This window comes from Papaver somniferum, chromosome 4 (assembly GCF_003573695.1).
Source record: "Papaver somniferum cultivar HN1 chromosome 4, ASM357369v1, whole genome shotgun sequence".
NCBI lineage: Eukaryota > Viridiplantae > Streptophyta > Magnoliopsida > Ranunculales > Papaveraceae > Papaver > Papaver somniferum.
In genome coordinates, this window is record NC_039361.1 from 74,721,423 (window position 1) to 74,793,511 (window position 72,089).

The following is a 72,089-nucleotide window of genomic DNA, read 5'->3' on the forward strand; positions in this document are numbered from 1 at the left end:
AGGCAAGGCGCGGTTTGGTAAGGCAAAGCATGTGGACGGCTTGGCGTGGTGGGGCCAAGGCATGGTGCGGACGGCTTGGCATGGTGGGGCCAAGGCATTGGCGCGGTTTGGTGAGGCAAAGCATGCGCGGACGGCTTGGCATGGTGATTTGTATTCGCGGCCCCGGTTGCCTCTTTTCCTTACTTGACTCAAATAGGAAGTCCTTTCCTTTTTCAAACTCCCAAATACCACGCCTATAAAAGGGGGGCGACCTCTCCTTTTATTTCACACCTTTATATATTTTTTTTTATTCTGGCCATGTGGTAACAGTAAAGCGGACGAGCGAATCCCAGGTATGTCTTCCAGCACTTCCTCTTTAACTTGTTTTTCTTGTTTTTTTGTGTTAGTGCAAACCCTAGCTGTAGGCGTACCTTTTCATGAACTTGTAAAAATATTGTTCTTTTGTGTTGGTATGAATCCTAGACGTGAATACACTTTGCGTGAACTTGTAGTAACATTTAGGCGTGAATACCGTAGTAATGTTGGCCGCCTCAATTACTGTGCAAATTAGGCATGCATGAGCTAGTAACTGTCATTCCCTTCCCGTGAAAACCTAGCTCCTAGGGTTTCCTCCCTTTTCCTGGTGTGTCCGTTTGTATTGTTCCCATGGTGGGGCGCGCCTCCTCGTCCGGGCGCAAATTTCCTGCTGCAGGGTACGGCCTTGGCATGGGGTGGTGATGCAGGGTCTGTCATCCCCCATTTTTTTGCTCATGCATTATGACTTTGCAACAAATTGGTTTGCGTCCAGGATGGATCTCCTGTGTCTGATAAAATAATTTCCGTGCACTTTCCATAATAATTTCTCTTTGTATTGTTCCATTGTAGTTATTTCGAAGGTGAAAGTAGCGTGAGAGAATTTCGTTAGGATGTCATTTGAGAAAAGTTCTGCCGTACCGCATGATGTTGGCAATTCCAATCCAAACATAGACGATGATTTCTTTACAACATCCGCCACAATTAGGAAAACTCATCCCAAGTATGTGTCGATTCTTCTGTCTGGTCCACAAAGTGAAGGAGAGGCCCGGTCAGTTCGGCCTGAAGGTGTAGTAAGGTTTTGTCTTCAGAGGAAAGTGTATTTTTCTTATCCCATTGACTTTAAAATCTGTGTGAGTCCGTTGTGTCCCTTTGAGAAATGGATGCGATTCATGATGATCCAGGAATGTGTAAAAGCCAGTTTGACCAAGGCGCAAATTATTGATACTGTCCCGGCTTCCACAGTGCTTCGAATTAGGAAAGATATTCCAGGCTTGGTTGCTTTTATTTCCAGATGGTGTACGGACACTCACACAACCATATGCAGGTGGGGTGAAATGACTATCTCTTTAGAGAGCGTGGGCGTCTTGCTGAACCTTCCCGTAATAGGAAACCTCGATGTCAAGTTGTCGGCAGATGAAGAAGAAATGCGCGCCGCTCCGGTTGCGAAATCAAAAGGATTCGTTCGGAAAGAAAACGAGACGAGTTGCTTCTATGGATGGTGGATGTCTCAATGATTTCTTGATGAGTTGGAGCCAAATCAGAAAAATAGTACACTTCATGTCGCAGCGTTCTTGGCTCTTTGGTTATCCAGAGATATTTTCGATGACGGCTCTGGTAAGAAGGAGATAAGACAGGAACTTATCAAGTTTGCCATAAAATTGGCAAAAGGTGTCGTTCTCCCTATTGGCGACTTGTTTCTTGGTTCTTTGTAACACACTTGGATCATCTGGTCGCGGACATGTGCGCTTCAAATGGCTACATGAAAGTGGATTCGTATATTCATGCCGCCTTTCTCCAAGCGTGGTTGTGGGAGCACTTCGAAAGGTATGCTCCAAAACCGTTGGCCGTACTTCCCGAGTCTTGGGGTGGTTCTAGGATACTGCGCTGGTCGAATAGGCGCCCAAAGATTGGTTCGAACCTGGTTGGATTCCTTGACAACTCGAACACGGTCAATTTTCGTCCGTGGGCTCCGGCGCATGCGTCCATAACTCAGATCAATACCTTTGTTCCTGCTCCGAGCATGTCTTTGTCTTCTGATAAAGAGGACATGAGTGTTGGAGAGATGGTATTCATGCGAAGCTGCACGCCCGGTCATGTGTCGTCTTTCTTTCGAAGATCTTGCAAATCAGTTTCTATCGATAGGGCGGCTCGGCATATGGGTTTTGACCAAGGGGTCCCACTCGTTCGTCAGCCGGTTGTTCCAGAAGACTCGTTGCCAACTGTTCTCGATGCTAGTGTTCTTGTGTGGGTAAAAGTCTCCCTTTTCCGCTCACGGAACAAAATCCATCAACAACCTCCAAATATAACATATTTTGGCAGGATGAGTTTCTCACTATCCATGGATTCGTGAATGATGTAGTAGAAAACCGTCGCGGTAAGCCTTATCCTGCGGTTTTAGCGGAGCATCCACTGCTGAGGGATCCTTCTTCGACCAAGTGAAAATCCGTTAGCCCGAATGCAGATAGTCCCCAAGTGAAGGAGCGAAGGTCTAAAAGCCGTGCAGACGGTTCCCAGTCAGATTCAACAGCCATACCAACTTTCAGTTCGTCTAATATGCGGGTACGTATGCTTTTCCTCTTGATTTTAGTTGGATCGCGTATATCCTTGTTTCTTTTCTGAGTATCCGTCTTTGTATCTTTCCCAGGGTCTCAGCAGCATTAACACCTTTACCAAACTTGCAAGTAGTCAGAAAACATCGTTTCTCGAGACGGAGGGTGGTGGCAATGAGCCTATCTATGGTGATGGGGAACCCGAGAAGGATGAAAGTTCAGAGTCCAGTGATGGCGAGAGTATTTCTTCCGACAGCAGTGTTGAATCTTCCTCTAGTCGGTTTGAAAGCGAATCAGTGACTCTCCCGCATGTTTTTTCTTCTTTCCTCTCTTCCTTTCTCTTTGGAATATATCTAATCCGTGATATCATAGAGGGAAGCCGTTTCTGAAGATGGCCTTGAGACGGAGACTGGCGGAGATACGACTTTGTCTCCAACTGTGACATCCGCACTGGGCGACCTTGAAATGGATGTTGATCGATATGAAAACGTCGTTGTAACTCAGACAATGGAGAGTACTCCAGTGGCCGCAGGTGCAATTGTCGTTAGGAATCCCTTGCCGGTTGCTGATGCAGTCGCGGGCGCCACTTTCAACCCTCCATATCTGGTTCCTTATCTGGATCATGTGTTGATCGGGGGATTTTGCGTGCCAGCCAAATACGCGGCGCTATACACCAGGATATGGGAAAGCTACGGACATATCTCCACGACCAAGAAAATTACTAGTCGATTTGCGTTGGTTAAGCATGTGGAGGAAGCTTTGTCTTCGATTGACGACATGTGCAATGTGACTGGTAATACTGTTTCTGGGGATGTAGTCTCGAGCTGGAGGTTCCATCGTGACACGTGTGTAAACTTCGAGTTCAATGTTCCTTGGTTCGTTGAAGGTTTCTCTGAGGTTAAAAAGTTGCTGGCCGAAATAGTCGAAGGTCCTTCTGTGGATATGGTGAAGAAGCATGAAACGGAAGTCGAAAAGTTGTCCAGGAAGCTGAAGTTGAAGAGGGCGGCTCTCCAACTAAAGGCACCCCAATTTGGATCGAAAAGTGGTATTTGCGCTTGTGGGAGAAAATCACTAAAGGCACCCCAATTTGGATAAGGGACACACAACTATTAAGGGGCACTCCACTGTTATTTGCACTCCAGATGTGTTATTTACACCCAGTGGCTAAATGGAGTCCATCGCTGGATAAGGGGACACCCTTTCTTCACCAACTCAAATCAAATTTGGAGGGAAGATTTTATACTCGTCTATGTCGCGTCTGCATACTGCATGAATTTTCTGGATCGAGTTGATGAGTTGTTGTCGGATTTTTCTCGCTGGAAAGGATTGGTTTGGGCCTGTTTAATCCAAACAGGATTAGTAATTGGATTGGGTTCGAAAAAATAGAAGATTTCTACAGAATCTCGACGAAACAGGGGAGGATAAGAAACTCGGGTTTTTGTTGTTGAGGCCGTGAGACTTTGGAGCCTTGGAGGAGTTTTAATCGGATTGGCTTGTTGTCCTGGACCTAAATCAGCATATTATCGTTAGACAGGATATTCAGTGGGCATGGATGCGAAAAAAGAAGAAGATGATAATCACTGATTCTCGACAAGGCATTGAGGATATCTCGGGATCTCTTTGGTTCCATTTTTGGAGTTTACGTGTACTTGGGAGAAGATATACTCTTCTATACCAAATCTGGAAAGTTTAGATACCACAGCAGACACGTAGGAGAAAAGAAAAGGAAATATTGTCGTGACTTGGAAGAGAAGGAAAAGAAGAGATTTCGCGAGATTTTATAGCCCTGTTACGTATAAAAAGGGTTGTCTGGAGTCACAGCGGGGGATAGGGAGTTAGGGGTCTGGTCAGAGGCCAGAGAATCCAAGAAAGAAGACTTGCAGAGAAGCTCTCTGCTGCTGCCGAAGCATGAGAAAGAAGACGAAGCTGAAGAACATTGGACAGACGAGGACAGTCGCAGAGGCAGTCTTTTTCAAACAGCATAACAGAAGTATCGTTGTTCAACAATAACAGATAACATATATCATAAGCTTGTCATCTTTTCTATGTAACAGTTCAACTCGTTGTAACAGCTGTTTGTAACACCGTTGCAGCATTGCAAATTGTCTGCTTTATTAGTTTTCTCTTGTTTTTCACCTATTTGAGCTATGAACAACTATTTTGATCACGTGAATAATATGAGGAGCTAAACCCCAACACTGGGATGACGGAGGAAGCAATATTTCATGCGTGTGGTAATTATATTTAATTCTTTCATGACTTTTTGCATGGATTATTAATTGTTTTATGGTTTTTATTGAACGGTTGTGATTTCAATTGATGGGTTATACTTCGATTAAGTCTTTTGATATCCCATGCTTTAGATTTACAGTCGTTGCTTTTCAAAAATCTACCTTGGCAAAGAAACAGAGTCAATATTCTATTTGAGCTATAATTGTCTAGAATAACTATATGAATCGCATGAATGGATTTATTGGTGGAATCCTGAACCACAGTCTCTCGTAACATTAAGTGAAACCAAAATTAAGTATGAAATCAAATATTTACAAGTCTTTGAACGAACTTCTACTTATCACTTTCAAAACAGAATATGGGAAGATATAATTCACTTTATTCATGCAATTTTGGTTACTACATTGATTGAAACATAAAACCTAACTCATTGTTCACCCACAAAACCTACACCAAATCCATAAAGCTTCTTCGGAGGAATCCCATTCATCTCCGACCTCCATGAAGTCCGGTGCATACTCCGGGATTTTGTCAATCATGAAGTGATGGCTTGCATCGAAGGCGAATGCTTCCCCCTTTTCTTCTAAGTAGCGCGCTTTCACGGCTTCATGCTACAAAAACAAAACACAAACTTTCTTTGTTAGTGGTGTTTAGTAGGAAGATCAAACAACATGGATCACGTAACATAAACCACAAACATACTAACAAATTGTTCAATGGACAAGTTGAAGTGGGGAGCGTTGAAAATCCGATTGGAGAGCTAAAAAAGCAAGTATCGCATTTTCGATGACTTGGTTCCTATCATGGACTTGTTGGACACTTCTTCTATTAGGATTCCCAAATTCTTGGCTAAATTTGTTGTGTAATTTATCCCAAAAGGTTGTGTACTTTATCCCGAAAATTCATAAGTCGGCAGCGTCGACAAATATAACATTGCCGGCTACACAACAGTCGGAAGGGTCGTCTAAAAAATGCATGTCGGCTAAACTGTAACCGTCAGGGTATTATTCAAATAACCTGTCAGCTTATAACAAATATAAACACAGTAGATACAAGGATTTTTCACCAAACCAATCGGCAAGGTCCATTACCAACACCCTGCCGGCTATATGTTGGCCGACAGGGTGATATTAAAATACCATTTTGACTTTCATAATTAAAGGCATCAGGAGTACAAAAAAATTTCAACTACAGCCGGCAAGGTAAAAATTTATAACACACCGGCTAACAAAAAAAACTAACGCCGGCACGCTCCTAGGTTGAATAACTTGTCGACCCTGCAAGTACCAGTTACAGGTATTCAACAGCCAGCGAGATCTTCAACCTAGGAGCCTGCCGGCCAAACCCTAAATATGAACAGTCGGCAAGGTCGATAACATAATATTTGGTAGGATTAGAAAGATTAACTACAATGACTGCAAGTGCACAGTGCGAATTGTGTAAGGTGCAAATACAGGTCGATCCTCAGGGACAAGGTGGGTGTAACGTGAAGCTTATGATCTTACTACTACTGATTCAAAGTGAAAGTAACAAAAAGGGGTTTTTTGTGTCGATACGACGAGATGATGGTTAAGTAACACAAAATAGAAAAAAAGAATGCAGATTAAAGGGATCTAAGGCAGTCGAATCCACCTCCTAATCCTATTCTAAGGCAATACTTATTCAAATTATGTTATCGTTCCTTTCAGGAAAGACTACAATGGATGATTTATCAACTAATCTTCACTAACTCACACCTAGTGTCAACTGTCTTCTTACAGTACAATTGATCACGGGCTAATTTGATCAAACAACTAACTAATCCTTCATATATCAATTAAGCACAGTTCTTCTTCCAGAGAGGTCTCAAATGGGTGAGTTATCAACCAGCATCACTAATTCCCCCTAGTATTGGTTGTCTTCTAACAGTACAACCAATCACAGGCTAATTTGATCAACTAGTTAACTATCAATCCTATCTCATTTTAAGCACGTCAAGAATAACAACATGAACATGAATTATCTCAACATGGTTAAGGGTTTCATCTAAACCCTAGCAAATGAAATTAGAACATGATAATAACAATACTGAAAAAATATAAACTACAGCTTGGTGCACCGGCTAATCCAGGCATGAGTTTTTTAGCACAATTCTCATCCCTATTTATACACAAAATTCACTCATCTCATCTTCAATTCGATAATTAAATGCAACCCACTCACCAAAACGCGTTGTTCTTCTTCAATTCATCTCTACAGCTTCATTAATTCGATGTTTTCTCCATTGTAGAAGATAACCCTAACCTATCTCTCTCAAACCTAGATTCTAGAGTTATTATTCTTGATAAGAAAGAAGATAAGGGTGAGAGGGATATATATTAAAGGTTTAATTGTTGCTAATTGTGTGTGCAGAGGCGAAAGGGAGATGAAGTTAATGGAGGGAGGTGGTGGAACTGGTTCTGCAGATGTAAGAGAAGAGAAAATTGAAGTGGGTTTGGTTTCTGTTCGATTAGGGGAAGAAAATATAGGCGTCTAAGGTGTTGGGCGAGACCATCGGATGTTGATATCCTGAAGGATAAGCTGTCGGATGAGGCAGCTTTAACAATTCTGACGGCTTTGGCGAGGAAACGGGTTTGGGTTTTGGATCTTGGTTCTTGGGTTCTATACCAAGCCCATGTCTTTGCAAACGGATTGCAACTGATGCGCAAGCGGATTTCCAATAGTGCGCAAGCGCGTTGCGGTTTCTCTTGCGTGATATTCCTTCGCGCTTCACGACCTTCTCGCGGGAGCTTTGTTTGTCTCTCTTCCGTAGTCACTAGTCACCATTCTTCTGTTCTTTTGGCTTCTCAATTCATCCAAGCTTTATTTAGTACCTGAAAACACAAAATTAATTAGTAATATTATTTTTTCTTGAAAACAATGAAAACACAGAATTTGGTTTAGAATAAAGAATTAAAGCACAAAAGATGAGATAAATGCCAATAAAAGGGTGTAGAAATATGCAATATTTCGCACTCATCAAATACCCCCAAACCTGAATTTTACTTGTCCTCAAGTGAAACAGAAATTAAGAAATCCTTACTATACCACTATCGTTGGTCTCTCAAATGCATTTAGCGTATGCACTAAGCCTTTAAAACCCTAGGTGTCCCTAGTGTACGAGTTGTAGTCTCGTGAGGGCCTACCAGAGATGTACCCACAAAACCCTCTCCAACTTCAGAGCGTAATAGAGTCCCAAGTATCCAAGGAGCTATTAGGACATAGAGTTTATGCATGCTAGTAACACAAAATTAGAAATACCAAAGAACGCATTCTCATCCTTAAGAGTTGAGCGAGAAGTAACCATACCATATGGAAGAATTCGGGTTCGAGAGTGATCACAAGCCTCGACTTTTGCCTTACCAATAAGGTTTTATGATAATTGCTCTCAAAAAGACCGCTTTTCTAGTCTCTCATGTGTGCAGATAGGAATAAAGAGTGAAATTCTGCACACGTTGAATAGTGGGAAGGATAACCTTCCGAGATAATTTCTGGAGACTCCACAAGGTTGTGTAAAAAGAATCTTTTTCTGATAACCTCTAAGAAAGGATATCAATCATTAGCAAGGATGGGAGTACTCACTTACCTTCACATCCGATCGGAAATCAACACCACTCTCATAACATCCATAGAAATGTCTTGTCTTCAGTCTTTGGTCTTCAACTGTTGATGATGAACTTCTGAACTTCGTAGAACCTGGACAATTTATGATTTTTCTCTCCAATATCCTTGTTGCTTGAATTTTCCTCTTGAATACTTCTTCTTTACCATGGTGTTATTTAAACAAAATTAAAAACAAACTATAGTATATATATATTTATTTTTTTTCGATACAATGACAATTTGAAAACAACAAAATAAATAATGAAACCACCAAAGCCATGGATAAAGGACGTTATCACTTAACTCTTCACAACCTGCGTTGTCTTGATTTTATGAACTTCACTAATTCTCATCTTATTTTATTTTCTTTGCTCTTGTAAGATAAGTCTTCACTAATGTATAGAATTCTGCTTTTTGTACCGTATCTTCACTTTTGAATAAGACTTCATATTTTCCTTGAATTGTTGCATGTAAACCTTGGACTATTTCAACTTTTCTTCATAGAATCTGGCGTTGCTCTGCTTGTTGATGATGATGTGTTTCTATGGATTTGTTTGATGTTTTTCGAGAGAGAGAGAATGGTGTTAACCGCAAATCAAACTACAAGAAGGAGTTTTCATCTTTAGACGTCACCCTCATGATTGACAAATTAGCACTCAAGAGATCAAAAATAATGTTGAAAGTGGTGCGAAGTTGGGTAGCTCACCATTCCTACCCGGAATTCACATACGGTGACACACACTCTAAAAGGACTTTCTTAGATAGTCACAAAAAAATTGAAGGTCGGTGTCTCGCTTGATGTAAAAAAGGTAGTCTCCACTAAGGGTGACCACAACTCTAATACCAAATAACTTTGCAGGACTTGATTTTCCCACCGGCATGGTTAAATCCAACTTTAACGCTCAGACAAACAAGAAACCCGATTGTGTTCTCCAGTACTTCCAAGTTTAGTTATTCCGGTCAGAATCTCTATGTAAACATAGCTAGAAGCATGCTAGTGACTCTAAGATCTTTAAAAGTTGGAGGTTTTATGCAAATATTTACAAAATAAATTGAATTTTTTGATTTTTTTTTAATTTTAATGCAAAAGAATAAAAAATCTATATGCCAAATACTCCCCCAAACCTAAATCTAACATTGTCCTCAATGTTCAAAATAAGAGCAGATTTACAACAACATACCATGAGAACATTGCAGAGTAGAGAAAAGGGAAGAGATTACCGGATGTCGGCAAAAGCAAAATTAGAGCTTCATTATTCAAGGCTAGAATCCAACATTTTTCAGCTGAGATCATATTGGATTAGCGCAATATATACAAGATAAAAGAAGACTTAACTGACTCAAGATAGACAACATTACCTACTGGATTATATACAGGGAGAATTCACCATACATTAACAATCTAAAAAGTTGAGGATCAACCCAAAAGACGGAATGCATAAATATCAACAGTCTCAAACATAGATAACATGAGAGGGTAAGCAAGACTGTGGATATAACTGAGCTACCCCCAAACCAAGATTTTTCAATATATATAATTTTTGGCAAAAAATCCAATAATTTAAAGGGTTCATCATGCACAAGGTCTAACTCAAAATAAACTTTGTTAGGAACATGCAGAGTTATGCATTTCAATTGTGGCTCCTCAAAAACATTATATTTAGCTGCAAAATGGTCCAAAAGGATTTGAGAAGCACACAGTTCCAATCCTAGATTAGGAACTCTTACAAAAGTCGGTTTTACAATTTCTTTACAAACATAATCTAGGTTGGGTGCAAGGTTATCAGTTTGTGACATGGGCAGGTAGCTAGACACGTCTAAGTTACATTCATTTTTAAGCTCAAAAGTTTCATTACACAGCCTAGTATTTTCCCAGTGAGAAACAAGTAATGCAGAATCAGACTCACAGTCATTGAACAAACTAACAAGCCCCAGATCATAATCGTCTAAAATTTTAGTCTCATGCATCGGCAAATCAGAAGAGACATTACAGTGTGACCTAGGCAGGGAATTATACATATCAAACCTATCAGGCACAAGCTGCATATTATGCTCCCTTTCACAGTTCAACTGCACAATATCTAAATCAGTAGCCACATCATCCAACAATTCAGTGTTACGAATAAGAAAAATCAGAAGAAACATCATTTATCAAAGTCACAACAATTGAGCCTAATGTCTCATAAACAAAAGATTCCATAACAATATTTTAAGAGTGGACATATTCTTATAAATCATTATCATCATCATCGTAACATGAGTAGTTTATCCCATCAAAAATCATAGTATTTCCAGTCCATTCAGTGGTTTCTAAAACAGGTTCATATGCAGTATCAGTTGCACGAGTAAGACTAGACACACTATTTTCACAATTTATTTCATTAGGACAAACACACATTTCATCTTGAAATTCCTCCCTTCCTACATTTTGTAAATGAATCAGATTCATCCTTGATATCATATTAAGTTGTTCAATGGAAGGGGAATCTTTAATAGTGGGTATCCTTGTTTCATATGGATATTCAATACATGGTTGAGCATGAGGTTCACCGCCGAAGGGAAATTCAGATGTGTTGCTATATGAATGATCATGCAGTACTTGCAATTCAAATCTGGCATTATTTTGTTCAATCAACTTAAGGTTTTCCATCACAGATTGCATACAAGGGCTCATGGGAGTACAAAATTGTTCAACATTCCCTGGTGGTGGATGATACATGTGTGAATAGTCATTAGGGTGGGTATAATCAAGCTCAGGACCCTGCAAAGGTCTGTAATATTCCCTATAATTATCAACATCATGGTTTGTGGGAGGCTCATAATGTGAAGCAGGACCGTAAGCAAGTTCTCTAATGGATTTGTGCTCATCCCCAGTTGCAAACCAAAATCCAGACATGATGTAGTAAGGTTTAAGTGTTTAACAGAGATTGAGTTCAACCAGCAGGTATTTCACTTAAATGCTACATGATCATGCACTTTGTTGCAGGGTTCGATAAGGCTATGCAAAGCAACTAGTTCAGCAAGAATACATTATAAGAACATCAATCAACATGTTATGGCTGTCAGGCAAGCAACAATGCGCAAATCAGGGAGGCAATACTCATGGAAGTGGTAACAGGTTCACACATACGCACACAAACACACTGATATAATTCAGCACAGTGACATAGCAATTTCAGCTAGCAAATGTGTAATTAAGATTGGTACCATATGTTGCAGGGATTCTGTCAGGCAAATAGGTTATCGGGCTACCATGGTTTATCATTCATACACATATAAAGTATAATGAAGTTCGAGAATGACCAACCGGGTTTAGCCACAATAACAATTGGATTCTGCTCCTTCTCCTCCTTTGCCTTGCTTCTGCGGCAGTATTGCAGGTACCTGCTAGCTTAACAAAAACTTTCAGTTCCCATAAACAGGTACCTGCTAGCTTAACAAAAACTTTCAGTTCCCAGAAATGAACAGTTGAAACAAGGAAACTAAAAACACTAATACTAAAAATTTTAGCACAAGGATTCTGCAGTATGAAGTGCAGGGACCGGTGTGGTGTTTTCAAACTGGACAGTGCATGGTGGCAACGCTTATGAACTTTCTTATAAAATGCTTGACCCACAGATGCAGTTTTACATGAATGAAGACTCAAAACCTGAATTATGTTACAATATGCACAATACTCAAGTAATTCATATGGACATGCAAGTTGCAGATGTAGAATATTATGAGGTTCAAAATAACTACAGCATGATACTTGTTAAAGATCAACTGATTCAAACCAGATCTGTTTTGCAGGGACGTTGAGATACAATGATGCAGAGTAAACTATGCAAGATTCAACTAGCGCAATGAGAATTTCAGCTTTCTTAAAAGGGATTCTTCAACGTAACTGAGATGGGAGTTACTTAGATTCTGCAGGAATGGAATAATACAAGACAAAGATACTACAAACTACAACTAAAATTACAAACCTAAGATGCACATGCGGAGCTGCAGCTAAAGCTAACAACTGGATGCAGAGTATGCAAACGATTGAAATTTACAAATTACAACTAATATGCTACATGACTAAGATACACCTACAAAATTAAGCTGCATGACAATGATGCAAAAGATGGATGAAGTCTACAAACTAAATTACAGAATGCAATGTGTATGAGATGTAATTAACAAGTATTTACATCGGTTAAGATGTTTACTAAGTTACAGCTACAAATGTTAAAATATAAATCCTATGAAATGCAATATATACAGATGGATTTAAACAGCTATATTAAAGTAGAAAATATAATCACAGATATACATGATTGAGCTAAAATCAGTAAAGTGGAACCAACAGATCAGCTACACCGCTATCGAGTCCCCGGCAGCGGCGCCAAAAACTTGGTAGGATTAGAAAGAGTACCTACAATGACTGCAAGTGCACAATGTCAATTGTGTAATGTGAAAATACATGTCAATCCTTAGGGAAAAGGTGGGTGTAACGTGAAGCTTATGATCTTACTACTACTGATTCAAAGTGAAAGTAACAACACAGGATTTTTTGTGTCGATACGACAAGATGATGGTTAAGTAACACAAAATAGAAAACAAGAATGCATATTAAAGGGCTCTAGGGCAGTCGAATCCACCTCCTAATCCTATGCTAAGGAAATACTTATTCAAATTATGTTCTTGTTCCTTTCAGGAAAGACTACAATGGATGATTTATCAACTAATCTTCACTGACTCACCCCTAGTATCAACTGTCTTCTTACAGTACAATTGATCACAGTCTAATTCGATCAACCAGCTAACTAATCCTTCTTATATCAATTACGCACAGTTCTTCTTCCAGAGAGGTCTCAAATGGGTGACTTATCAACCAGCATCACTAATTCCCCCTAGTATTGGATGTCTTCTTACAGTACAACCAATCACAGGCTAATTTGATCAACTAGTTAACTATCAATCCTATCTCATTTTAAGCACAACAAGAACAACAACATGAACATGAATTACCTCAACATGATTTTCATCTAAACCCTAGCAAATGAAATTAGAACATGATAATAACAATACTGAAAACAAATATAAACTACAGCTTGGTGCACCGGGCTAATCCGGGCATGAGTTTTTCAGCACAATTCTCATCCCTATTTATACACAAAATTCACTCATCTCATCTTCAATTCGATAATTAAATGCAACCCACTCACCAAAACGCGTTGTTCTTCTTCAATTCGTCTCTGCAGCTTCATTAATTCGATGTTTTCTCCATTATAGAAGATAACCCTAACCTATCTCTCTCAAACCTAGCTTCTAGAGTTACTATTATTGATAAGAAAGAAGATAAGGGTGAGAGGGATAGAGATTAAAGGTTTAAGTGCTGCTAATTAAGGTGGTGGTTGTGTGCACAGGCGAAAGGGAGATGGAGTTAATAGAGGGAGATGGTGGAACTGGTTCTACAGATGGAAGAGAAGAGAAAATTGAAGTGGGTTTGGTTTCTGTTCGATTATGGGAAGAAAATATAGGCGGCTAGGGTGTTGGGTGAGACCATCGAATGTTGATGTCCCGAAGGATAAGCTGTCGGATGAGGCAGCTTTAACAATTCTGACGGCTCGGGCGAGGAAACGGGTTTGGGTTTTGGATCTTGGTTCTTGGGTTCTCTACCAAGCCCATGTATTTGCAAACAGATTGCAACTGATGCACAAGTGGATTTCCAATAGTGCGCAAGCGCATTGCGTCTTCTCTTGCGTGATATTCCTTCGCACTTCACGACCCTCTCGTGGGAGTTTTGTTTGTCTCTCTTCCGTAGTCACTAGTCACCGTTCTTTTGTTCTTTTGGCTTCTCAATTCATCCAAGCTTTATTTAGTACCTAAAAATACAAAATTAATTAGTAATATTATTTATTCTTGAAAACAATGAAAACACAGAATTTGGGTTAGAATAAAGAATTAAAGCACAAAAGATGAGATAAATGCCAATAAAAAGGTGTAGAAATATGCATTATTTCGCACTCATCAATACCATGCCGGCGTCGCAACTGCCAATATACAATTTCTATTTTTCTGACCTAATTTGACATGCAAACATGAAATTGAAGTACTAGAGTGAGTTTAAGTATGCCCTTACTTTCTTAATCGCACCATTTCTCGTGTTTCAACGGTTACGAATTCTTCTTCTTCAACCGTTTTTTTCTTCTCTTTTTGTTGAACTAATTTTGCAAATTCGGGGTTGTATTCATTGCGCTTTCTATTTGTTTGTTTCATCTTACTAGCCCTAGGTCTCGGCGTATCCATTTGTGAAGATTAGTCGGAATTTTTTTATCGACGATTTAATCGTCGAGTTTTGATGGTGGTGGTGGGGGAGGTCGGTATGGTGTTTGAGGAGGAGAAGAAGAAGAGAATAAGAAGATGAAATAAAGAGAATAAAAACTGATTTATGGTAATTAGGATTATAAAGGGTAGGGCAATTTTGTAACTTTACCCATTAGGTCTCCCCCTTTGCCCTTAAAAAAGGAACTATGATTTTAGGCATACCAAAAACTTTCAAGGAATACAAAATAGTTTTCTCATCCTAGATGACCTTATAAGGGGTGTCTATTGGGTAGTTCAATTATCTATATACCCTTGAACCTAAAATCAAAAAATAAACTATCCTAAACATCTTTTCTTCTTCCTCCAGCTAAACCACCTTCCTTTTCTCTAAGATTTTTTTTTCATCACTGTAATTAATTATCGATTCGTGCAAATTCGATCATCGGTTAAATTGAACTATATAATGGATCGTACAAAGAAAAAAGCAAACGTCAAGTGTTCTAAATCCTCTTCCAATCCATGAATTAAAGAAGAAGAACCAATTGAAGATGAAGGTGTAAAAACTATAATTGAACCGGAAATTCAACCATTTGAAGCTCCAAATACTGAAATGAGGATAAGAAGGTATTCCCTACAAACCCAATCCTTTATTTGTTGTTTTTCATGGATTGAATGGGTTAAATTGCTAAGAACTTAGGGTTTTTGACGGTTACAGTAGCGGGTTCGGCTGATAATTTAGTTGAGTTTTGAGACGAACTGTTCTTGAAATTTCACCCTGAAAGTGTCTATGAACAGTTCGGCTAAACCGTAAATGTCAACTTTTAGCCGAACCCCAAAATGTGTATTGAATACGTCCCAGAACAGTGTCAGGTTAGGCTAATACCTTGCAAACCTTCCCGGCCGAACCTGAGAAGTGAAATTTACCCCAGGTGGTTGTCAGGTTCGGCTGACTCGATTAGATCACTTTCAAGCCAAACCTCTCTCTGTAAACACTTCGAAAATATTGATTTGCAGGCTCTAGGTTTGGCTAGCTCGTGTTGTTGAGTTATCAGCCGAACCTTCTCTTTGCACACTCAAGTTTTTCGATCTTGTTTTGGCCATAACTTTTTCGTCCGATGTCGGAATGACCTCATTCTTTTTGCGTTGTGTTTGTATTTTCATTCTCTTGAAGTTGAAGATAAGATATAATTGATTTTAATGAGTTTAATATGGACCTTGGTATTCTCCATCATTAGACTTCACTTTCTTAATACTTTTAGAAATTTCCACTTTTTTGTTTGGTTCATCCCATGAAAAGGCTGCACAATAGAAAACATATGTAATAAAAAGCCTAACCCCTAAATGTGTATGAATTTGAGTGTTTCATGGAAAATCAGTATCATGTTCGGCTGATGTGATTTTTTGAATATGAGCCGAACTTGGAAAAATATATAGTTCGGCTGATACAATATTTAGAGTGAGAATCGAACCTAACTCTCAGGAATAAGTTCGTCTTGTTATTAGACTTTAATATAAGCCGAACTAGGATCTTGCAAATAGGTTGGAAGTTGGAAAATGAAGGTTCGGCGTATAACGTTAACAAATTCAGCTAGCCGAACTGTTCATCAATTTAGTGGGTTCGTCTTATATTTTTAAGCCGAACATAGTCCTGGTTCGCCGAACCATGATGAAAAATACAATTTTTTGATGATTTCAAGCTACAAAAGTGAGATTAAACATAAAATAGAAGTGTACATGTGTGTTAGACGCATTGGGTTCCTCATTTATGTATTCATCATATGGATTTGGCTCATTAAAATCATCATCTTGAGTTTGAGTTTGAGTTTGTGTAAAATCATTCTCACAATCTAAGAAATCAGTCATTTATGGATCATTGTTGTAGTTGATATGTATTTTCCTAGTTTTTTTAGATGAAGAATGACCCTCCTCATCCTCCATTGAATCAAGAAGAAATTTTTTCTCACTTTCTCCTTCTCTTCTTCTCAATAAAAACTTTGATTATTTTTTTCCCCAAATTTTTTCATCTAAACAAACCTTTATAATTCTGAAAATTATCTTAATCACTAAACAAAAGTTTTAATCACTAATCCAGATTACTAACACTAATATGTAAAGGGTAGATTTGCCATTAAAAAATTGGTTAAGGGGATTTCTGATTTTGTTATTTCACATTTTTCTTTGTCTTTATTCAGTATGCCTAATAAGATTTCAGTATGCCCAAAATCATAGTTCTAAAAAGGGATATTTTGACTTTGGGTCACATAAAAGTGACCAGAGTTGCATTTGAATCACGTAGAAATTTTAATTAGAGTTTGGGTCACAAGACCGTGGATGACCGTCTTAACAGTTAACTAACTATTTATTTTTTTAAATTAATTTTAATTTATTTAACCCCTTTAGTTAATCACCGTTAACACAACTGTTACAACATCGGCCTCCTCCGGTTCAAGCAGAAACACCACCGTCACCCTCTTCCACCTCCTTCCCTGTTAGGATTTCAATATTCAACAACTATCCATCACTTTTATTATTCATAAACTCAAGAACATCCTGTTAGGATTAAGACAAATACTATAATGAAGAACACATGGTTGATACAGTTGAATTTAATGGCTCAATGGAACCCCAATTCAAAATTAAAACTGAAGAATCGTCAATTCCAATAAAAAAAACATCAGATTTCATGAATTAGCAAAAGAAAATGGAATATGATAAACCCCCCAAATTTCTCAAGAACAATTAGAAGAAATCATTAAATTAACATTCAAAACTCTAATCGAACAATTTAAATTCAATCAAACTTGCATCAAATTGATTAACACAAACCCTCTTGGTAAAATTGACAGAATTCACGAAAATAGTTATGAATTTGATACATCAATCATCAAATAATTAGGTTAACAGAAACAAAAATAGAATTTTTTTCGTTGCATTATAAACATAAATTCAAACCAACAGCAGTTCATCCATTCATCGTCTTCTTCTTCTAGTTATGTTGTTGATATACAAAGATCAAGTTGCTTCTTCGTTTGATCTCCAGTTATGTTTCCAATAAGGAATTTCTAAGGTTTCCATTAAATTAAATCTGGTACTAATCTAGTCCCGACTATAAAAACCTCAACTGATTATCATGGACAACACCCCGTGAATAATGAACAAAACATCAAAAGAGTAATTGAGAAACGAATTACAGAGAGAATGGAGAAGTGGCTCGTGAGAGAGAAGATAAGAGGAGAGGGTTTCTTTTGACGGGATGATTTTCAATAGATTTGAAAGTAACACGTGAAACTCACGGCAATTGACAGGCGTCAAATAATTAAGGATAATTAACTGTCAAGACGGTCAACCACGGTCTTGTGACCCAAACTCTAATTATTTCTACATGACCCAAACGCACTCTGATCACTTTTAATAGACCTAAAGTCAAAATATCCCTTCGTCCACTTAAAATCTGGTATACCCCAATTAATCTGTGTATCCCAATCAACCAGGTAAATTATGGGTGGAATTTTTGTTGCTCTAAAACCAGAGCCAATTTATCGCACTCGATTTCCTCCCTGGATTAAGAAGATCAAAAGAGGATAAGGTTCAAAAACCAATCCATTTTTTCCCGTCGAAGTTCTGATCAGGAATTAAGGTTAATCGTCTTCTCTGAACCCTTCTCCTGCTCCAGGTATGAATTAGTAGTGTTTTTTTTTTTTTGATATTCATCATCTTTCAGCTTCTTCTATTGCAGGTCACATGTTAGTAGTAAGGGATTGTTGGACATTGAATAAATCATATAGAATGATAGGATGAGGGGGGAAAAAATGAAAATTCTGGGTTAGAAATCAATCATTCTGCCAAATATAAACAAGATTAAGTAATTGATTGAATCTTGGACAATCCATAGAATAGTTTTTCACAAATTAAATAGGAAGCTTGGGATTTATCCTAAGCGCAAGTTATTGATCAATGGAATGGTGATTAGTCTTTGGGGTTAGTTAATTGGGAATCTAGAAGTTGCTTATTTTTTTCATTAGCTATTTGTTGGATGTGGTGCTGAATATTATCGTCATCCATTGATAGGGATCATGTAGTTTTGATAATGTCTCGTTATGAACTTGTTTAGAATTAGATGGAACTTCGATCAATGCGCAGTTTTTAGTGTATTCAGATCTAATTCTCTTTGACATTTGGTCAGTTTTATGCTTACTTTTCATACGTTATTGTAATTTTTTATTTTTTTTTGAACATTTGACGGACTAACATTTAACATTTTAATATGGGTTCTGATTTCTATTTTATCTTTTGAAGTTTGGAGACCTTTAGCTATGGATTGAGTAAGACCTTTAGTTATAGACTTTTATGTTGGTCAGGGTTATTCTTTATGAGTTTCTATCTTCTCTATGCATGAGGTGGTTTTTCTTTTTCTTGTTTGAATGAATGATTATTGTGAGTTCAGGAAGAACTAATCTAGGTTGATCAGTTAGGGTTTTATTTGTTTATCAGGTATTGTTAGTGCACAAGTTGAAGATTTTCAGTAGTGAACAAAGAAAGAAGCAGAGAAGGCCATGGCAGAGAAAGAGATAGAGATAATTACAGACAAGGAGGTAATGAGAAAATGGTCAAGATCCATGAGAGTTCAAGGCAAAACAATAGGTTTAGTACCTACAATGGGTTACCTTCATGAAGGTCACCTTTCCCTTATCAAAGAAGCGCAAAAGCAAGCACAAGTCATTGCCGTCTCAATTTATGTCAACCCATCTCAATTTTCCCCTTCTGAAGATCTTACAACATATCCTTCTGATTTTCATGGTGATATTCAGAAGCTTAAGTCGATCCCTGGTGGTGGAGTTGATGTTGTATTCCACCCTCAAAATCTGTACGATTATGGAGAATTCGTTGATAGTTGTACTAATAAAGAAGAGAAGGATAAAGGAGTGGATTCTTGTATTGGCAGAGAAGGGAAATTAGGGCACGAAACGTGGGTGAGAGTTGAGAGATTGGAGAAGGGAATGTGTGGAAAAAGTAGGCCTATTTTTTTCAGAGGTGTTGCTACTATTGTTACTAAGTTGTTCAATATAGTTGAGCCTGATGTTGCTGTCTTTGGCAAGAAAGATTATCAGCAATGGCGAATTATTTGTCGAATGGTTTGTCTTTCTTCTTCTCACTTACTTATTTTAACTATGTTATGTTTCAGGTTATTTTCTTAGTGATCACTGTTTTTTGTGCCAGTATATATGATTATACATGTTCTAAGTAAATTATATATGGATCACAAGATCAAAATTGTGCTTTACCTTACTTTCAAGAGATGAAGATGTCATAATTCTTTTTGCAAAATTAAACAACTTTGCAGGAAACACTTTCGTTTCATATGGGAATCATATAAAACAACATACTCACCTAATGTGAGACATTAAATCTTTTCTATATGATTGTATAAGCGTATTCGGTTGCTTCACTTGTTTAACCAATTCCTCTCAGGTACGGGACCTCGACTTTTCCATTGAAATAGTTGGTTGTGATATAATGCGCGATGCTGATGGCCTCGCGATGAGCTCGCGTAATGTGAAACTATCGCCTGATGAGCGGGAAAAGGTTAGTCTTGACATACTTAATCATTTTCTCTTTGTTCTTCTGATTCCATTGTGAAACTTGCAGCAAGTAAGAATACTCATATTGTTCAAATCAACTCCGGAATCAAAATGGTTCACATATTCAAATTGTCGGTAATGTGCACGATTATGTTCATTTGTGTGTAGGCCTTATCTATCAGCAGATCACTCTCAAGAGCTAAATCTGCTGCAGAGAATGGTCAAATTTCATGTACAGAATTGAGAAATTCGGTAATCCAAGCAATTCTTGAAGCTGGAGGGAAAGTTGATTATGCTGAGGTAGGATCTTGGTTAATCTTTTCACTATCTTGTTATCACCTTTCTTGTACACAGAAGTTTCTTATTAAGTATATTCGTTGATGTTTGAGATTAAACTCAAGAAGATACTTAAGATACTGGGTCCTACCTGCGGAACATTGACCTTCACATTTGCATTATTTATGTGGCTCAGGAAGCCCACTAATGGCCTATGATTTGTGTTTCATTTTATTGTCTCTTAGAATCTTTTATAGTTTTAACTCCAGTAATCCCAATGGATTGCTTTGTTAGTGGGGCATATTATTGCCAACTGAACATGCAATGTAAATATATATGCATTTAAACTTCTTGCAAAAAGGTTGAATAAAATTTACGAGTCAATTTCAGATGCCTCGACCACCTTGATTTAAATAAGAATGTGTTTTCTTCATACCCAGAAATACCACATCGATGTATAGAAGACTGCTGTTTTCTCCTCCTCCTCTTCATCTTCTTTCATTATTATCTCGTCTTATTTTAGTCAGGAGATCTAGTTATTGATCATATACTGAACATGATATTTATATGCAGATTGTGGACCAGGAGTGTTTGGAAGCAATGGAAAAAATAAATTGTCCAGTCGTGTTTTGTGTTGCTGCCTGGTTTGGGAAGGTTAGACTTATAGACAACATTGAAATCAATCACTGATCAACCGTAGCCTGTCTAGTATCTGGATTCTGATTATAAAAAGATGGATCCTTAAGTAAGTTTATGTTAATCTTTTGCGTATACCAAACTAGCATCTCGGATTGTAATAATGATCCCTCAACTGTTATACAAAATTGCATTTTGAGGCCAATTCTTTATATGTTGCTCCTTTTCTTCAATTTTGTTAATACTGCAATCTTGATTTCGAACCAAGCAAAGGAACGGGAATGCAGTTCAGTTTCTGAATGGTCATACCAAATATTGAATAAACAAGTAGGATCTTTTATCTTATTTGACACTGACAAAATACTGAACACCCAGATGTAGTGGTTGTGGTCTGCGGACTGCGGCTACTATTAGTTGTAATTTGAACTGTTGTCTCACATGTATCTAGTTTGAACTGTTGCCTGCGCGGTTCATCTTCCATAAAATTGGTGAATAATTAGAAGACACAGAAAGAACTGCTGTTGTTGTCTTTCTGGATTGATGTGCTAGGAATTAGGATCTTACAAAATCTGGAAATCATGAAAGGATATGGTTGCTGTAACTTTATCATTCTATTTCTTTACTTCTCATTGTTAGTTACTCCCTCCGTTTCTGGAAAAGAGATACTTTCACTTTTTCAAATTGGCCTATTTTTAGGCTAAAATGAAAAAGTGAAAGTATCACTTTTCCAAAAACAGAGGGAGTATTATTTAATTTGATCTTATATCCTCCTACTCCTAACGATTTTCTGGAATGAATAGAACGTTGAATACGACTACTACAAGATCTTTTAATGATAATAACTTCTTGATTATGCTCCCAAAAGTTATTCTTATCACACTAGCGGTGAAGATGACTTGGTCGATGCTGTAGATCATGAATTAGTAGTGAAAGAGAATATTGGGTTAGAAAGAGAATCTGTTGAATATTGGGTAAAATTGCTACAAGAGAAGGTGAATAATCTCGAAGAGATTGGGAGTTTAATGCCGCAGTTACGGACCAACGGTGCCATCTGCTAGAGAAGCACCCGAGCAGGAGAAATCCGTGTTGGAAGAGGATGTTAAATGCTTTTGTTATTGTCTTATTGATTCCTGGCAGAATTGAAATTGTAGACTAAGGATTAGAAGAACCGGAGAAAGAATTGGATGCCAAGTTTCAAGGAAGTCGTAGGATTGCGGCGAAAAATTGAAGAAGATTATTGGAGCACACTATTTATTGCTAGTTTGTGAGATGCAGATAGGGTGAAAAAGGAGTCACAAGCTGTTGACAGGGATATTACAAATGCTGAAGCTGTAACAAACGGATGGGATCTTGACTCGAAAATTAGCCACAAGTTCAAGGAGCTTGAGAATCTTTCTGTCGAATGCAACCAGGCTATCAGGAGGTAATATTCTTATACTCTTTGACATTGTTAATTATATCCTAAAATGCGTTTCACTTGAAAATTTTCGAATACATATTGCACCAATAATGAGCAGTTTTGAATGCCTTCACTGTCGTAATGATGCAAGTTTCTCAGAGTTTGCTAAAACTGAGGGAAGGCTGCTAGTTGATTGTCCGTTGGACCATCACTATTAGACACAACTATTAAATTAACCGAATAGGTAGCTTAATATCTTAATACTAGTTCTCTTTGTTGCATGGGTGAAAATTAGCATATCAAATTTATTTTCTTAATATCAAAACTCATAACAAAATTTGGAGTTGCATGGTTTTATCAATTTTCGCTCGTTTCTAGAATGTGTATAACAGATAGGAACAGAAAACATTCTTTAGTTGTAATTGCAGCATCTAGAAATCATCGTGCAGGTTTTGTGGATTTCCACCGTTTTTGACTAACGCAGCATGGACACTTGGTCGGTGTGTGTGTGTGTGTGTGTGTGTGCACATCATAACCGGACCGGGTAGTCTAACACTTTTGTTGCACTCGCTCTATTGCACATAACAATGTTTGAAGATTCTAGAATCTGCAAGTATTTCAGGTTAAGTTTCGTTTGGTTTTAGTATCAGATCTAAATGTTATATGCCAGCTTTCTGACAGCTTTCAATGGTTGGATTCAGGCCCTGGAGAATGTTGAAGAAGCTGTAAAAAGGTTAGAGCAATTGCTTCAAGAGTTGCATGTCTCCGACTCTGATCATGGAAAGAGCATTTAGAAGCTGCTTGCTCTGATCTTGAGAGGATAAGGAAGCTAAAAAGAGAAGGTGAATTTCTGGAAGCGTCTTTCAGGGCTAAAGTGGCTTCTCTTCAGCAGGTTCTTATTCATTTCTCGTTTAAGCACATGATCCACAGTAATTGTTGTTTATTGTTTATATCATAATGTTCACTTTGGTTTCTCTCTCGTCATACTTAATGAGCGAGGAAGAGAATCTCTCTGGCCTTTGCTATTTTCACTTGAACTTCTTTATTTATAATAGCATATTCTGATGTGCTTTTTTAAAACAAGAAAAACGAAATAAGTGATTATATGGATGGTAGTGTTAGAGACGGAACCCCGGCAGATAAGTTTGTTGTCCGGTCTTGCTTACAGAAAAAAGAAACTAAGCACTTTTGTACCTGGACAAGTGTATATGCATGTTTACATGTTTGCCTGTTTTAGTTTCTTCTTCTTTTTTCCCAATAAACTTTATTCTATGCCAACTGTATGTTCGCTAAAAAGGCAGTATATGGCAGCGCCAAAGTGAAGGTCATATAACCTATTACTGGTTTGTTAAAGAGGATCAATTTTCTGCGAAAGGGATCTAACCCTTTCTTTTTTTTCTTCTGAAGGAATATGTTTGTTCAGTTTCTTGCGCTCGAACAAGATTTGAACTGCCTGTTCTGTACTGCTGCTTCTGTTGTCTGTGTTCTATGACTTGTATTAAGGCAATTTGCAACCTAATTGTCTTTCATTACATGAGCACTGGTTGAAATGTAGTGGATATTCGTGGTAAGTATCCAAGTTGTGTAAAATAGTTTGTAAAGAATTATCATTCTGAAGTTTAACCAATTACACATTAATTCTGGTTATGGACGAAAATCCTTTGCCCCCTAATTCCTCCCCCAGTTTTTCCCCAACACTCACAAGAAACACTATGGAGATGGTCTAGCAGTGATTGCGTATATAAGAAGCCGTTCCATTCTTTGGGAACAAGAACAATTTGTCGTTTGCCTGCTGTTAATTTTACTGGGAACAATGTTTTAAAGTGGAATGTGCTTCAATATTGAGCCTTCACTTAAGTAGACTCTCATGTAATATTTGATGCATCAGATCTTTGATTCAACCTCTATCAAGCAGGAAGCATATTTTAGGCAACAATTTGAGTTATTTGTGATCAGTGGCGCGTTTGGATATCAGATTATCCAGAAGCAGAAGTTGGAATAAAAATCGATTTTTTTGTTTCTGAAAATCGTTCTACCCAAATTAACTTCTTGCTTTTTGATTTCTAAAAATCAAAAAGTTATTTCCAGGTATGTATCCGAACGCACTATTAGCTGTCATTTGGATGCCCATCTGATCTTGTCTGCGGGGGTCTGAAACTTTTTGGGCCAGCGCCTAGGGTCAAACGCAGTCCCTCCTGTAGAAGTTTTCAACTTTTGACTTCTTTTAGAAGTAACTTTTTCTTGTGAAAGGACTTGCTGTGTGCATGCGTAGCTGTAAATTCAGTTTCGCACGGGTCCGACTCTGACAATTCTGACCTTTGAAAAATTGAACTTCCGTAAGTACGGTAGTAAACGTCACGTGATTACGGGTTTCCTGATTTGTTCAAGGACTTTTCTGTACATTACCACTTCTAATGTCAAAAATCCTAAATAACAAACAAAATTATCGAGTTCTTGATAATTCAGTCTTTCATGTCCTCTGGGATACACATCACTTTCTCTCTCCTCTGGTCTTGATTCACTTTTTCTTCCTAACAAGGTATGAACCGTTATTATATTTTTTCTGGAAATATTTTAAAGTTGGAATTTTTCTATTTTCTGTGTGAAATTTGTTGTTTTTGTGAACGTTTGATTGACTCTGGTAGCTTGTTGACTAAAATCTCACAATGGTTTTCCGATTCTAAAGTCTGGAGACCTTTAGTTATAGATTTGTTGAGATCTAATTCTTGTTCGGGGTATTATTTGTGATTTGTTGATGCAAAAGGAGATCTTTTTGTGGTTTTTTTTTCGTGAATTAATGGTAAAAAGGTGACATCTTTTGTAGTTTAGAGTTGATTGTGTTTGAGTTTATTGGGAAATTTTTTGATTTAGGGTGACTGATCAGTTAGTTTTTTTTTTTTTTTTTTTTTTTTGCAGGTATTGTAATTTGTAAGTGGAGAAGCTGAATTTTTTGGTTGAGTAGTAAGGGTTGTATAATTTCGATTTACAGATTATGGCTGGTCAGAGGAATAAGTATGGTAAGAGAGATCACTCTCAGGAATATCCAGATAATGGAGGAGGAGGTAAGAGGAGAAACTCTGGAGGTGATGATAGACATAACTATGCACCTGGACCAGAGGATACTGTATACCGTTACTTATGCGCAGGAAGAAAGATTGGTAGTATAATAGGTAGAGGTGGTGAGATTATTAAACAATTGAGAGCAGATAGTCAATCTAAGATAAGAATTGGGGAGGAGATGCCAGGTTGTGAAGAGAGGGTTGTTACAATTTTTAGTACGAATAGGGAAACCAATACGTTTGAGGATAATGGTGATTTGATCTGTCCGGCACAAGATGCGTTGTTTAGGGTACATGATCGGCTTATAGCTGACGAGGCAGCTGCAGCAGATAAAGATATTGAAGGGGGTCAGCAATCTACGATACGTTTACTTGTGCCGTCAGATCAGATTGGTTGTATTATTGGGAAAGGTGGGCAGATAGTTCAAGGGATAAGAAGTGATACTGGTGCACAGATTAGGATTCTGAAGAACGAACATCTCCCTCCTTGTGCTATGGGTTCTGACGAGCTTCTTCAGGTAATTATGGTTTGTTGAATTTGCATAGAATACATTCTTTTTGGTTAATGCTGTCTTTGATTTTTCATTACCTGTTTTTGCTATTTGTGTATTATCTGTATAGAACACATTTCCTTGCAGTTGTTACCATTTAAAGCAAACTGTACATCTGTGAGGTGGCCATTATGGCATGAAAGATATTAGATGTCACAATGTTGCTTAGGTTTAACTTGTTGTTGTGCTAGAAAATGAATCTATGAGCTGACTGTTATCTAATCTGACGTATTTTCTGTTAATAGATAAGTGGGGAAGTCCCGGTCGTAAAGAAGGCTCTTCTCCAAGTATCTTCCCGACTTCACGATAATCCTTCTCGCTCCCAACATTTACTCGCTCCATCCGTTCCAAACATATATCAGCCAGCTGGAGGTTACATGGGGCCAGGTGGAGGTGCTCCTATCGTGGGTTTAACTCCGCTTATGGGACCATATGGTGGATACAAAGGTGATGCAGGAGGTGATTGGGCTTCGAACCCTTTTTACCCTGTTCCAAGGGATGAGGGCTCGGCGAAGGACTTTGCTCTGCGTATGGTTTGTCCAACTGGAAATATTGGTAGTGTGATTGGTAGGGGTGGTTCAATAATCAAGCAAATCAGACAGGAATCTGGGGCCTATATCAAGGTTGATAGTTCAGCTACTGAAGGTGATGATTGCATAATATCTATCTCGTCAAAAGAGGTATGAGTTTTTATCTGTTTCTTTCTGGATATTTTACAAACAAACTCAGATTATGTCGCAATTCATCTCAAATGCTTCTCCAGTTTTTTGAAGACCCCATCTCTCCAGCTATCGGTGCTGCAGTGAGATTGCAGCCAAGATGTAGCGAAAAAAGTGAGAAAGAGGCTGGTGAATCTTATACAACACGTTTACTTGTGCCGTCCTCCCGCATTGGATGTCTCATTGGGAAAGGTGGGGCTATCATCTCCGAGATGAGGAGAATTACAAGAGCAAATATTCGCATTCTGTCGAAGGAAAACCTTCCAAAAGTTGCATCAGCAGATGATGAGATGGTTCAGGTGATGTTCTGTTCATTAAACTTCTTGTTGGCAACATATATTTTTTTGGTGGAAACATAGTATTTATATTCATTGTTATGAATTCCAGATCAGTGGAGACCTTGAAGTTATTCGGGATGCTCTGATACAAGTAGGAACACGGTTGAAAGCCAATTTTTTTGACAGAGAGGGTGGAGTGTCTGCATTTCCACCTGCTGTTCCATACTTTCCCATGCCAGCAGAGGTCCCAGAAGATTCCAGGTATGGAAGCAGAGATAGTAGAGACATGAGAGATAGCAGAGACATGAGAGACAGTAAATCGCATGGACGTGGATATTCTTCCTACTCCGGTAGTGGATATGGTGGTTCAAGTGATTTACCTCCCATAGACAGCTATGGAAGTTACGGTGGTTCACAGGTAATTTAAACCAACAGATGCTTCCTATTTTTTGCTGTTATTCATATAACATTGTTGATTTTAAAACCATCTTGTTACTCTTTGTCTTTGGTAAATCTTGTGTAGTAAAGGTTCCATTACATCGTAAAAACTCATTAACCTGTACTGGCTTCATAACACTTTTGTTTTGTATCTCAGAGTGGTAGTGGTGGGTATGGCGCCTATGGGAGCTACTCTTCTGGTCGTTCTGGCAGTGCAGGGTAAGAACCAAGAAGTGTTTTATTGCTTATCTTTGTCAACCTCTATTCTTTACATGCTCGTTATACCGCAGTAGAGTTTGGTATTTGTTATCCTACTGTCTGTTGGTATCCTCTAGTCGTTAGGTTTAGAAGGTGTCCATTATCTCCGTTAATCTCGATATGAAGCTTACACTATTGCTAATTACTGTGATTACTTCGTCTACCTCTGGACCCTGATTTTTAGCTTTTGTCGCCAGGTTATCTGGTCAAAACCCTGTTTCCCATGGAAAACATCATGGTTATTAGGCACCCTGGTGATTAGGGCTTGCAGGTAGATCGTTGCCTTCCTTACATTTCTACCCTTTGGATTAAATGCCAAGTTGCTTTGATATATTCCAGTCACATTATATATATATATTAGTTTCCTATCATACCTAGCCAGCCCTCATTTAGATTGCTAATGCTCCTACTTTACCTTTATTGCCTCCCATTCCTACAAAAACAGCAGACATCAATGAAGCCCGAAGCCAGCCTTACTGCCTCTTTTGATGAAGCCTTCCAGCCTAGACCAGAAGACAAGCCCGGAAGACAGCGTGTGTGAAACCAATGGCCCACCAACCTTTTGCAGACTTGAGACCAAATTTTACCAAGCTCCGTTGTTTAATGCCTCAAAAGGCCAATGTAACCAGAGTTTTATTTGACTTGTAGAAACATAATCCCATTTTCTTTTTACATTTCGTGTGCTTGTGGTCTCTCTTTAGTGTTTGCATTTCTTTTTATTAGGAATAGTATTTGTTTTCTTCAGATTAAATCAACTCTCCTGTGTTTGTATTTTATGGTTCTACCTTTGATGACTTGATAGTAGAAGCTTGTGTGTTTAATGGTGATTAGTGAACCACTTCCTAACTTTCAGCTCGTAAACATATATACATCATGTCAATGTGCAACCATAAATGCGTATTTTTGTTGTTGTTAATAAGTGCACATCAGCCTTCACAATGCTTTACTGATCTTCATTGCTGTGAAGAAACAAGGTCTGTTGCATACTGTTTAAAAGGCAGGTTTTTTTTTTGGAACTTCAGAAAACTGTTAGAAGCTGGTTAGAAGAAGCTCTCTCTTGAGGTAAGATGAAATCGGTCAACTTTTGGTATGTTAAACAGGTGAGTGTGTCGGCTAGAAGCAGCAGGTGACTTTTCTTATCTTGGGTGTGTATGGTTTGTGATGCCCCGTGAGGCTGCGACTTCTGTATTTCGGGTTGCCAGGTCTACACGCTTATGGCTTGTGGTCCATTTTTTACTTCTCAGTTGTTCGACTCTATTTCTACGGTCTTGTTTTCATCTGAAACCTATTTCATTGAAGTTTTTTGGAATTTTTGACAAGGAAGCGTCACTTCTATGTGTTTCAGCTATTCAGTTTTTTTTCTTCTTTTGGTGACATTTTTTAATTTTTATTTTCAGCTATTCACTTCTATTATATATCTTTGTTCGCATATTGGACTCTTCTTGCCTTGGTTTAAATTTTGGTTTAAATAATATGTTTTGTTTGTTTTCATTTAGTCATGTCCCTTTCTAGTACCCAAGTGTTTTTTTCCGGGGTTTAATTCTTCTAATTTGCATGTGATTTGGGTTGCTTTTCAAAAGTAGTCTGTAAGCAGAAGTTCAGAAGATCCCGTCACTGTTGGTGGCGACTTACTTTGAGTGATTACATGTAGCTCCAGTACTAAACATGATCTGGAAACGTTGTTTGTATTATTCATTGACTCAATTAATAAAATTAAGTTTGTCTCAATTTTGTTGCTCTCTGTATGTTCTTGTATTACTCTTGCATTTATCATGCCTCATATTAGCTACAATTATACAATCACCATTATTATGGGCGGAGTGATTTTGAAAAGTTCTATAAACCCAAATGTCCATCATGATAACCAAGCTAAAAGCTGCTTGTAAAATTTCACTATTGTATAAAATTTCACTATTCTATTCCCTTATATTTAAATTCTTTCTACTCACAAAATTTCTGTAAACTAATAGACATCGGAAGTTTTGAAATTGCCAAAATGGGGATGTTTGCTCTTAATTTATTTGATCCTTGCGAACGAACAGTATAAGAAACAAAAGATCAGAATAAAATGCACCAACAAACCCGGCATTGAATTAGAGGTTCAGGCTGTGTATAAGAGCAAGCATACATCAATTGAACGTTTTAGCACAGCTACATAGACTTGTATTCATTATTCAGGGAAGGGGTGAAATGGACTCATTTTGGAATAGGAAACATCGGAATAGGGTCACCATTTAAGAACATACAATTAAGAGTTGCTTATTGACTGTTTTGCTCCTCGCCATTCAGGTTACTGCCACCATCTACAACAACAAAGGAACACATTTTTCATATGAATCATCTAACAGGAAGCGTAACATAGTTGATGTGGGCGGAAGGGGGGAGAGCACTAACCTTCACCCTCGCCTGCTGGAGCATAAGCTGATCGTCTGGATCGCGCTTGCTGGTGTGGTGTGGGCTGGTTATAGCAGACAGGAAAACAAGTGAATTACTTGTTTGTTACAAAATAAGAATTTTATTTAACATGGGAACAGCATTTTATCTAGCATGTTATTTTGGGGGCAGTTGTAACTTTGAAACATAAAGATACCTGTAATTTTGGTCGAAGTGCTTCGAGTGGTCCTTTAGGCTTTGCTTTTCCTTGCTGTTCAATCAGACAATCACATACATCACACATTGAAGCAGGTAGCACGACAAACGATTAGTAACTAAAATTATGCAGGAAGTGATAACTAGTATAATTTACCTTTCCAAGAGCCCAGTCAGCAGAATCAAAGAATGCACGCTCATGGTCCTGGAAAGAACAATAACACTCGTCGATTACAGCTCAAAAAGTAGAAAAACTCGGTAGCGACTATTAAGCATTAGAACTGCAGGAATGGATTGTAACCTTGGATATCAAAGGAGTTTTCTTGGGTAAAATTCCTCCATATTTCTTCTTGAGTACTTCTTCCTGGAGACATATTTAATGTTAAGTTTCTACCATTTTTAATTAGGATTGTACCGCAAGGAATCCAACTTTGGCACTCCACGGGAAAGCATCAAACATAATGATGCCAAGTAAGCTCTAACTGGCTTGGAAAAAAACTCTTTCCAGAAATGCAAATAAAGTAAGATTCAGTTAGTACCTCTTGCTGAGGTGATGGCATAGGATGTTCTTCTTTTCCGTCTTCATGCATTGGGTCATTTTCAGGTGAGTCTTCGTTAACTTGGTCTTTGCCTGTATCCTCTACATGTTCCTGCTTCTGGGCATCCTCTGCATTTGCGCTTGACATTTTGTTAGCTTGGTCTTCTGCAAAAATATTAAAAAAGAAAGTAAGCCTCTAAATACATTAAACAGTTTTTATTATTTTCCTCTCACACAGCTCCCTTGGCGATGAACAATAGGGTTGCATCTTGATAGCTAATGATACAAAAAAAGAAAAAAAAAACTACAACAACAACAAGGCACTCATTTCACCTTGCAAATAAAGACTCAACTCAAAAAAGAAGTAATTACTAGTTTTAGACAGTTCTGCTATTGATTAGAACACCTTCTGAGAAAAGACAATGTAAAGACAAGAGAGAATGAGACAGACAGTTGCACAATTGTTTGATGCTTCCGGTAAGTAGTACTTATTTCAAAACCTCCACTCTACTTATTTAAAACGGAGACAGGGTAAAGGTAATAGCAGAATGACACATCATTCAAGAAGGAAGTTGAAAAACAGCAACATCTAATACAACCACAACTGAACAAGATCACAAGTAAATACATTATAGATTCAAAAACCTTAGAAATCGCGAGAGTAAACAGTTTTTTATGGTAATTGGATCATTCCTAACGAAACAAAATACATCCAAAATCACCCATTGACTTTCCAAACCAAACACTAAATATCTGTAACACATGTTTCAGCTCATATCAACTAAAATGTTAACGTCATCTTTGCCACCTATAGTCAAATAACTTATCATCTCAATTCCTCAATACTGATTGATTATTCCGAATTACTCAGATTAGTCAACTGAACCAATTTCGAATGTAATCAAACAATGAGGAAATCAACAGCTTATAATCAAAGATTAACAAATTTATAGATTTCGATCAGCAAAATTTATAAGAAACAATTAGATCTATCTATGATTTCAGTAACAAGAATAATCAAGTAAAAGAAAGAATCGAAAAAACCCTAAATGTAATCATAAAGATCCATGCAAAACTTCAAACAGATCTATCAATATAATAATTCGATCTAACTGGATTGAAACAAGAAATTAAAATAAAAAAAGAAAAAGAGTTCTTACTTCGATGATGTAGAGTCAGATTTCTCTGGTTCTTGTTCTCTCTGAGTGCGTCTGGATCGTTTTACAGAAGTAAGGAGGAGTGGGCAAAGGATGACTGAACAAAAATGCTTATTCTATTCCAATCCTCTCCTTCCTTCCCACTACATAAATAGTATCCATAGATGATAAATATTCCCACGCACAATATTTATTTACCCTGTTTTTTCCCACTTGTGACATGACATTTTGTCAAGTCAAAGATCGTTGACCGATCCCGGTCTCACGGATACATATCGCCGGATAGTTGATTCTTAATTTTTTTATTTTTTTATTTTCTTTTTATTTTAATATTAATGGATAAAGAGTATTAACTAGTTGGATCCAAAAATAGCTCTCAAACTGGATGTTCAGAAAGCCTATGATAGTTTAGATTGGGGATTCATCAAAACCTCCTTTACAAAACTTGGATTTCCTCCATCCTTTGTAGATTACATTATGTTGTGTGTCACAACAGTTACATATTCAGTCAACATAAATGGTACTCCTCATGGATACATCAACCCAACTAGAGGTATCAGACAAGGAGACCCGCTATCTTCCTATATTTTCATCATAAGTGCTGAAATCCTATCTACAAATCTAGGAAACCTTGAAAACCAAAAGTTAGTTCAATGACTAAACATTTCGAAAAAAAAGAACCATCCATTACTCATCTAATGTATACGGAAGATTTACTAATTACCTATAAAGCCTTGGATCAGAGTAACCATTACCTTAAGAACCTACTCCAATCCGATGGCACTTCTACAGGACAGGTAATTAATACTTCCAAATCAGTAATAATTCATCATCCAAAACTAGATACGATCAAGGTAAATGAATTACAACAATTTTTCGATATGCCGACAACATCAAAACCTCCAACCTATCTAGGCATCCAATTCAAACAAGGAAGAGCTTCCAATCAAACCTTCGCATCCCTCCTACAAAAATTAGCCAGGAAAGCTAAAGGATGGATGACAAAATGCATAACTCCGGCTGGAAGACTCATTCTTATCAAAACCTCCCTTACACCCACCTCAAACCACATTATGCAAACACAAAACATACCTAGTACTGTTCACAAACAAATAGATCGTATCACTAGGATTTTTTTCTGGGGACATGACTCAACAACTAAAAAGCTTCACCATATAGGCTGAGATAAAGTAACAAAACCATTACCCGAAGGAGGATTAGGCATAAGGAAAAGCAATGATCATAATACGGCTCTCCTCATGAAATTTTTTTGGAATTTGCATGAAAAACCTAACTCAATCCGTGGAAGTATCTTCAGTGCAAAATATCTTGATCAACAACCTATTCTACAAGGCATTCATACCATACCTTCCTCCTCCAGTCCTCAATGGAGACAACTGGCATCAATTGTCCCTGCCATGCAACAATTAATTTTCCATCGTATTGGAAATGGGTTATCAACTCCAGTAGAAGCCAATTGGATTCCACACTCACCACCTCTAGATCCAACACAATGTTACCCAATCCGAATGGTAGTAGATATCATTGACCCAATCTCTCATACTTGGAATCAAGAAAAATTAAGCACCCTTCTCAATCCTATAGCCCAAAAAATCATAAACATCCACCTTCCCCAAAATAATCCACAGGATAAAATTATCTGGCCACACTCAAAATCTGGAAAATACACTACCTCTTCGAGATACAAATGTCTAACCCATGGTCAACCAACTCATACCCCTCTTCCACCTACCAAATTCTCGTGGACTTAACCATGTCCACCAAAAATTCGGCTTTCTTGTGGAAAGAAATTAATGAAGGATTACCAACCTTCTCTCTCCTACATCATATCCATTTGACCAACTCTGACATACGCCCCAGATACGATCCGATCCAGAATTAGCGAGTCACCTTATAATTCATTGTCCGACGACGACTACATCCTGGAACACCTTGATCACTCAACTTTCAAACTCACCAAACTCCAATTCCCCTCTCATTCTCACCTTAAAACCTCAGACAACCATCTCCCAAATCCTACAACAATTTGCACCAGCACCTGTAATCTCCTCCTTTTGCTTTCTTTTTTGGACCTTATGGTTAGCTAGAAATGACCTAATATGCCGCAAAAAACAAACAACTTCAGCCGAAATCTTAAACTGGGCTATCTAACCACACAAGATATGGACCGATATATAACCACACAAGAGGATACAAAAGGATATCTACAATATCGGTTGGATGGTCAATTCCAAACATCAATTTGATTAAGATTAACACAGATGGGGCATCCAGAGGTCACCCAGGTCGGGAGCAGGATTCATCTGCAGAGATTCTGAAGCACGAACTTTAATGGCTCTAGCTCAACCTTTAGGAATTACGACTGTATTAACCGCAGAAACTTGGGCTCTACTATTGGCTTCAAGAACAGCTACAGAAATACAATGACCAAAAGTTCTCTTTGAAACTGACTCAGAAAATATTTTGCGCTTCATCAATCCTCTACTCCCCCCTCCTCGGCACATCTCAGGGATGATTGAGGAAATAAAGAATAGATTCAGACAGATCCCACATGCTGCTATTCAACACAACTAAAGGGAAGGAAACCAAGCAACTGACGGTTTGGTCAATCATGCGGCAGATGGACGTCAATTGGGAAACTCATCAACAAAAATATGGGACCAGGCAATCCCGCTTTTTATTAGTCAAATTCTATTTAACGACTCGATGGGTACCACATACCCACGATAAATTGTAACCTAGTTTCTTATCAAAATGCATGCTTCAAAAAAAAATTAACTAATTGGAAGTCTAACAATCTAAGCTCCAACAACATACTATTACAGTAATTGAACAGGTTGTTGTGCTAGCCTACCAGCGAGCCTCATGGGTAACCTAGCCAAGGGAGCCGATGCGGATGAGGGGCTGAGATTGTGTCACAAGGGGGGAAAACTAACTCTACATTCCATGTTAATTCTGCAATATTACGCCATTGGGGGCTCGAACCTGGGACCTCCTGGAACTCATGAAACTTTGAGGAACGGGGATGACCAGCTGAGCTAGGTACCGTTTTTTTTTTTGACCATCAAAGGAAAAAATTTATTAAGAAAAGTGTCACTAAATCAGTGAGAAAAATTACTAGAAAGAGAGAGAAAAAGGGAAAAGAAAAGCAAGGATTAATTGTGCAAGACAACATCCCAGTTACATATGATAGTTGAGAGCGAGATATCCTTAAACAAATTTGTATGTCACGACTAGTTGAAAGAGTGCATTTTACTACAATAATTAGTGGCTTAGCAACCCTTGCTCTATTGTTTCGCTCCCTCCACACATACCACCAAATTGCAAATGATACCATACCCCATAATTTTCTAAATTTTCTGTTGCTCTTATTTGGACTCGATTCCACAAAACATTTCTAACTCTGTCGGGCTAAACCCACCCAACACCAAAACTGTCTGAGAAGTAATACCATATTTTTTTTAGTGCAAGAACAATGAAGAAACACATGCGCATTTGTTTCATTGTCTGAATGAAACAAAAGATAAATTGCATCTTGGATTGTACCAGCTCTAAAAAGATAATCTAATGTTGGCACACCTTGGAAGCATAAAGTCCATACCAGAAAAGAAACTTTAAAAGGAATTTTTGGGTCCCACAACTGTTTATTAGGGAATCTTAAGTAACCATTAGTATCTAAAAACTCATACGTATTGGACACCGAAAATTCCTTACATGAATTCCAAATTCTCAAATCTTCTTCATTTAAAAAAATTACAGTAGTTGGATCACCTAACAGTTGTAGTAGTCTTACTACCTTATGAAAACGCGGGGGCATATCAACCACACCCAATATATCATTCCAATCTGTATGGGCTAAACTCCAATATAATTCCGAGAGCACCAACTTAAAAGTGAGACTCAATCAAGAAAGATATCAAAGAGCTTTATCTCTTTCTCAATAAAATCAGTAAATCAACTAGATAGAAATCCGTGAGACTGATTAATATGAGAAAAACTCGGATGGTACCAAAGACAAATGTCCGAGTGTTAATCAAGTCCTATCCAACAAATAAGGTTGAGTTTATCAACTATGATTGAACTATGCACAACCTGTGATATTTCAATTATATAAACAAATATAATGCGAAAAAGAAATAACACAGACACCAGAAATTTTGTTAACGAGGAAACTGAAAATGCAGAAAAAACCCGGGACCTAGTCCAAATTTGAACACCACACTGTATTAAGCCGCTACATACTCTAACCTACTACAAGTTAACTCCGGACTGGAATGTAGTTGATCCCTAACCAAGTTTCACACGATTAAGGTACAGTCGCGTTCCTTACGCCTCTTGAATCCCAAAAGGAACATGCGCACTTGATTCCCTTAGATGATCTCACCCACAACTAAAATTTGCTACATCCCAAAGTCGAATACTTATAAACAAATCTGTCTCCCACATATAAGTCTATTCTGGTTGTTGTTTCCGTCTTTAGATAAATCAAGGTGAAAAGGAAACTCTACTAATAACCTGGTCTTGTACTCCCGAAGAGCATCCTAAAAATATTAGTCACCTCAAAATAACCTAACTGATTAACAGAAAAATTATTGCGGAATCACAAGAGTCTAAGACGAAGAACTGTTGTGATTATTTTTTATATCTTACCTATCAGAGATAAATTTCGAGAAAACCTTAGAGAAGATTAAACTCAATACGATAGAAAAAGTAAGATCAGAATACACAACTAAAGAGAAAATTGTTGGATCTGGCTCCACGAATCCCAAATGAAGTCTTCAAGTTGTTAACCTAATAATGGTTTTGGAAAACCCTAGGTTAATGGAGAATCCACTCTAGTTTGCAGCTAGGACACACGAGAGTGTCGGTATTAGGTTTCCCAGATGCTAGAGTTCTCCCTTATATAGTCTTTCAAATCAGAGTTGCTTACAATTAAAGATAAGATAGCTTAGTAACAAAGCAATTGATATTCACCGTTAGATGAAATCTTGATTTAAGATTCAAGCTAAATCTGCTTAAAAAATAAGCAAACAATCTCCACCGTTAGATGGTATTATCTTGAAACACACAAATGAAATATACTTATATTTAGATATTAATGAACCGTACCTAAACGCGTATAACCGTTGGCTCAATAAAAGTTAACCGAAATTAGCCATATGAACACTTACAGTTTAGACACATTCTAGATCAAATATGATGACCAATCAATCATGATAGATAATCAAATGAATCTAATTGTGCTTTAAGAGAGTAGTTCAAATGTTCACAATCTCATAGAAATATCCATGAACAATTTGAAACATATTCGGTTTGGTTTGTAGTTGTACAAAGTACTTATACAAGAACCAATTCATGAACGTAATGCCACGGTTTGCAAAACAAGTTCTCATAATTCATTAAAGTTCCAGGGACTTTAGTTATCAAACTGAGTTCGCAAACAAACCTGAGTTCATGAGTATGAAATATCATACTTACCGATTTTAGAACCTGACCACTGTGGTCGCAAATAGAGTACGCAAACCACAGTTCCGAACTTTGGCCTAAGTCTTGTCGTTCGCAAACAGAGTACAGAACCACAAGTTCCAGACTTTTCCTTGTCTAGCTGTTCGCAAACATAGTACGCAAACAAGAGTTCTGGACCTGAACTAGTATTCACAATTCGCATACTGCGCTATATGCAGACATTGGTAGTAGTTCTAAAACTTTCATTTAATCATTGAAATATCCTTAGAAGACAACAATGGGAATCTTACACATACCACTAGCTTCAAGTAATTTCTAAGTGATTAATCGATCAATACGAAACTTCCCAAGTTAACCTCAAATGATTGTCTCACAAAAATTATGTAAGATGTTTAAGGTAATTTTCACATGATCATCTTGACTTAATATTTGGTTTCCAACTGTAGATGGGGAAAACGATTTGCTGGTTTTTTAGGAAATAGAGAGACGATCGTGCGGGCGGAGACTCCTCAACCGAGCAAACTGCCTAACCTCAAATAGATACACTTCACGGGAGTGCTTTGAGTTCGAGATATCTATCTGTAGGACTCTGGCCTAAACCAAGAAATGGACGTTCCAGAGTCAATTCGGTCACAAAGAGGGAAGAGGGTTGATCTGTAGGAGGGAATACGAGAAGTGTGTAAGATAAATGATGATCAAGGATTGTGAATGTGTTGTGGGTTTCTGCAAATGAAGAATAAGTTTGACTTCTGCTCAATTGCAAGAGATTGTTGCTCACACGATGATTCTTGGTTAGACGAGGGATGTTGTCTATTCGACCAATGTTGTTCGTTGTTCTCAATCGTGAATTCAGAATCTGTAGACACATTGATCTCCAGTAAGTCTGACGGTTGCTCGAGTGAAACAGTGGGAAAGTGGGAAATCGTGGTTTAACCAGTTCCAGGTCGTGCAGAGACTTGGTTGATTTTCCACTCACTACTTTGATAACTCCCTCAACTGCTTGCATGACTTACTCACATTTCTCATTGTGGATGAACACACGTGTCGTAGGACGCCAGACCAAAACCCTAATGATATCCCCCATGTGACGTGATTGATGTCTCACGAACGTGGAGTCTGCAAGACAGACGTGTATTTGATTACTAAGTTGTTAACTTGATTAGAAGATGAGTCTAAATATTATTTAGTCGAGCATGATTGTTGAATTCTCTAGGATTCATGAATTGAACATGTACTCGTCTGATGAATTGTTAAGTTACTGAATATTGATAGTTGAATCAATATTCCTCGTCTGAGCAAATATTGCTCATTTGATGAATTATTGAATATTGATAGTTGAATCAATATTCCTCGTCTGAGTAAATATTGCTCGTCTGAGAAGATATTGCTCATTCTATGAATTACTGAATATTGATAGTTGAATCAATATTCCTCGCCTGAGCAAATATTGCTCATTTGATGAATTACTGAATATTGGTAGTTGAATCAATATTCCTCGTCTGAGTAAATGTTACTCGTCTGAGAAATATTTCTCATTTGATGAATTATTGGTAGCGTGACCAAATAAAATATTTTGAACTTGCTCAGAATTATGATTTCCAGAGTATTCGTTCGAAACCCTAATTTTGATCAGTTGTTGATCAATTGATAATTTACTGAAAATAATTCACTGAGTGAAGGAGGGACCGGCTACATGGGATGATTGCCGACCATGTAGCGCCCAGGTGCTAAAGTGAGCATGCACCAAAGTCCTTTTTTGACCAGTTGGTGAAAGGATGATCAAATGCTGGTTTAATCATTAATTAAATTAGTGCTCGTCTGAGTGTTAGGTAATAAAACCTAGTTATGGAGAGATGAGGGAACGACCAAAGGGTCATGGGACCTTCCATTAGTTGTCATGGGACCAACTGATGGTCGATTGAGCAAATACCCAGTTGGTTGGAGAGAGTTTGGACCCAATATGAACTGTTGAGAGCTAATTAGGTCAAAATTATGAAAGAGTGTGGGAACGGATCCTTGCAAGCCTAAGGGCCGACCTTGGTCTGTCAAGGTGGCATGCCCGTGTCACGATACTTCCCATGTCTCAGTCCTGAGAGTTTTGGTATTTTCTGGTGCGCGTTTGAGCAATATTTTGGATTTTCAGAAGAGTTTGATCTTGACTAAAACTCTCGATTTTGCTCAAATGAGCAAGTAGAACTTTGCTCGTGCGACCAATATTTTGAGAATATTAAAATAATAATATTTTAAATTTTGATGTGAGAGGCCTAGTCGGTCATGTGACCATTTTGACTTCTTGGCTTTTTCATGGTTTGAGCAATATTTGAGAAAATATTAAAAAACTAGGGTTTTCCCTCAAACGATGGAGTTTCATGAGATGAAGGAAATAATAATATGAGAAAATAAGAAATTGTAAGGTGTGGGACCGGTCACATCTAGCGCATGGCCATCCGGCTAGGTGGCCCCGTCCCGTGATACCTTTCCTTATTTTTCACTATTTTTTCATCGTTTGAAGGAAAATATGGAGAAACTAAGAGTTTTTCTAAAACGAGGGAGTTTGCTCAAATGAAGGAGTCTTCATGAGATGAGGAAAAATAAAAAAAATAAAAAAAAATAATGGAAAAAGGTGCGGGACCGGCCACGGCAGCATGACCGGCCGGTCGGTGGGCCCTGTCCCCTTAGGCGCCTATTTATTATTTTATTGATATTATTTTCCTCCTTATTATGCACAGTTTTCCTCGTTTGTCCATATTTTTGAATGCTCTTTGTGCATTCGGGTGCTCGCTTGTGCATTATTTGCTAAGTACACTCGCACCATTTTCTCGGGGATTATTCGGTGGTGACCCAGATGCCCGATCAGTGAATATTTATTACTAATTCATGAAATTAAGTTGAGAATGATTCATGAGACGGATTAATAAAATGAGTTTAGTATCTATTACTAATCAATGGAATCCAGTTGAGGATCAGCCATGAAACAGAGTAATGAGATAGAATAGATTATTTTCTAGGAATTCAATTGATGAATGACACGCTAGAATTAACCTATTTGCAGAATTGAGATATGAGATAATTGAAGCATCATACTCGTTCTGAGGGGGTGTATAGTCAGGGAACAACGAATGACATGACTTCCTGAAGGCGTTAACCTCTCTAACATGCAATATGTATAGGAACTGCCCAATCATTAAGAGATTCTATACACGGTCTCTCTACGTAGTCAGGGAACAACGAGCAGCGTGACGTCTCGAAGGAGTTAAGCTCTGTACTAGCATGCAATATGTCTAGGAGCCTCCTAATCATTTTGATTCTATGTAGAGGAGATGATGAAATGTGTGAAGCATTGAACGCTCAGCTGAGAGGCCTTTCGAGAAACATATTCATCATAGCTCTGAGAGGAATGTTCGCTCAGTCAGAGATCGTGAAATGGTTCACGGATCATAATATATGAATCGTCACATACATTCTTGAGGTCGGGTCAGAAACATGCAGTATCATGATTTTACGATTTTGACCTTTGTCGAAAATCCACCATCAACACCAACAAATAAATTGTCTACAACTAAACTCGTCAAGTAGACGATGAAGTTTAACTAAAGCTAAAAAGCTTCCAACGCGTATTTCGAGAAACATATAAACGAGATAAACTCGGTCGAAATTTCAAATGTGTATAATGTAATAGTCTATATAGTTATATGACTTAGTCTCGTTAGAAGATATAATAGAATATACTTCTGAGTGATAGATAAATTTTAGTCTCCACATACCTTTTGTTGATGAAGTTCTTCCAATCTCTTCAGTAGATCTTCTTCTTCGATTGGTGAACGTCGTGAAGTATAAAGCTCAACTACACACTTCTATCCTAATCCGAGACATAGATATAATTAAACTAGAAATCAAGTATATATATTTTTGATGAAATAAACTTGACAAACAAGCTTGAGATAGCAACGCTTGCGATTTCGACAAAGAAGTGCTCTAACAATCTCCCCCTTTGTAAATTTTAGTGACAAAACTATCAATACATATGGATTACAAAATAAATAAACTTTATAGCTTCTGATCCATCATGCTTGATTTCCTTGGATCTTCAACTTCCTTGAATTCTTCGCCACTTCAAGTTCTCCATCGATTTTGAATGTATTTAACTCAGCATCATTGTTGTTGAAGATCCGAAGCAATAACAATATGAAAAAGAAAGTTCTCAATCGTTGTTAATCAGTATCATAGTATTATTATATAGAATCAAAGTCCAATTTCATCACAACTTTGAAATAATACTATGGTGATATGTGTCACTTCCCCTTAGTTAATACTTCCATCTTAGATTGAAGTCCACTCCCCCTTACATAACGATCCATAAACCATATGTATGTAGTGTGCACTACTAAATAATTCTCCCCCTTTTTTTCAATATAAATTGGCAAAGGTACGAGACTATGGGATCATAATGAATTCTCAAAAGATAATTCACATAGTCGAAACTTAGTTTATTCATCAAGGATTTCATTAAGATACAAGTTAACCTCTTCAAATTCTACAACCGCTCTCCCCACAAAGATATGAAAATTAAGCACAAGCTCATTTGAGAACTCTCCCCCATTTGATGTCATTCCCAAGAGAACAACATGAGCGACCATGGTTTTACGAGAAAAGAAGGATTTCTTTGGACGCGATTTGTTGATGTCCAAAATATCATCGATTAAACTAATCGAAAGAGAAACTTTATAATTAATATAACCGGAAACACCCAACATAAGAAAACTTACGGAGTAAAAGCATTACTTTCACATAATAGTGGATCAGGGAAAGATCAATACTGCGGAATTTCTCACAAAGTTCATTCTATCTTTTATCATATATGAGATAACAGCATATATATCTCATAAGACATTTGCAAACCAATAAGATTAAATACTGCAAGATCATCTGCCAAATAACTTAGAATTTAAATAAATAAATCTAAAAACATTGCAAGATGAAACACGTCGATATAGTTATGTGTAGTCACAATATTTGTTATACCAAACCCTAGTTATCCTTCTTAAGCATAAGAATAAATTCTCATAAGAAGTTTGCTAGACATTAAGATTCTTGAAAAACTCTCTATAGTCCCGAACTCCTTATCATCAACAGACATTGGAACATAAGGTTCATGAAGAAAAGAGTCAATTCCAACAAACTTTCTTGACTGTTGTCAAACCAGGGCCTTTTAGATTTCAAGAGATCTTAAAACAATGGCCTTAATTTACTGAATCTCCGTCCTTGTTTGTTTTAACTCTTCAAGAACAACAACAAACTTTTGAAGAGACGCTGAGTACCACGAGGTTCCCAGTCTAGGTCTTTCTCTTTCCAGTAAAGCATGCGCGGTAGTTGCTGATCGCTTGGCTGCTTCATGAAGTTTTGAGAAAGTCTAGAATCGCAGATTCTCCAGCAAGGCTCTGTAAATTGGGATAATTCTGTTGTGTTCATGCTCTCTTAGTGTCTCCATGAATCGACAGACGTGTTCTCGAGTGTTCCCTGTTCCGCTGTACAGCGTTGACGTTGGAGAGGTATAAACCTTCGGGAGAAGAATTCTTTGTGTATAAGCAGGATATGGAGGTTGATGACGGTGGACAGATGGTGTCTTGTCTTTTCCTCGATCCTCCATGAAGCGTTCCAGGTCCTCGCGAGTGATGAATCCTGCAGGTTCCTTTATTGGTGGGTTATCAACCTTGTGAACTTCATCATCGTCTACTACATGGATTGGAATGACTTCAGGATCAGCAGTCGAGGATGTCTCTTTGGCCTTTCCCTTCTATTGAGTTTTCTATGACATCTTGTCGGTGAGAGTTCTGATATAATTGCATAGCTCTTTATGTGTTGCAGCCATGTCAATCTGATTTTTGGAAAGAGTCTCTTGCACCTTCGTAAGATCACCTATGGTGGGCGGATTTTCTCTGATTTCCTCGGAAGACCGGTCGAAGAGAGGATGGTTGCCGATGTTGGTTTTAGGAGGATTGGTATCAACAACACCGGTGTTGGAAGCAGGAGTAGTTCCTGGAGTACCACCGACGTTGCTAGTGCTAGCGTTGTTTGTGTTAGGATTAGTAACTGAACCTGACCTAAGATCAACCATCTTGTGAAAACGTGAGATTACAACCGAGATATTAATCTCCCACAGTGGTCGCCAATCTGTGGATGGGGAAAAACGAGCCTCCGATTTTTTAGGAAAGTGAAGAGTTGAGCGTGCTGTCGAGACTCCTCAGCAGGGCAAAATGTTAATCCTCACACACAGATGCACCGCTGCAAAGGGGGTGCTTAGATTCGGGAAATCAATCTGTATGACTCCGGCCTAAACCAAAACAACGGCCGTTCCAGAGTCAATTCGGTCGCAAAGAGGGAGATGGGTTGATCTGTAGGAGGGAAGCTGAGAATTGTGTGGATCAATGATGATCAAGGATTGTGGATGTGTTGTAGGTTTCTGCAATAATTGGTGAACTGTTGAGTTCGAATAAGTTCTGGTAGATTGATGAATTCTTGAGAGTAGTTACTCGAGAAATCCTGTGTGGATGATTACTGATATAATTCTTGTTTTTCAATCATGGATTCAGAGACTTATTTATACTGTCAGAGTAGTGAACACATTGATCCATGTAAGTGTGACGGTTTATTTAGTGAAAGAGTGGGAAAGTGGGAGATCGTGGTAAAGTAAGTTCCATGTCGTGTGGAGACTTGACTGATCGTGCACCCACTACTTTGCTAACTCCTTCAACCGTTTGCACAACTTACGCACACTTCTCGTTGTGGATGAATCCACGTGCCGTAAACCGCCAGACCAAAAGCCTAAGTGATATCCCCCATTTGTGACGTGATTGATGTCTCACGAATCATGGAGTATGCAAGGCGGACGTGTTTTAATTAGTCAGTTGTTGACCGTTTAGACAATGAGTCTAGATTTTGTTGAATCGAGCATGAGTGATGAATGCTCAGCGATTCATGAGTCGAACATGTAGTTCTCTGAAATGATGTCAATGTAGATTCAGTGAATTATTGCTCAGTAGTATTTGAGCGACTGAGTAAGTATTGCTCAATTCTGCAAATTACTGAATATTGAGAATTTGACGAGCAACTGAGCAAGTATTGCTCAATTCGACAAATTAATGATTTTTGATAATCTGACGTGCAACTGAGCAAGTATTACTCAATTCGATAAATTACTGATGAATTACTGAATTATTGATAGTTGGGTCAATATTCAAGCAATTGAGCAAGTATTGATCGATTCGGCGAATTACTTACCGGTGACGTAACCCAATAAAATATTAATTAAAATATTGGTAGATTATCGAATATTATATAATTAATTTATATGGTGATTGCTAGATCAACGTAATTTAATGTTTGAACTTGCTCAGAATGATGATTTCATGAGCGTTTGTTCGAAACCCTAATTTTTCATCAATCCTTCATCAATTGGAAAATTGCTGAAAATTTATCATGAATGATAGAGGGACCAACCACATGGGATGATGAGCGTCCATGTGGTGCCCAGTGCTCAAGTGAGCACACACTAGGATTCTTGAGAGTTGGTGAAAGAATGATGATTAAATGTTGGTTTCATCATTTTCTGAAATATTGCTGGATTCAGCATTAGGTGATAAAACCCAGGTATGAGAGATGGGGGACCAACCAAGAGGCCATGGGACCGGGTCTTGGTGGTCACGTGACCAATTTTTTAACCGTTTGAAGAATCCTCCAGTTGGTTGGAGAGAGTTTGGGCCCAGTATGAGCAATTAAGCAAATTAGGTCAGAATTATGAAAACATGTGGGACCGGCTTTGCGCAAGCCCTAGGAATGACTCTGGTCGGTCATGAAGGCATGCACGTGTTTCCGTGGTGTCCATGTCTCCATACTGAGAGTTTCAGTATTTTCTGATGCGCGTTCGAGCAACATTGTGAATTTTCAGAAGAGTTTCATCTTGGCTGAAACTCTTGATTTTTTTTGGAATGAGCATGTATGCTCAATTAATCAATATTTTGAAAATATTAAAATAAAAGTGTTTTAATATTAAAAATTGTCGTGAGAGGCTAGCCAGTCGTATGACCATGTTGGCTTTTGGTTTTCGTGATTTGAGCAATATATGAGAAAATATGAAGAAATCATGAACTTTGCTCAAACCCAGGAGTTTCATGAATTGAGGAAAATAATAATTATGAAAAGTTAGGGTTTGCAAGTTGTGGGACCGGCCACGACTTGGGCATGGCCGGACGGCTAGGTTGCCCGGTCCCGCACACCTTTCCCTATTTTATAATATTATTCTTCATGAATCCTTGAAGTTATGGAGAATCCATGAGTTTTTGTTGAAACAAGGGAGTTTCATGAGTTGAGGGAAATAATAATTATGAAATGTTAGGGTTTCCAAGGTGTTGGACCGGCCACGACTTGGGCATGGCCGACCGGCTATGTTGCCCGGTCCCGCACACCTTTCCCTAATTTTATATTATTTTCCATGAGTTCATCAAAATATGGAGAAACCGTGAGTTTTTCTCAAACAAGGAAAGTTGCTGGGATGAGGGAGTTTTCATGAGTTCATGAAAATGATAAAATAAGAAAAACAATGGGAGAGGCATGGGACCGGCCACGGCTAGGGCACGCCCGGCCGCCCGGTGGGCCCGGCCCATGTGGGCCTCTCCATTATTTTATTATTATTATTTGTTTATCTCTTCTGTTTTGTGTGGGATTCCTCGTTTTTCATATTTTTGAATACTCGTTTGCGCATCCGTGTGCTCAGTCATGCATCATTGTCGAGTACACTTGCACCATTTTATGGGGCTCGCTTAGTGGTGGTCCAGATGCCCGATTGCGGAGTATTTGTTACTAATTTATGAAATTCAGTGGTGAATAATTCATGAAACTGAAAAATAAAGATGAGTAGTTTTTTATCATCAATTCATAGGATCAGCCGTGGATTCGACCGTGAATTCGGAATAATAAAATAGGTATTACCATTCCATGGGATCGTGGATTCGACCATGAAATTGGAGTAATAAAATAAGTGGTGATATTACCATTTCATGAGACCAGCCGTGGGTTCGACCATGAAATTGGAGTAATATCTATTACCATTTCATGAGATCAGCCGTGGATTCGATCATGAAATCGGAGTAATACATTTATCTATTACCATTTCGATCTTGAAATAGGAGTAATGATCTAAGATAGATTATCTTCTAGGAATTCAGTGGTGAATGTCATGGTAGAATTTAATCTCTTGCGTATAGTCAGTGAAACAGCAAGTGTTGCCGAAGTCCTGAAGACGTTATTGCTCTCAATCTTACGGAGAACCGTCTGGGTCTATACACGGTATCTCTACATAGTCAGGGAACAGTGAGTATCACCGACGTTCTGAAGACGTTATTGCTCTCAATCTTACGGAGAACCGCCCAATCGTTCTTCTATGTAGAGGCAGGTACCTCTATGTAGTCAGGGAACATCGAGTGTCACCGACGTTTTGTCCTCTCAACAAACAATTATGTATGGAGGACCGCCCAATCTTTCTTCTACATAGAGGGACACGATGAAATGCACAGCATCGAACGCTCAGCAAGTGGGAGACCTTCGAGAATCATATTTATCGTGGCTCTGAGAGGTACTCGATCATAGATTGTGAAAACGGTTCACGGATCGTAAAATATGAATCGTCACATGCGTTCCTGAAGCCGGGACAGAAACACGCAGTATCATGATTTTACGATTTTGACCCTTGTCGAAAATCCACATCAACAAGTACGCATACGGGTATGCATACCATGGTTCTCGGACTTGGATTACACATACGCAAGTTCGCATACTGTGCTTATATCCAATTTTCTTAAACTCTTATTTCAACCATTGAAACATTCTCGGAAGACGACAATAGATGTCTCACACAAACTATTAGCTTCAAAGCAATTTTCATGTGATCGAATAATCAATACGAAACATTCCGAGTCTACATAAAATGATTGTCTCAGACAACTCATGTAAGATGTTACAAGGTGATTTTAACATGATCATCTTTTGACTTTCGTCAAGAATATAAGATGAACTTGGTTAAAGCGAAAGCTTACCAATACATATTTCGAGAAATATGTAAGCGAGTTAAACTCAGATCGAAATATCAAACGTGTATAATTGAAGTTTATATAGCTATCCGACTTTTGTCTCAAATAGTAGATAGAGTAGATAGAGTTTTGAGTGATAGATGAGTTCAAGTCTCCACATACCTTTTGTTGATGAAGTTACGCAAGCTCTCCTTAGTAGTTCTTCGTTTTCAATCGATGAACGCCGTGAAGTTTAATGCTCAACCACTACACTTTCTATCCTAATCCGAGACTTAGATATAAGTAGACTAGAAATCAAGATTTATAGTTTTGGAAACTAAACTTGACAACAATCTTGAGATAGAAACTCTTGCGAGTTCGACTGAGCAGTGCTCTAACAGTTTCTGACCCTAGAGCCCGATTGTGCATAATTTTTGTCTCTTTTCCATATACGGGGATATAAGGCAAGATGCACTATCAACACAGTTAGACCGTGTTGGGGTGAACAATAATTTGTTCACCACAAAGTTCCTGCACGGAATTATGAACATCCCTCTTTATAGATCGTTTAGACCTAGTTCTTTTCTTTAGTGACCTAACCTTTTCCTTAGAAATCAACTTCTTCAGAACAAGTTTGAGCTTGTTTACTAATCGACTGGCTCTCCGTTGCATTTTGTTGACATACCTTACTTTATGTTTGTACTTGAAACAATTAGAGAGTTCATGATCCTTAATAATACAGTAAGTACATGTCAATGTGGAGGATGGTTCAGGCACCATGGTCGAACATACCGCTAGACAAAGTGAAGTACCTGAAACATAAGAGGTAGAGTTTTCATTAAACAGAGAAAAATCCATTTCATCCTACAATGCGGTCCATGATGTATCTCCAGGAAAAATTTCAAGGTTGATATGAGTATTTCTACAATTATCAAAATTGATATTTTCTCCAAGGAGTGCTACACTTGATTTTTCATCTTCTGTAGAATCATAGTGATCAGATGTTTCATCAAGAGTTGCAGCAAGACCTTTGTTTCCAGTGTATTTTCTACGATTTGGACACTCATTAGCAAAATGACCAAAACCTTTACACATGAAGCACTGTGGCATATATCCTCATCATCAGTGTCGACAGTATCCCTGTTTTTAGGAGGAACACGATCATGAGGCTTAACTGATGATATAGGTTTGTCTCTATTGAAGCTTTTATTTATCTTCAAAATAAGGTCTCTAAATTGTCTTGTGATCAGAGAAACTGAGTTGTCAAGATCTTTATCTGATTATTCAGTCTCAATAGGATCATTCGCAGAGCTGCCAACACTTTTACTTTTATCAAGTAGTTTAATGTTCTTTTGAGCTTTGAATGCAATATCATTTCCAGCTTTAGATAGATGTTTGTGATCAAATATCTTTAACTTTCTATCGTGGTCGTACATCGCATTTGTCCCAAGTGTAGTCATGTGCTTCCATCACGGCCTTGGGAGTTGATGAATGATTTTTGCTCCCCTAATTTAAGTTGTAAAAATGTCAAGTTAACATATATAGGGAGGGGTAGTTGGTTGAAGGTGCATATGCGGAAAATGCACCAAGTAAGATTCATATCTTAGATGCATAGTTGGCGTAGCCTTGCCAATGAGGCATAGGATGCTTAGGCATCACTATGCCATGTCGCGGATCAAATATGCATTCCTTGGATGCATTATGACGAACGGACTATACGGACTACGCCATTACCACTATTGCTTGGCCACGACCTTGCAAACGAGTTGACTTAAGTTTCAGTCCCTTCGGGGATGAACTACGATATGTGTTTGATCCCTTTAGAGTAGGGAAGGGTACGTAGGCAGTCGCAATGATTTGCAGCATTGCCAATCCAGCACTTTTGCGCCTCATATCATATAATCTCGGTAGCTCGACATAGGATATGATTGTGTCCAAGCTTGATGAGGCTTAGTTGCACGCAAGCAAGGAATGCTCATACTTCCTATCAAGCTACACGTAGTTGGCATATGCTCCAATTGCATAATTGAACATGTCCAAGAGAGTAAGCTAAGTCGGTAAGTAAAGAAGTGGAATTAGGCCTCCTATGGCCTACGATCAGGTCCAAGGAATGCCTTATGCCTGGACAATACTTGGTAGCCAGTAATGCATGCAAGGTGCATCAGCCATAGCCTTCAAGTCTTTAAACCCTTTGCAAATCAAGGGTAAGTTGGAACTGCGTAGCAGCTAATTTAGTTGCGTCATGCTCGCAAGGGAAAATGAACGTGATCAACGCAAGAGATGATTGTGTCCAGACTTGATGAGGTGAGTTGCATTCCATTCTTTGGATGCTCATACTTCCTAGCAAGGCGTTCGACTTAGTCATGTACCAATGACGCATTAGGCATGGCCTCGAAAGTCAGCTACATCGATATGCAAGTTAGCAGAGCTTGCATAAGCCTAAGGATGGTATGGCATGAGCTTGATTGATGCACCCTAGGCATGAGCAAAATAAGTGTATGCTTTCACCAATGCCCCAGATAAAGGGTGGTGTCAGGCCTGGAATGGCCTATGCGTAAGTCCAAGGCATGTCTTATGCCTGGACAAGACCCGATTGTACGATGGTTCCTCGGCTAGATAGGAAATTCAGTGATGAATCTCCTACGCTCAGGCAAGACTTCAAACCCTTTGCAGAACAAGGGTAAGTTGGAACGGTGTGGAAGCTAAGTTATACGCATCATGCTCCACGAGCATGCTTGCAAGGGAAAATGGACGTGCGTTTGCCTAGCTTTAAGGCCCGGTAAGCAGCATCATCACAGAGCATTGGGGAAGTTATGGCCGGCACTTCCAGGCGCGGCAGGCGTAATTTTCCGGTCCGTCACAGTTGGTATAAGAGAAAGTTCTGAGATAACTCTTGGGGCTGTGCGGAGTGGACTCGTCAACGAGTATATTTTTCCTTCAAAGGAAATAAAGTTGGAAAGTAGGCAAACTTTTGCGCGGAAAGAGTTTGTTACATGCTATGCCAGTTACTTTGCGAATCGAGCTGAGCTTGTTTTAAGTACTGTGAGTTTTCCTGGCCTAAGTGGAACCCCACTTACGTGTGGATATCCGGAAGACCGTCTGGAACGGTGGGTATACAATGGGACTGATCATCCCCACACGTTGACAACTGGCCAACGGTGTGCGTTGTCAGGCCCGACTAGCATCCCATTTACGAGTGGCAACCTGTATGACCGTCAGGGACGGTTGGCAATTGGATCCTGTTACACACAGTACAACATGTTGTTGGCACCAACCTTGTGAACTTTAGGGACTCATGAGTGTGTGGTATGGGACACCAACTGAGGATACCTGCTTGAGATATCCTTTTGGAAACTGGCCAATTGAGATTCTTGGCAACCCTGTGGACTCTTTTTGGATTTATGGATATGCGGTATGGGACATATGCTCATAAAGTCCTAATTGATGCTCCATGACAAACTGAAAAAACCTTGTGATTTCTGAGTATCTGGTATGTGACTCTTTCTCAGGAATCCAAATCGAAGAGCTTGTCCACATTTGTTCTTGTTTTGAATTTCACAGACGAAATTCTTTAAAGGGATGAATATTGTAACACCTGTGTTTTTAGCATGGCACATGCTCAAAGATGCGTCATGACCCGAAATGAAGCTTCATCTAAAGCTTCCGTAGCGTAGAAAAATGAGCATTGGCCTAGGCCAATACACTGCCAAAACGACACCAAGAGAGTGTAAGTTGTAAACTATATTTTCCAAAGGCCAATCTCGTATCAAAGGATACATTAGGCCAGTTGGGTAGATATTCTTAAGAAAAGTAGAGCCATAATGACGCATTACGCAAGTTATTGTCCTATGGCCAATATCGCAACAGGTCAGAGCAGACTGTCCTTGGCAACGTACAACCATCACGGTTAGACATTGGAGTGGCTTATGGGCCAAAGCTGGAAATACATCCATCACGGACCTTCACTACATTTGGCTCAGGAAATGTTCAGTCATCATGGACAGACATTGGAACTGGCATGTGAGCAAGAACTGAATGTACGACCATCCCGGTCGTACATCGCATTTTTCCAAGGGTAGTCATGTGCGACCATCACGACCTTGGGAGTTGATGAATGATTTTTGCTCCCCTAATTTAAGTTGTAAAAATATAAAGTTAACATATATAGGGAGGGGTAGTTGGTTGAAGGTGCATATGCGTACAATGCACCAAGTAAGCTTCATAGCTTATCTGAAAGAGTATAAATGATGCTTAGGCCTCATTTATAGTTGTGTAGCCTTGCCAATGAGGAATAGGATGCTTAGGCATCACTATGCCATATCGCGGACCAAATATGCATTCCTTCGATGCATTATGATGGAACGACCTATACGTACTAGGCCATTACCATTATTGCTTGGCCACGGCCTTGTAAACGAGGCTTAAGTTTCTGTCCCTTCGGGGATGAACTACAGTCTGTGCTTGATCCCTTTAGAGTAGGGAAGGGTACGTAGGCATCCACAATGAGTTGCAGCATTGCCGGTACAACACTTTTTCACTCATATCATCTATTAGGGAGATGATTGCGGCACATTGGCCTCTCATATCATCTGGCTTGGTAGCTCGACGCAAGAGATGATTGTGGCCAGACTTGATGAGGTGAGTTGCATTTCATTCCTTGGATGCTCATACTTCCTATCAAGGCGTTCGACTTAGGCATGTACCAATGACGCATTGTGCATGGACTCAAAAGTAAGCTATATCTATATGCAAGTTAGCGGAGCTTGCGTAAGCCAAAGGACGGTATTGCATGCGCCTGATTGATGTACCTTTGGCACGAGCAAAAAAAGTGCATGCTTTCATAAATGCCCCATATAAAGGGTGGTGTTAGGCTTGCAATGGCCTATGCGTAAGTCCGAGGCATGCCTTATGCCTAGACAAGACTCGGTAGTACGATGGTTCCTCAGCTAGATAGGAAATTCAGTGATGAATCTCCTACGTTGAGGCAAGAATGTAAACCCTTTGCATAATAAGGATAAGTTGGAACGGTGTGGAAGCTAAGTTAGACACATCATGCTCCACGAGCATGCTTGCAAGGGCAAATAGACGTGCATTTTCGTAACTTTAAGGCCCGAATCGTAATATCATCATGGCACATCGGGGAAGTTATGGGCTGCGCACCCAGGCGCGTCAGGAATAATTTTCCGGTCCGTCACGTGAGCACTGAGTTAACACTGGGCACTGAGAAAAAAATTAGCATTGGGTTAACATTTAAGTTAAAAAAGACTAAATGAGATAAGCTTGTTTCTCATTATTTGAACCGTCTACTCGATGACAGTATAGGTTACTGGTAACACCATACTAGGTGCTTTAGGTGATCATTCAATCGGTGGGACAAATCCAACTAGTCATTTCTTATAAGTCCTTCTTAGAAAAAGAGCAACAAGGTAACAAGAAAATACAAAGTCTGAATGGTATAAAATCCACTTGGTCAATTTGTTATTATTCAACTCATCCATATGTAGATAGGGAACATGTATTTCTCATTCAAAAATCCATATTTGTCTATTTTGGTCACTCTTAGTTTGGCCTGCTTTCTAGTTCGTTCTACAACCAAAAACGAAGAAGAAAACGCATTGTCAAATGTCTGGTAATCCTTAGTTAAGAAAATCTTTGTCCGAGAATTGTGGGAAGAAGAGGGTCATTCCTTTTCAAGAAAGGTACACAATATAGTGTTTCGGTAGGAAAATTGGAAGCTTGAAGAATCCAAGAATTTCCACTAAGTTTAATACGATAATCTTAAATATAAATATGAAAACAATGATCCCATAGAAATTAGTAATAAAAATCAGATATTTTATTGATCGAGGAAGAGAAAATCCATTAACATATATTAACGGTGTTGATGCATATAATTATCCCATATTGTATCTGTAATTGAAGAACAAATTTCCGATGTTGAATATCGCTATTTATTTCTACCGGTTATAAAGTATTTATTGTTGTCTTCTTGTGTCCTTGAGTCAGTTTCTTGTATGATTACAACATTTCCATCATATGCAAGTGGGGTAATAATATCCTAAACTTTGATAAAGGATCAACTAACTGTCTCACGCGGATGGGGAAAATTTTCTTGGAGTACTCTATTATGTTTACTATAACTAATAACATGCATAATTTGTTAGAGTGAATGCTCTGTTGAACCTGCATATCTTAGTATGTCAAGTATGTTGTCGTATTTTAGGTGCCAAAACTATTTCTTGATATTAGTCTACTAAAGTTGGCATCAGTTTAAAATAAATTAGGTAGTAGAGTCTTAGGATTTTCCAAGTTACTCAAGCTAGTCTTAGAGATCGACGATCTACCATTTAGTGATTTTCTTCAAGATCCGAATTTGAAACTAAGATTTGATTATCTCGATAATCTAGATCTTGGTTGATCGAAAACGATACTAAGGAGTTTATTAGTTTAAATAGAAGAGCCTTTGTATAACTCAAATATATATGATTTAGTTATTGAGATTGATAGAGCGGTTAAAGAATACAGATTAGTACTTTATTGTCTCGGAATACGATCCAAAGAGTTGAGTGGTAGAAGTCTTCACGGCGGCTGAAGTAACTTAAGATAGTGGACTATATCTTAAGATTCACGTGCATTGACCAAATTGGTAGTAGGAAAGTTAGTTTACTTGGTCTCTACTTTATGAAGTTGGTAGTAGTATTTGTATAACGACTTAAGTATGAGATTGTTTAAAAGTGGACTAGGTCCTGAAGTTTTCTGCACTTGCGGTTTCCTCGTTGACAAAATCTCGTGTCGTGTTATTTAATTTTCCTTCCGCAATTATAATTATTATTTTAATTATAATTAAAGTAAATACACTTGTATGTTAATCAAACACTTAGTTTGATCCAATAGTTGGTTCGATCTGAACTTATACTATATACCAAGTGGGCATCTTGTGGTTGTTATCTTCTTCACATTCTATGTTTATATCAGACCACGCAAGGCGTTTGTTATATAGGTTGATATTGAAAAGATTGTGGTGTACTTGGTACTCTCGTTATTTCAAAATTGGAAAATGTAAAAGAAAAGGGGATCTTTATAAACTATATAAAAGACTTATCGAGACTAGAGATAACATACCAACTTTTTAAGACGATTCCACTAAGTAAACTTAGCGTCTTCATCAAAGAGAGATAAATATACACACATCTTTTATAATTCCACACCCGCATTCCCATAAAGATATATCAATTAAGCACGAGTTTAAAGTAGAACTCTCCCATATTTGATGTCATTCTCAAGAGAACAACACAGTGAACTTTACAAGTAAAGGATTTTTATGGACATAATTAAATTCACAAGTAAATTTATATCCATCATCATCAAAAGTTTACTCCTCCTTTTCCGCAAGGAATTACACCAACAATGGCAACCAAAAGCGTATAAAAATATTTCCTTGACAAAGAAACAAAATGCACGTATATACAAGTATATAAGTCATCACCATAAGTTCATGTATGGACCAAGAAGGTTGTGAACATTCAATCAATAAGGGTTGAAAAAGTGGGGGTCTAACAACACCACCCAATATTTCGCTTAGCAATCTGTATGAGCTAACTCCAATATACTTTATTAGAGAATCAACTAGACAGTCAGACTCAATCTAGATTAAAGTAAATCAAGGAGTTAATATCTCTCTCTTGTTTTGATTTACTCGAGCTAATATAATCAACGATTATTTAATCAAACACAAGGAATAAATTGTATGGTACCATAGACCAATATCCAAGGATCAACCAATGACAATCAACAACCAAAGGTTGGATTACTCTAATTGATGATCTAACTCACAACCTGTGTTATTTCAATTATAAAGATAAAACAATATAATGCGGAAACTGAAATAACACAGACACCAGAAATTTTGTTAACGAGGAAACCGCAAATGCAGAAAAACCCCGGGACCTAGTCCAGATTGAACACACACTGTATTAAGCCGCTACAGACACTAGCCTACTCCAAACTAACTTCGGACTGGACTGTAGTTGAACCCCAATCAGTCTCCCACTAATCCAAGGTACAGTTGCACCCCTACGCCTCTGATCCCAGCAGGATACTATGCACTTGATTCCCTTAGATGATCTCACCCACAACTAAGAGTTGCTACGTCCCAAAATCGCAGGCTTTAACAACAAACAAATCTGTCTCATACAGACAAGTCTATCAAAGGATCTGTCTCCCACAGAAAAACCCTAAAGTTTTTTTTCGTCTTTTGATATAAAATCAAGGTGAACATAAACCAATTGATAATCCAGTCTTATATTCCCGAAGAACAGCCTAGATTAATCAATCACCTCACAACAATCTTAATCGTATGGTAGAGAAACAAGACGTCGTGGAATCACAAACGATGAGACGAAGATGTTTGTGATTACTTTTATATTTTTCCTATCGGAGATATCAAATCTCAAGCCAATCAATCTGATTGTACTCGTACGTTAGAAGATGCAAGACCAGAACACACAACTACGATAAAATTAGTATTGGTCTGGCTTCACAATCCCAATGAAGTATTTAAGTCGTTAACTTGGTTTTAGAAGAAGAAAACCAAAGGTTAAAGGAGAACCGACTCTAGCACGCAAACTAGTATCACACGTAACGTGTGGGGATTATTTTTGCACAAGGCTAGATGTCTCCTTTATATAGTCTTTCAAATCAGGGTTTCGCCTTGCTCACAAAGCAAACACTATCCACCGTTAGATGAAAACCTGATTTAGATTCAAGCTAATATATCTCAACCATTAGATATAAATCTTAGCTTGTTATATACAAATGAAGTGCACGCTTCTAGGTTTGTTAACCGTACCCAAACATGTACATTGTTGGTTCAATAATAGTCAACCAAAATGTTAGCCATTTGAGCATTTCACACCAACCATTTTCCTCTTCACTATAACTAGTTCAAATGACTCATATGAACTAGTCAGAGAGTTGTTCAATTGCAAGTAAATCTCATGTACTACACAAGACACAATTGAAGAAAAGATGATTTGATTCACATGAATCTGTTCATGAACTTTATAGCCACGGTTTGCAAAAACATTCCTTAGTCTTTATAAGTTTAAGTTCAGAAATCATCTTCAGATATATAACCTTCACAAGTTCGCATACTAGGTTCGCGGATTTGAAGTACTGGAAAGAGTTTTCAAAATCCAGCAGAAATTCTCGGGTTCGAGAGCTTCGCCGGTTCGCGGACTGGGTTCGCGGACTTGGCTCACGCAACAATTTGTTAACTCAGCAGAAATTCTCGGGTTTGAGAACTTCGGCAGTTCGCGGACTTGGCTACCAGCCATTCTACAGTATAGGACTTATGCACATATGTGTTTCCACAACATACTTATGTCCATTATGGTTATGTAATCTAAACTCTCATTCAAATCATTGAACATTCTTAGAGGACGTTATACAGTTATTACATTATTTCTCGCCAAAGCAGTTTTCAAAGTGATTGAAACATATCATGACTTACGTCACTAGGTAAAGAAAAACATGGTTGAAGCGAAACGCTTACCAACACATATTTCGAGATATAGATCGGCGAGGTATACTCGTCTCGAAATATCAAATGTGTATAATCAAAGTCTATATATATAGCATATGACTTTTGTGTCAAGAAGTAGGAGATAGAATAGATAGACTTTTGAGTGACAGATAAGTTCAAGTCTTCACATACCTTTTTGTCGAGAAGTTCCACTGGTTCCTTGAGTAGTTCTTCCACTTGTATGATGAATCGCCATGAAGTCCTTTAGCTCAACTACACTTACTATACTAGTCCGAGACTTAGCTATAATAGACTAGAAATCAAGACATATAGTTTTGGTCACTAACATTGACAAACATGCTTGATATACCAACGCATGCAAGTTCGACCGAGCAGTGCTCTAACAATCTCCCCCTTTGTCAATTTTAGTGACAAAACTATCAATACATATGGAATACAAAAAGATAATGATACTTTAGCAGCTCATATTCCATAAGTCTATTCTTCAACATTCCTTGAAATCTTCGTCCTTCCAAGTACTCCAATGATCCCAAAGTTTGTAAGTTTAGCATCACCGTTGTTGAAGATCCATAGCTATAAGAATGAGAAAGCATTGGTCTCGATCATTGTTATACAGTGTCATAGTATTATTATACAGTTTCAAAGTCCAATTGTATCACAACTTCAACAATAATACTATGGTGATATGTATCACTCCCCCTAGTCAATATTCCATCTCGATCATGGAAACCACTCCCCCTTACACAATGATCCGAAAATCATATGTATTTGTAGTGTGAACTACATATTAATTCTCCCCCTTTTTGTCAATAAAATTGGCAAAGGTACAAGAACGGGATCATAATGAAATTTTCATAAGAGACATTTCATGACTAAAATAAAGGACGCACATCATCTTAATTTAGATGCAATCATATAGCCAAAGCTAATAGCATTCATCAAGGAGTTTAAAGATACAAGATAACCCCTCTAAAATTCCACAGCCGCACACCCCTCAAGGTATGACCATTAAGCACAAGTTCAAAAGAACTCTCCCTCATTAGATGCCATTCCCAAGGAAACAACAAGAGCGACCTTAATTCCAAAAGAAAAGAAGGATTTTTATTGGACACTAAAAACCATGAGAATAATATTTTATATCCAAAAACTCAATCAAATTAATCACAAGTAAACCCATGATTGATTTAATCGGAATACACAATCAAATTAAACACAAAAGTGATCAACTTAATTGATTATGCTCGACATAAGAGAACTTACGGAGCATACGACTAACATAACCATTAGAAAATGAATAGGATAGTCGTTCATATACTCAACATAAGAGGAATCTTACGGAGTATGAAAATACTCAACTAGATTAATTACAAGAGAACCCATAATTAATCTAATTGGAATACACAACCAAACTAATTACAAAAGTAATCAATTTAATTGTCATTTGTTTTGCTCGACACAAAAAGACTTATGGAGCAATAACTAAATAACCAAACAAGATGATTATTTTAGTTCAAGAATGCTCAAAATAAAGTACCTTACGAAACAACCAACAAAGCTAATCAAAAATTAATCAACTTGGTTGTATCGTTCTCAACATAAGACACATTACGGAGCCTCACAGTATTACATAAAATATGGATCAATGAAGATCAATACTGTGGAATACACAAGGATTCATTCTATCTTCCATCACTATTTGCATAACGATTTTTAATAGACATAATCCTTGAATAGAAAGGATTTTAACCTATCTTCCATCAAAGAATTGACAATATAGGCTTAACTTTTGTATATGTCAAAAGTATATCCATCCTTAAATCAATACATGAATACCGATCATGAATGACTTTACTTTTGACAAAATATGGGACAACATAGTTCACGGACGTAAATACCAATATCCCATAACAAATTGCAATATAACAAATCATAAAGATTAAATACTTCAAACCATCATCCTCCAAATATTTTTAGAATTTAATACAAATAAACCTAAAAACATGAAGATGAAAACGTTCGACATTGCTATGTGTAATCACAATAATTTCTATTTCAAACTCTAGTAATCCTTCTCAAGAATAAGAATAAATTCTCATAAGAAGTTTCCTAGGCATCAAGACAAACTCGTAATGCACATGCAAGATGATTTGTCCTTACATGGTAGAATCAATCTTTTTCGCATAGATTTATACAAATAATAGCTACCAAAGGCGTATAAAAAGACGTAACAAAGAATAAAATACAAAGTCAGTAACGACCATGCACCATAGTTCACAAAGGATGATTGTGAACATTCAAGAGTTCCATAGCACTGCGTACTACTTTCCATTCTTGAACTTCCTTCTTTTTGATTCACCAACAACATTCTTGTAAAAGCTACAAATTAGCTTATAAGAGTAGTACTCCAAGAATCCAAGTGCCCAAGTCCAAGAGAATTGGAACAAGTGCGACGAAACGGAGCAAAACACTCAAAACAAGAGACGGGACAAATACAAATCTTAACTCATCCAAAATCAATAATTCTCATCTCCATTTTGAAGAGAATTCAACGAGGAATAGAATAAAAAGAATTAGTTCATTCCGAGTTCGGACGAAGAAGTTACGGCCAAAACAAGTTTACCGAATATCAACGTCAAGTATGCATACGGGTTTGCAAACGAATTTTCAAGTCCGCGAACTTAATCCCCTGGATTTTGATTTTAAAAGATGTTATCCATACCTGGTAGGTGTACCATGAAGTCCAAACATCCCGAACTACTATTTTCAAACCTAAACGTTTAAGAACCTTAAACACAGATCAAGTTAGGTAGAAAAGAACATAAGAAATGTACGTGAATCATTAAAAGTTCTCTAAACAAATAAAAGCACAAATATTGCTCAAGTTTATAGAAATACCTTTTTAGATGAATCCAATTGAATTCTACAGCCTTACCGAACATAATCTGTGCGCCCCAATTTTCGTGCTTCCTCACCGTATACATAGCAGGGCATTCCTTGGTGAGGATGCACTTACAACACAATCAAGTTGTGTTGGGGTGAACAATATCTTGTTCACCACAATTGACCTTTGGATTATCATGAAAGGGATCACTTTTAGAGCATTTCACATCCAATTCCATTTTTCCAAAAGACTTGTTAAGTTCCAACATCATGGATACTGCCTTCTCCATAGTCATGGAATTTTCTGGAAGATCATTCCTTTTCACACTCAAAGCATCATTAGCTTTCTTTGGTACCCACTTCTGAGTGCGTTTAGGAACAACCAGAACCTTCTTCCCATTACTCTCTTCAAGATTTCTCGGAATAGAATTGGATTGACTATTCTTTTGCAAGTTAGTCTTTTTCCAATTGGGAGCATAGGATCTTGTCTTCGTCTTTACGAATTTATCCTTTTGATAACCATTACGATTGTGAAAAGGCTTCGTATAACGTTTATAGGCAAATCTAGGTTCATCACAACAACGATTCCTTTGCCTAAAGGTTGGAAAGTTACAACCTGTAATGTTAAGGGGATAAGCCTTAGCATATGATCTTGGTTTCACAACTTCTTGTGATTCCCAAACAAGAGCATCATGAAGTTTCTTATTCCTTATACGAAAACGACATCTCCTTTCCAGGTGGCCTTTATTTCCGCAATAGTGGCAAACATAAGGAATGTTCTTACCTCGAACTGTATGTGCTGACTTTGGAGGTTGATATTCTTTGCTCTTTCGAACCTTAATTGACGGTGAAGGTATTTCACTTTTGCCATCACTGGAAACCTTTTGTTGAGAAGAATCACTAGCCTTGACAAATTTTACCTCTTTGCTAATACTTGGAGCATCTATTCCCTTATAGCCCAATCCTCGTGTATCACGATGATTTTTACTTGCTCTTAGCATAGTGGTTAATTTTCTTGAACTAGTATTGAACTTTTTCAAGTCATCTTCCAACATCTTGATTTTATCAAGAGCAGCAGCTAAATCAGCCTCAAGGCGTTTTTCTCGAGCGAGACAAGCACTTTTTCTGTCATCAAAACTAATTTGTTGAGAGTTACACCTTGTTTAATATTCTGCAAGTTTCTCTTCCAATAAAAAGTACTTTTGATGAAGATTATCACATTCAAGTGACTTCATACGTAGGTTTTCCTCACAATCCTTGAGGATCGATTCGTTAGAACGATTCGAAAAATAAACACCTGCATAACATCTTCTCAATTTCTTGTTTTCTCGACAGAGAGGAGTCAGAAGAGGTGAGACATGAGAAGTTGTAATCTTCTTCATCTTCCACGAATCAAAAAACTTAACATACTCCGATACTTCCTCATCAACATCTCTATCAATATCTGAATCACCTTCATCAGAAAGTTCATCCAACTGTTCTTCCAGAAGAGTTTCCCAATCAAAAGTTTTTACATCAAGAGAATGTTTAGATATTGACTTAGATGTGATAGTTCTCTCAGGTGAATCCAAGCTTTTATAATCATCTGGTAAGTTCTGAACTGGTACGTTATTAGAGATAGACTCGTCCATAATCAGATCACTACAAACACAGACTTATAAGGTCTTTAACGTGTTTGCCTGCTCTGATACCAGTTGAAAAAGCGGGGGTCTAACAACACCACCCAATATTTCGCTTAGAAATTTGTATGGACTAACTCCAATATACTTTGCTAGAGAATCAACTAGACAGTCAGACTCAATCCAGATTAAAGTAAATCAAGGAGTTAATATCTCTCTCTTATCTTGATTTACTCGAGCTAATACAAATCAACGAGTCTTTAATCTAACACAAGGAATAACTTGGATGGTACCAAGGACCAATATCCAAGGATCAATCAATGGCAATCAACAACCAAAGGTTGGATTACTCTAATTGATGATCTAGCGCACAACCTGTATTATTTCAAGTATAAAGATAAAACAATATAATGCGGAAACTGAAATAACACAGACACCAGAAATTTTGTTAACGAGGAAACCGCAAATGCAAAAAAAAAAACCCCGGGACCTAGTCCAGATTTAACACACATTGTATTAAGCCGCTACAGATACTATCTTACTCCAAGATAACTTCGGACTGGACTGTAGTTGAACCCCAATCAGTCTCCCACTGATCCAAGGTACAGTTTCACCCCTACGCTTCTGATCCCAGCAGGATACTACACACTTGATTCCCTTAGCTGATCTCACCCACAACTAAGAGTTGCTACGACCCAAAATCGCAGACTTTAACAATAAACAAATCTGTCTCACACAGACAAGTATATCAAAGGATCAATCTGTCTCTCACAGAAAAACCCTAAAGTTTTTGTTTCATCTTTTGATATAAAATCAAGGTGAACAGAAACCAATTGATAATCCAGTCTTATATTCCCGAAGAACATCCTAGATTAATCAATCACCTCACAACAATCTTAATCGTACGGTAGCGAAACAAGACGTCGGGGAATCACAAACGATGAGACGAAGATATTTGTGATTACTTTTATATCTTGCCTATCGGAGATATCAAATCTCAAGCCAATCAATCTGATTGTACTCGTAGGATAGAAGATGCAAGATCAGAACACACAACTACGATAAAAGTAGTATCGGTCTGGCTTTACAATCCCAATGAAGTCTTTAAGTCGTTAACCTGGTTTTAGAAGAATAAAACTAAAGGTTAAAGGAGAACCGACTCTAGCACGCAAACTAGTATCACACGTAAGGTGTGGGGATTAGTTTTGCACAAGGCTAGATGTCTTCTTTATATAGTCTTTCAAATCAGAGTTTCGCCTTGCTCACAAAGCAAACACTATCCACCATTGGATAAAACCAGATTTAGATTCAAGCTAATATATCTCAACCATTAGATCGAAATCTTAGCTTGTTATTTGAGCATTTTATACCAGACATTTTCTTCTTCACCATAACTAGTTCAAATGACTCATATGAAATAGTTAGAGAGTTGTTCAATTGCAAAGAAATCTCATGTACTACACAAGACACAATTGAAGCAAATATGATTTGATTCACATGAATCGGTTCATGAAATTTATAGCCACGGTTTGCAAAAGCATTCTTTAGTCTTTATAAGTTTAAGTTCAGAAATCATCTTCAGATATATAACCTTCACAAGTTCGCAGATTAGGTTCGCGGACTTCAAGTACTGGAAAGCGTTTTCAAACTCCAGCAGAAATTCTCGGTTTCGAGAGCTTCGCCGGTTCGCGGACTTGGCTCACGCAGCAATTTGTTAACTCAGCAGAAATTCTCGGGTTTGAGAACTTCGACAGTTCGCGGACTGAGTTCGCAGAGTTGGCTACTAGCCATTCTCCAGTATAGGACTTATGCACATATGTGTTTCCACAACATACTTATGTCCATTATGGTTATGTAATTTAAACTTCCAATCATTGAAACATTCTTAGAGGACGTTATATAGTTGTTACACTATTTCTCGTCAAAGCAATTTTCAAAGTGATTGAAACATATCATGACTTGCGTCACTAGGTAAAGAAAAACATGGTCAAAGCGAAACGCTTACCAACACATATTTCGAGATATAGATAACGAGGTATACTCGGCTCGAAATATCAAATGTGTATAATCTAAGTCTATATATATAGCATACGACTTTTGTCTCAATAAGTAGGAGATAAAATAGATAGACTTTTGAGTGACAAATAAGTTCAAGTCTTCACATACCTTTTTGTCGAGAAGTTCCACCGGTTCCTTGAGTAGTTCTTCCACTTGTATGATGAATCTCCATGAAGTCCTTGAGCTCAACTACACTTACTATCCTAGTCCGAGACTTAGCTATAATAGACTAGAAATCAAGACTTATAGTTTTGATCACTAACATTGATAAACATGCTTGATATAGCAACGCATGCGAGTTCGACCGAGGAGTGCTCTAACAAGGGTGTTCAATAACACTCAAGACTACACAAAAATTCACAAGCCCAAAGTGATTTTGGGAATAAAGTTTTCTTAGAAGTGTCTATGAGAGTTGTAGCAAAAGTGAAAATAGTCTTATAAAATAGTTCGTGAACTTTTGCTCATACTGAAACTAGACAGGTTTGCAAACCTTGGCAGTTCACGTACTCAAGTCACGGGGTTTGCGAGCCTTGGAAGTTCACGAGTTCAGTTTGTAGGAGTTTTCGAACCTACACCATTCCCTAACTTCAGATGTGATGGGTATGCAAACCTAATTTGCAAACATATACAGTCACGGAATTAAATTGAATAGGTAACACATACAAGTATGTGCACCTTTCGCCAAGCATTTCTGTAAATATCATAATTCAATATGAAACATTCCTAATAGCCATATACAATGTGCAATATTGCTTGGGAAATGTTTACCAACATAAACATAAATAGTATATGAGCAATGAACTATTTCGAAAGTTTTACTAAGACAAGCTTGAAATCGAATTTTATTTTTCTCAATAAACACAAAAATCCAAAAGTCATCGACTTTTTTTGTTTCTTTTGACATATATATCTAAGAACTTAAAAAAAAATTAAATTAGATAATCATGAATCATACTCAAGGTATATGGATCATTAGCCGCATTGGTTTGTGTATATATCATAAGTAATTCACCTTTGATTCATTTTCTCTTAATTAATGGTAAATGACATACCCATAATCTGTATGATTATCATGTCTTGAGAGTTCAATCAATAAATCGTAACCTAAGTTTAAATATCAACATTATAATTAAATAGATTATTTAAGAGGATATCATGTTCTCGTTTCTTGCTTAGGAGTCAAATATGCAGGGAAATAAGAGCATAATAAGTTTTGATACCTACATCGAGTTAATACATTTTGAACTTGTTATTATCGATGTGCTAACACCTTGAGTCACATATAACTATGTTGTCTCTTTTCAATTTATAGGTGCATAGAAGACAATTATGACAGCTGTTAGAGCATTGCTTGGTTGAACTCACAAGTGTTGTTATCTCAAGCTTGTTTTCAAAACTATATCTCGATTTCTAGTCTGCATATAGTTAGTCTCGGATTATGATAAAAGTGTGTAGTTGAGAATCGAATGTCACTGTGTTATACCGTTTGAAGGCGAAGATCAACATGAGCTTTGGATAACTTCAACATCAAAATTTAAGTAAAGACTGTATCACCTATTTCTCAAGTTTTCGCTTTTCTTAAATTAGACAGTACACGCATGACGGAATTTGAGTAAAGTTTATTTTGAATATCTTCTCGAAATATTTATGCTTAAGAACATTTGTTCATACTTGATGAATTTGGTTAAGAACAATTTATTGTTTATGACTTAAATTACGATTCAAGATTTAATCATTTGAAAATAGCCTGGAACAATGATATGTGTCATTGATGTTATTCGGGAATGTTTTGAATTGATCATTAGAGAGATATAAAACTATTATTAATCTGGATACAGGACAGTATACATACCAGTTCACATATTGGGAGAACTGTTGTTAGAGCATTGCTCGGTCGAACTCGCATGCGTTGCTATCTCAAGCATGTTTGTCAATGTTAGTGATTAAAACTATAAGTCTTGATTTCTAGTATACTATAGCTAAGTCTCGGACTAGGATAGAAAGTGCAGTTGAGCTGAAGGACTTCATGGCCATTCATCATAAAAGAAGAAGAACTACTCAAGGAACCGGTGGAACTTCTCGACAAAAAGGTATGTGAAGACTTGAACTTACCCGTCACTCAAAAGTCTATCTGCTCTATCTCCTACTTCTTGAGACAAAAAGTCGTATGCTATATATAAACTTAGATTATACACATTTGGTATTTCGAGCCGAGTATACCTCGCCTATCTATATCTAGAAATATGTGTTGGTAAGCGTTTCGCTTCAACCATGTTTATCTTTACCTAGTGATGAAAGTCATGATATGTTTCAATCACTTTGAAAATCGCTTTGACGAGAAATGGTGTAACAACTGTATAACGTCCTCTAAGAATGTTTTAATGGTTGGAATGAGAATTTAGATTACATAACCAATGACGGACATAAATTGTTGTGGAAACACATATGTGCAAAAGCCCTATCCCTTGAACCAAAGTTTGCGAACTTTGTTGATCAAGAAAAACCGGAAGAATGGCTAGTTGTCAAGTCCGCGAACTCAGTCCGCGAACTGCCGAACTTCTCATTCCGAGAAATTCTGCTGGAGTTGACAAACTTGTTGCATGAGTACCAGTCCGCAAACCCAGTCCGCGAACCGGCGGAAAGTCTTTACCGAGATTTTCTGCTGGAGTTTGTAAACTCTGCCCGGTTGCTTAAGTCCGCGAACCTAGTGTGCGAACTTAAGAAGGTTATATATCTGAAGATGATTTCTCAACTTAAACTTATAAATACTAAGGAATGCAAATTTCAAACGGTGGCTATAAAGTTCATGAACCGATTCAAGTGAATCAAATCATCTTTCCTTCAATTATGTCTTGTGTAGTACATAAGATTTCCTTGCAATTGAACAACTCTCTAACTAGTTCATTTGAGACATTTGAACTAGGTATGGTGAAGAAGAATATGGTTGGTATGAAATGCTGATATGCTAAACTTTTGGTTAACTATTGTTGAACCAAAAATGTACACGTTTGGGTACGGTTAACAAACCTAGAAGCGTGCATTTCATTTGTGTATAACAAGCTAAGTTTTCGATCTAACGGTTGAGAAATATTAGCTTGAATCTAAATCAGGTTTTCATCCAACGGTGGATATTGTTTGCTTTGTGACCAAGGCGAAACCTTGATTTGAAAGACTATATAAGGGGACATCTAGCAACTCTGCAAAACTAATCCCCACAGCTCATGTGTGATACTAGTTTGCGTGCTAGAGTCGTTTCTCCTTTAACCTTTGGTTTTCTTCTTCTAAAACCAGGTTAACGACTTAAAGACTTCATTGGGGTTGTGAAGCCATACAGATACTACTTTTATCGTAGTTGTGTGATCTGATCATGCATCTTCTATCGTACGAGTACAATCAGATTGATTGGCTTGAGATTAATATCTCTGATAGGCAAGATATAAAAAGTAGTAACAAACATCTTCGTCTCATTGTTTGTGATTCCACAACATCTTGTTTCGCTACCATATGATTAAGATTGTTGTGAGATGATAGATTTATCTAGGCTGTTCTTCGGGAATACAAGACCGGAATATAAATTGGTTCCTGTTCACCTTGATTATTATTAAAAGACGGAAGAAAAACTTTAGGGTTTTTCTGTGGGAGACAGATTTATCCTTTGATAGACTTGTCTGTGTGAGATATATTTTTTTATTGTCAAAGCCTGCGATTTTGGGTCGAGCAACTCTTAGTTGTGGGTGAGATCAACTAAGGGAATCAAGTGCGCAGTATCCTGCTGGGATCAAAGGCGTAGGGAGTACAACTGTACCTTGGATCAGTGGGAGACTGATTGGGGTTCAACTACAGTCCAGTCCGAAGTTAGCTTAGAGTAGGATAGTGTCTGTAGCGGCTTAATACAGTGTGTGTTCAATCTGGACTAGGTCCCGGGGTTTTCTGCATTTTCGGTTTCCTCGTTAACAAAATTTCTGGTGTCTGTGTTATTTCAGTTTCCGCATTATATTGTTTTATCTTTATAATGGAAATAATACAGGTTCTGCTTTAGATCATCAATTAGAGTAATCCAACCTTTGGTTGTTGATTGTCGTTGATTGATCCTTGGATATTTGTCTTTGGTACCATCCAAGTTATTCCTTGTATTTGATTAGTACTCGTAGTTTTTTTTTTGACGAAATCAAATCAAGAGAGAGAGAGAGAGATATAAACTTGTTGATATACTTTTAAATTGATTGAGTCTTGTTGATTCTCTTAAAAGTATATTCGAGTTTGTCCACACAGATTTCTTCGCGAAATATTGGGTGGTGTTGTTAGACCCCCGCTTTTTCAATTGGTATCAGAGCAGGCAAACACGTTTAAGACCTTTCAAGTGTGTGTTTGCAGCGATCTGACTCTATGGACAGAAGTGCTATCTCTATTAACGTACCACTAGTATTCGATGGCTCTAATTACTTATGGTGGAAAATTTCTATGCGAGCTTTTCTTCAAGCACGTGATTTTCAATCATGGGTATATGTTGTTAATGGATATGATGCTCCTGTTGTGGCAGTTGGAGATGTAAACGTTCCCAAGAATATTGGTGAATATAGTCCTGCCGAGATACTTGTTGTAAAGAAAAATTCCAACGATTTGAATGCCATCATACATGCCATTACCCCAAATCTTGAGCACCATGTGTCAAATTGCACTAGGTTTAAAGATGCTTGGGATATCTTAGAAACCGTATTTGAAGGTAACTCCAGTGAAAAGGAATCTAGACTTCAAAATCTTAATTCCGATTGGGAGAACCTTCGTATGGCAGATGAAGATACATTTGATGATTTTAATCACAAAGTGTCTGAAATTGTTAATGCATATTTTTCATTGGGTAAGACTATTCCTGAAAAGTACATTGTGATGAAAATTATCAGATCGCTGCTATCTAGATACGAGTCTAAGAAGCATGCCATCGTTGAGGGAAATAACCTTGATAATCTTTCCAGCAATACATTGGTTGGAAAGCTAAAGATCTTTGATCATGAGTATACATCCAAAATCGGAAAGGATGTTGCCTTTAAAGCAGAGAAGAACACCAATAAAAGTAAAGTGTTTATGTCTCTGAGGATGATCATTCTGAGGGTGATTTTTTCGGATGAAGATCTTGACAAATCAGTTTCCTTGATCACAAGACAGTTTAGGGATCTTCTATTGAAGAGAAGTAAACGGTTTTCAAGAGACAAACCTAGTTTGTCAGATAAACCTCACAATCGCGTCCCTCCTGAAAACAAGGATACTGACGAGGTTGATGACGAGGATATGCCACAGTGCTTTAAGTGTAAAGTTTTTGGTCATTTTGCAAACGGGTGCCCAAATCGTAGAAAATACATTGGGAACAAAGGTCTTGATGTAACACTTGATGAGATGTCTGAGATCTATGACTCTGATGAAGATAGGAAATCAAGTGTTGGTCTTCTATGTGAAAACATTGATTTTGATAATTGTAGCAATACATATATCAACCTTGATGGTTTCAGTGAAGAATAGAATCCAATCAAGATGGAAGAATCAATTGACCCATCCTTCGGAAACTCTGGTTGTAATATTTCAGGATCTACTATGTGTCTGGCTGCTTTCACACCACGGATGCCTGAATACTATCCAATTTTGACGTGCTTGTTTTGTTCTCAGAAGGGTCATGAGCTATCAAGATGTTACAAGTAAAAACATCAGGCATGCCAACAAACTTAAATGAAGATCAAATCGATTGGCAAGGAAGCTTAAACTTGCTCATAAGACTGGTGAGGTATGTGGGATTTTATCTTCATCTAAGAAGTTCGTTTCCAAATACAAAATAAGACCATTCGAGAAGAAAGTATGGTCAAATCGCTTTGATAGACAAAAGTCTGAGGATTCCTCTCTAGAGGAAAATGGTGGACAAATGGTTGTTCACCACTGTTTATGGGTGAAAATTGTTTCTGCTGATTTTGGTAAATTTGGGTGTGTGTGGATGAGAAACGAATCTAAACCCTAAAAAAATGCACTGCACGGGAGTGCTTTTTGATTCGAGAGATCAATCTATACAATTCTGGCCTAAACCAACAAATGGCCGTTCCAGACTTGCTTCGGTCACAAAGTGAAGGAGATGGGGTTGATCTTAGGAAGGGAAGCGAAGAAGGTGTTGAGATTGTGAAGGTGTTGGATGTTTATGACATGTATCGGAATGATGAACTAGCTTGCAATAATGTAAGCAATCAGCTCTGGATGTTTTCTGAATACGGATGACAACACTTGGTTTTTCTGTGTTTTTTTCGCGTTGTTTGGAAATAGGCGAAGGACCTATTTATACAATTCATTGAGCGCAAACCCTCGTCTCGTAGAAAGTGGAGGAAGTTGAGTGATGGAGTAGTGGGGTCGTGTAGGTGATTGCACGATCACGTCTTAGCCCACTTCCATCATCATCTTAACCGTCCATGCCTCATGACACGTTCTTATATATGGGCGCGTTTCACACCGCACGCTGTAAACCGCCAGACCAATACCCCAGTAAGTATCCCCCAGTTTGTGACATGTTTGATGTCTCGAATGAGTGGGTCGAGTCGTGGGACCCGCAGGAAATAGCACGTGATGCTATTAGGTTAAATAACTTAAATCGATATTCAGAACATATCGTGTATATTCTATGCATGTAATACATCGAATATAATCAATATGTATGAAGCATCGCTGTTTTAAAGCTTAATGGAGTAAGTCGCGGATTAAGCGTCTTAAAATATCAGCATGTTCAAACATATTCAAGGGATGGTTTGAAGGCTGCATAGGAGGGCCATCCCTTGGCCAATCACTCCCTGAGGTAGAGTGACCGACGATGATCACCAAGGTGCCTCATTGGTTGTTTAACTCTTAGCCTAGGCTGTCCGACCAAGATGGCAAAGTTGGACGGACGAGATGATCTGCGGCACATGTTTGCGACCGTTGATGGATTTTAGGGTTTTAAGAGGTGGGCAAGCATCACTCTTTAGCTTGACCGAAATCAAGAATGGACAAAGTTTTTGGTGGGACCGACCGGGCATGCGTGTAGAAGGATTTCCGGCGTACAAGTCCATGCCACTCTGTCTGGCGGAGGTGCGATCTAGGCCACTCAATTTGTCTGGAAAAGGTGAGTGGTCGTGATCGATTTGCGACAGAAATCCTTTGCCGCAAAGGATTTTAAGGGGGCAACGGCATGCCATCTTTGGGCGCGCGTTTCGAGGCGCCTAGCCATGGTCCACCTTGGCCGACCGGTTACATGCGCAGGTGGTCCCACGGTGATCATGTTGATGCTCTCCGGTCCTCCTTAGTCTATATCTATACCCTCCATCCGAGCTGGCGAAGATGGGTGGTCATGATCAAACTGTGACATATATGTAATGCCACAAACCCTAATTAGGGTTTTGGATCAGTCACGCGTGCACAACTTTGGCCGTACGGTTTGGAAGATTATGCTTCTACTTTGGGGAGACCGACCGTGCGAAGCCCATGTTGGGCCGACGGTGAACTTATGTGTTCCTGACCGATGGTCCTAGGTGTGATCTAAGCCATCCAAACATGCTGGCGAAGTTGGATGGTTGTGATCGATTTAATACGCTAGTGGGATTTACGCGACCCTTTAAGCATCCCTTCTGCCATACTTCGAGCAAGCGTTCATTGCTCTAGGGCTAGGGCATGAGAAAACCAATCAGGTGGGTGAGGAGTGAGCCCGCTAATGCACACATTAGCGCTTCTTTGATAAATCGTGGGATGATATAATACGTCCAACCAGGCTGGTGAAGTTGGACGATCATGATGAGTTTAAGACTGCTTTGAGCGGTCTTGCTCGTTTGAGCCTTCCCCAAAGCAACGCGGCCATCCCTCTTTGGGACTGGCGTTTGACAGGCGTTAGGGGTATAACGTGGTGTTCGACCGGCTAGGGCATAGGCGGGGCCGCCGATGAACATCACGGTGATTACCTGCTCCGGTTAGGGTTCTTCTAGGCTAGTTAAATCATGCGGTCAACTTGCGTGGCCGTGATTATTTCTGAGACTGCCACGGACAGTCCAGATTTCCCTTAGGAAATTAAACATGCTCGATCGGGATAATTAAAGCGCACCGACATGAGATTCTCTTCGTTAGAGAATGGTGTGGCCTATACGGGTATTTCGTGAACATCTCAATCTTGACACTTGGAGATTCATCTTATTCTACTGAGAGTAAACACTCAGTCGTCATGCCACGCCAATAATGAGAGTTCACACAGGAAATAA

At 38.1% G+C, this 72,089-nt stretch overlaps 3 protein-coding genes across 8 annotated transcripts; 2 read left to right on the plus strand and 1 right to left on the minus strand.

Moving 5' to 3' along the window:
- Positions 1–18,171: 18,171 nt before the first annotated feature.
- Positions 18,172–21,417, plus strand: LOC113275922 (pantoate--beta-alanine ligase-like). Of its 3 annotated transcripts, none has more exons than XM_026525503.1 (5): positions 18,172–18,387; positions 19,183–19,846; positions 20,184–20,297; positions 20,462–20,593; positions 21,143–21,417. In XM_026525503.1, the coding sequence occupies exons 2-5, from the start codon at positions 19,268–19,270 to the stop codon at positions 21,257–21,259; spliced, it is 942 nt and encodes a 313-aa protein (XP_026381288.1). In that variant the 5' UTR covers positions 18,172–18,387; positions 19,183–19,267; the 3' UTR covers positions 21,260–21,417. The 3 variants fall into 3 exon arrangements, with proteins under 3 accessions (XP_026381288.1, XP_026381289.1, XP_026381287.1); XM_026525504.1 differs by having other exon boundaries at positions 19,187–19,846; XM_026525502.1 differs by having other exon boundaries at positions 18,174–18,387; positions 19,206–19,846.
- Positions 21,418–25,005: 3,588 nt separating this feature from the next.
- LOC113275923 (KH domain-containing protein At4g18375-like) lies at positions 25,006–29,635 on the plus strand. Of its 4 annotated transcripts, none has more exons than XM_026525505.1 (8): positions 25,006–25,143; positions 25,521–26,181; positions 26,460–26,894; positions 26,978–27,232; positions 27,321–27,629; positions 27,807–27,868; positions 28,105–28,178; positions 28,353–28,772. In XM_026525505.1, the coding sequence occupies exons 2-7, from the start codon at positions 25,597–25,599 to the stop codon at positions 28,151–28,153; spliced, it is 1,695 nt and encodes a 564-aa protein (XP_026381290.1). In that variant the 5' UTR covers positions 25,006–25,143; positions 25,521–25,596; the 3' UTR covers positions 28,154–28,178; positions 28,353–28,772. The 4 variants fall into 4 exon arrangements, with proteins under 4 accessions (XP_026381290.1, XP_026381291.1, XP_026381292.1 ...); XM_026525506.1 differs by having other exon boundaries at positions 28,356–28,751; XM_026525507.1 differs by lacking the exons at positions 28,105–28,178; positions 28,353–28,772 and adding an exon at positions 28,930–29,635.
- A 260-nt stretch (positions 29,636–29,895) lies between these two features.
- On the minus strand, positions 29,896–32,346 carry LOC113275924. Its single transcript, XM_026525509.1, has 7 exons — positions 32,195–32,346; positions 31,036–31,199; positions 30,798–30,860; positions 30,654–30,701; positions 30,498–30,551; positions 30,302–30,365; positions 29,896–30,210 (listed from the first exon to the last, which is right to left on the minus strand). The coding sequence occupies exons 2-7, from the start codon at positions 31,180–31,182 to the stop codon at positions 30,167–30,169; spliced, it is 420 nt and encodes a 139-aa protein (XP_026381294.1). The 5' UTR covers positions 31,183–31,199; positions 32,195–32,346; the 3' UTR covers positions 29,896–30,166.
- Positions 32,347–72,089: the final 39,743 nt, after the last annotated feature.

Coding starts and splice junctions, on each gene's coding strand:
- LOC113275924 (XM_026525509.1), bottom strand. CDS start 31,182: ATGTCAAGCGCAAATGCAGAGGATGCCCAGAAGCAGGAACATGTAGAG. Junction 30,702..30,797: donor AAACTCCTTTGATATCCAAG/GTTACAATCCAT, acceptor TGTTCTTTCCAG/GACCATGAGCGTGCATTCTT. Junction 30,211..30,301: donor TCCAGCAGGCGAGGGTGAAG/GTTAGTGCTCTC, acceptor TTGTTGTTGTAG/ATGGTGGCAGTAACCTGAAT.
- LOC113275922 (XM_026525503.1), top strand. CDS start 19,268: ATGGCAGAGAAAGAGATAGAGATAATTACAGACAAGGAGGTAATGAGA. Junction 19,847..20,183: donor GGCGAATTATTTGTCGAATG/GTTTGTCTTTCT, acceptor AATTCCTCTCAG/GTACGGGACCTCGACTTTTC. Junction 20,594..21,142: donor GGAAAGTTGATTATGCTGAG/GTAGGATCTTGG, acceptor ATTTATATGCAG/ATTGTGGACCAGGAGTGTTT.
- LOC113275923 (XM_026525505.1), top strand. CDS start 25,597: ATGGCTGGTCAGAGGAATAAGTATGGTAAGAGAGATCACTCTCAGGAA. Junction 26,182..26,459: donor GTTCTGACGAGCTTCTTCAG/GTAATTATGGTT, acceptor TTCTGTTAATAG/ATAAGTGGGGAAGTCCCGGT. Junction 26,895..26,977: donor TATCTATCTCGTCAAAAGAG/GTATGAGTTTTT, acceptor ATGCTTCTCCAG/TTTTTTGAAGACCCCATCTC.